General features: G+C 44.5%; 1 protein-coding gene, 2 long non-coding RNA genes and 1 other non-coding gene across 8 annotated transcripts; 1 reads left to right on the top strand and 3 right to left on the bottom strand.

Annotated features, from left to right (window-relative positions):
- Positions 1-12,956: 12,956 nt before the first annotated feature.
- LOC120639412 lies at positions 12,957-13,063 on the bottom strand. Its single transcript, XR_005661415.1, has one exon. It is a non-coding gene; the product is annotated as a small nucleolar RNA R71 (small nucleolar RNA).
- A 7,197-nt stretch (positions 13,064-20,260) lies between these two features.
- Positions 20,261-46,649, bottom strand: LOC120711728. The gene is made up of 3 exons (XR_005690456.1): positions 46,068-46,649; positions 20,644-20,931; positions 20,261-20,531 (listed from the first exon to the last, which is right to left on the bottom strand). It is a non-coding gene; the product is annotated as an uncharacterized LOC120711728 (long non-coding RNA).
- Positions 46,650-48,062: 1,413 nt separating this feature from the next.
- On the bottom strand, positions 48,063-54,571 carry LOC120711729 ((-)-germacrene D synthase-like). Of its 4 annotated transcripts, none has more exons than XM_039997357.1 (8): positions 54,420-54,571; positions 53,434-53,555; positions 53,055-53,322; positions 51,942-52,326; positions 51,452-51,673; positions 50,537-50,669; positions 48,692-48,937; positions 48,063-48,604 (listed from the first exon to the last, which is right to left on the bottom strand). In XM_039997357.1, the coding sequence occupies exons 2-8, from the start codon at positions 53,539-53,541 to the stop codon at positions 48,311-48,313; spliced, it is 1,656 nt and encodes a 551-aa protein (XP_039853291.1). In that variant the 5' UTR covers positions 53,542-53,555; positions 54,420-54,571; the 3' UTR covers positions 48,063-48,310. The 4 variants fall into 4 exon arrangements, with proteins under 4 accessions (XP_039853291.1, XP_039853290.1, XP_039853294.1 ...); XM_039997356.1 differs by having other exon boundaries at positions 53,434-53,560; XM_039997360.1 differs by having other exon boundaries at positions 51,942-52,320; positions 54,420-54,570.
- An 11,749-nt stretch (positions 54,572-66,320) lies between these two features.
- Positions 66,321-68,632, top strand: LOC120711730. 2 transcript variants are annotated; one of them, XR_005690458.1, is made up of 3 exons: positions 66,321-67,131; positions 68,052-68,162; positions 68,271-68,632. It is a non-coding gene; the product is annotated as an uncharacterized LOC120711730 (long non-coding RNA). The 2 variants fall into 2 exon arrangements; XR_005690457.1 differs by having other exon boundaries at positions 66,321-68,162.
- Positions 68,633-72,089: the final 3,457 nt, after the last annotated feature.

Consider the following 72,089-nt stretch of genomic DNA (forward strand, 5'->3'; position numbering starts at 1 on the left):
GTCGTCCGAAGGGATCAACCAGCCGGAAGGAATGCCGCCTCTCCCAACCGGTGAGGCAGGACCCGCCGTCTAACAAGAGCGAAGAAGCCCCCCTCGACGGGGCGAACGGACGCCTTAGAGATATGTAAACCGGGAGTCCCACCTTGAAGTATAAAAGGGGGATTCCCCGCATGTAGGAAAGAGATCGAACCATTCTCACTGCTTGAAGGTTTGTAAGCTCCCCTCTGAAACTTTGAGCACCTAGGCTCGAGCAATAGAGCAAGAGAACCACCCCCCATACTGGATGTAGGGCATTTTCGGCCCGAACCAGTCTAAATCCCTCGAGTCATTGTGTGCTAGACCATTCCGATCCAACACGCGTGACACGAGCAATCGAGTAGTTTGGTAGTCGCCCATTTTCGGTTGCGACAACAGTTTTCCCACGCTGGTGCAGTTGCGACCACTATGCCATCGTGAGACCCTAAGATCAGTTCTTAATGGGAAGTTTTATGGGCATTGAGTTTTATGGGAAGTCTTAAAGGTGGTGAGACTCCAAATTTTATGGGAAAAATTGCTGACTTCACGAGATCATTATGAGGAGAGAGAAGAGAGAAATTTCATCCCATAACACCACCATGCATAGTAAATACCAAGTCTCCAATCTTCATCCCATAACACCACCATGCATAGTAAGTGCAATAAAATTGTGCACTAATACTGGCCTAAACTTAGGCCATACTTCTCTCAGAGGAGCTCCGCACTTATATTTTAAACGATAACTCTACCTAACAGCGAAAAAATTTGAAAATTGGCATCCACCTCTTGAGCCTTTCATGATTTGACACTCTGCCCCACGTGTCAATGACTCATATTGACATAAATAATAAAATCCATAGCAATATGTCTAAATGACATAAGTACAACCCCTAATTAATTATGGTTAATTAGCATGAGAGCGCTAGTAGACTTTTCAGTTCGCGGGACTCCAATTAATATAATAGCACATGCACTTTGTTACGGAAATCAACGCTTAGTGACCAATTAGGTGGAGCAATCATCCGTTGCTTAAATTAGATGGCCCCAATTATAAGCTGGTCTAAAAGCTACAATTTGTGGGACAAATTTCAAATGCTACAATTGCTTTGTGATATGTGGTCTAAAATCAACACCTCGTATTTGTTTGAACATCTTTTTTACCGAGCAGATAGGCTAGCAACAAGTCTCACTTAGCTCAAACAGACACCGAGAGTACTTAGAGGTCCCATATGAATGGGAGGCATCGAGAATTGCGTTGAAGTTGAGAGATAAAAGTCACGGTCTAGCTTGACTTTGACAGCTGCATCAGCGAGCCATTTGACACCGAGAGTAATCAAATTCCCATAGGAATGGGAGGCATGGAGAATTGCGTTGAAAACCTCCACAACATACTATTTAGTGTATGAACTATTTTAGCATTGCGAGTACCAAGTTCTGAAATTTCTGGAGTGTTTGATCTGTGCGTGTTGGTGCTGCTGCAATTTTTCAGGCGATTAGGAACACCAGGATCGGAATGTGGCATGCTTTGAGTAGAAATAATGCAGAACCACTGTAATAAACTAATCTAGTATGATAACGAACGTCCTTGATTCCGGCCTGCTGCATCAAGTTGACAAGCATATATCACAAAATGGTGCAGTCTGTACTCTATCCTCGATCCATGTGTAGGGGTTATGTGTTGTCTATATATGCACTGCACAATGGAGCAGTGGACCATAACTCACTTATGCAAGTACTATGCATTTCTTCACCAACCACCTAAAAGTTTCTGATCTTCACATAATAGTCATTGATATATATCTAGTGCCTTGACATCTGCATGGAAACGTAGATTTGCCACCTATCCCTCGTTCTCCTTCATAAAATGAAAGTTTATTCCTAATTCAAGAAAATCCGATAAATTTGTGTGAGAACCTACTGAAGGCGGCCACTGTTGGAAGCAAGACACACATGAGTGGACTGACAGTGTCACCAGGTCCAAAATATCTTACAAGGAAGCTAGCAATTTCTTTGCTCCTTTTAGCTCAAAATGAAGCCGTGCTAAGCTTGCCGATAAATATTCGAGCAATTGGACACTTAACACTAAGGGATTATGTGTGTTTACCGTGTGCCAAAGGTGTGCTTTTTACTGGCAAATAGAAGTTTGCCGTGTGCTAAGCCTTTACCGAGAAAGAGAAGTTTGTCGTGTGCATAGTGGCATAGTGGCAGAGTGGAAAAACTGTCCTGTCATTTATCATTTTTGAAGATGATGAGCGATACCCAGCAAGTACAAGTTCATAAAATGTGAAGGACCGAAGAGGCAGATTTAGCTAACACAGGTTTTTCAGATTTTAATTAAGCAGGAAATTAATTAAAACTAGAGGAAGAAAATAAATCTAGAGTTAGAACTAAGAGACTAAACCTAGAGGGCAACCCTAGAACATGATTAACTACACATTTAGGACCTAAAACAAATCTAACAAAAACAACAGAAAAAGAAAAGACTGGTGAAGCAATCCATCGAACACCGTGAGCACAGTTTTGTTGTTGAAGAACAAACTCAATCAGAGCCGAGATTTCTCACACACGCACTCGATCCGTCTCCCTACACAAGAAAAGAAAACAAGCACAAGGTTCTGCACGCCGCTGTTTGACCTGTGCCGCGAGGACATTGATAGATAGGACATTGAAGCGAATCGAAAGTTCGGAAGGCACCAGAAGGGAAGGGCCTCCTTTTCCATTCAGTTTGCAGCACAAATTCTCAAGAATCCATCAAAAAATCCCTAACGTGGGAGAGGAAAGAAAGGGAAGGAAAAGAGCACGGGAAGAAGAGAGAACAAGGGGTCGGTCAGCCACCATGGGCAACACCCTTTTTTTTTTAAGGCAATTCCTTACGAGTCATTAAAAAAGTTTCCAATTCTCTCCATATCACTTAAAAAACTTCTAGCTCCCAATCAACCATCGATCCAACTTTCTTTGGACTCCTATGGCACTTTCGTTAGCTTAAAATGTCCATTTTGCCCCCTTACAGGTGGGCCCCGCATGTTAACCGTCTTCTTCCTCGAGCCTCTCCACTCCTCAGTGCTGCTCCTGTTCAGCCTTCACTGCGCTGCTGCGCATCATCTGCCGCTCGCGCCGTCCGCCGATGCTGTAATCCGCCCCCCAAAGCTCTCCCGCTCGCGCCACCCCTCGCTGCCTAGCTGCCTTGCCGTGGCGAGGCCATTGCGCCCCAACTCAATTCCTGGAAGGCGCTGCCCTCCTTGTCTCCTTCCCCCCCCCCCCCCCTCCTGCTGCCGGAGGCTGCCGCGGCCGCCGCACACGCCGCGCTGCTCGCGCTCGCCGCCCTGCTCCTCCTCTTTCGAGCCACGAATCAAGCTCTCCCTGCATCGAACTAGCCTCCTACTGCCTTGAATCAACCTCAACAAACCACGAATTAAGCTTCTCTTCCCTGGAATCGACCTCACCGAGTCATGAATCAAGCTCTCACTCCATCGAACTAGCCTTGCCACCCTGCTCCTCCTCTTCCAAGCCGCATGCGCTCACCTCCTGCTGCGCCTCGTGTCCCTCTACGCCTGCCGGTCCTCGGAAGCGAGCGACGAGGCTCCGCGGATGAGCAGGTGGCCATCGTAGCCTGCAGCCTAGCCCCGTCCTCGAGCCGTGCAATCGCAGCCTGCAGCGCGGCCTCGGCGCGCCCGCGAGGCAAGCAGATGCGCGTGAGGATGGGACTGCCGGCCGCTGCCCCAGGCGGCCTTCTCCTGCCCGTTCGGCGGCACCTGCGGCGGATCCCACCAATGCGCGCGCAGCGGCGGCGGCCAGCAGGGGCTGCCATGTCAAGGTGCCAGGCCAGGGGAACGGGCAGAGGAGCGAGCGAGGGAGAGAGATGGAAGAGGAAGGACGTGCGGGGGTCCACATGTAAGAGGGGCAAAAGTGACATTTTATGCTACCGTTAGTTGCCATTCCACCAAATGTTAACGGCAGTAGCATATGAGTCGAGAGAAAATGGAATCGATGGCTAGTTGGGAGCGAGAAGTTTTCTAGTGGTATAGAGGGAATTGGAAACTTTTTTAATGTGTTGTAGGGAATTGCCTCTTTTTTTTCCTATCCCACCAATTCTCCCTCAAATGACTAAAATACCCCTATAATTATAATTAAGATACACACCCACGCAGGGGTAATTTTGTCCATGTCTTTCTTGGAGCATCAGACGGACCCTGCGACTTCACGACTTTGCTTCGCCTCGACGCAAGCTTCGCGATCCCGCCACCTGTCCTCCGACCTCCTCGAGCACTCCGCCCCGATTCCCGCCGGAATCCTTCCCCAGGTTTTGAGGCCCAAACCCGAAAACCGTCCGTCGATCTTCCGATCCTCGACGCGTGTCACAAACGTCCTCGACCACACCCAGGCGCCAAGCCTTCCCGAGCCTCCGCTCGACTTGCACGACCGTCATCTTGACTTGGTCAACACGGTCACCCCGTGTACACTTGCGCTCGTCGATGTCCCCAGACATCAGTCACCACAGCTAGTTGCTCGGCCTCCTGGTCCCTCGGTCCAAGCCCAGCATCCGTCCTTCACCACTCCTGGTCCATCGGCACGAACCCGCATGACCTTCACCTTCGCCGCTGACCACCGCCTCCAACTTCCATACCTGCGCACCACAAGTCAGGAAACACGTTGCACAACATGACTCACGCCATGGCTAGTCCTCAAACTCAACCCTAAATGCCAGTCCGTTGACAATCGCTCATCATCAGGCTTGAACCACAAGGGCACATATCAACCTTGTGTTCGCAATCTCCCTCTTGATGAGTGCATTGTCAACATCGAGACACAAACTCCAAATCACTAGAAAGGAAGAAGAACAACCTCACCGGCTAGCTCTCAAGAAGAGGCAGAAAACGGGCTCAACACCGCTAGCCAAAAAGTCAAAGCACTTAGAAGTCATTTGCCGCTCCAAAATATCCAAAACAAGTGCAACAAGCGCAAAATGCAGATTTTCACCAAGGAATGCACACTCTCCTTGTGTCACTCTCCCCCTTGTTGGCACATGCACAAATCAAGGTAAAAGCCAAAGAACTGCAACTTCCCCTCAGAAAATGCCACTACTACAAAATTCTTAACCGAGGCGGGCAAAACGGCTTAACCGAGGTGGTTTTTGCAACCGCCTCGGACCCAAGGCCATGGATAATCATGGCCTTTACTGAGGCGGTCAGCCAACTGCCTCGGTTAATTGTTTAACTGAAGCGGGTTTTCTAATGTAACCGACTTGGTTAATAAGTATTAAAGGAGGCAGTTTTTTAACTTAACTACATCGGTTAGTACCTATTAACCGAGGCGGCCAGACACTATATGCCCACCTCGGTTAAGTCTTTCCAACATAAAAAAACATATTTCATTTCAAAATTGAATCTGAAAATGAATTTGAAAGCATATACATATCAGAAAAAATGTGTATAAAGGATAAACACATATATATTACATTACATCCAATGATGTCACACACTTAGTGAATGTATTAATTAATTACATTCATACATGTATCACACATTGAGTTCACAAAATCACATCAAATCATGTTCACTAGCTGATTAAGGGCGTTGTGATGAGCTTGTTGCACCATGTCGTCTAGTACATCGGTGCGTGCTTTTCCTCCCCGTGCACCCTATCCCGGAGGTTCTGCCTTTGTGCGGATGGATGGGCAACCCTATCGCATTTCCATCCTGGATGTATTTGGTGCAGCAATTAATGACCTCCTCGGTTGTCTATGCCTCAATCATAGAGCCCTCTGGGTAAGCACGGTTATGGACGTATGTGTTCAGTGTTGACATGAACCTCTCGTACGTCCACATCTGGTATAGGTATATAGGCCCAAGGTCCTATATCTGATAAACCATGTGCATCATCAGGTGTGGCATAATATCGAAATAAGAGGGAGGGAAGCACATCTCGATCTAGCAAATCATCTCTGCAATGAATTGTTTCATGCCTGGCAGCTCAGTTTCATCAATGACTTTTTGTGGATCCAGTTGAAGAAGTAACCGAGGCGTGTGATGACCATCTTCACGTACTCTGGACCGATTGCCCTGATGATAATTGGGAGGAACACCGTGAGCATGATGTGGCAATCATGTGCGTTGAAGCTGGTTAGTGAGAGGTCCTTCATCGAGACCAGACTCTTGATGTTGGAAGAGAAACCGGTCGGAACCTTCATAGCCCTTAGCCATTGGCACACGACCCTCTTCTCATCTGTCGTGAGGTTGTAGCCCGCGCCCGGAAGGTCCACTTTCCCACTCTGCGTTGTCGGGGTCGGATGAAGTTCGGGCCTAATGTCCAGGTTCACAAGATCCTGACGTGACTTCAGACCATCCTTCATCTTAGTCTTGATGTCTAGCAGGATCCCGGCCGTGCTTTTAAAGACATTCTTCAAAAGGTGCATGTAGTCGACGGCATGGGGCGTATCTAGCTCCTTCCAGTACGATAGGTACTTAAAGAAACATGACTGCTTCTTGAAAGGAACTAGGGTGACAGGTGGTTGTTCCTCCTCCATCTGATCCCGCTTCCTCTTCTTCTTTGTTGTGGTCCCATCTTCCTTAGCTTTTTTCTTCCTCCCGAATTCTACATTTATGCCACTCACCATGTCAAACACCTTCTGCCCGTAACTCGTCTTCACTAGCGCGTCGGTTTGAGGCTTAGGCTCTTTGTCAAAGAATTGATTCATCGAAGGATGCCGGTACCTGTGCTTTTTGTTGAGGAATCGCCTATGCCTCATGTACACCAACTTCGTCGATCCATTAAGATAAGTGTAGCAGGTACCGTCAATGCAAACCATACAACCTGACTTCCCTTTGATCTGCCCCGACAGTGCAAAAAGGCTAGGGTAATCGGTGATGGTGACAAAGATGATGGCTTTTAGAGTGAAGTCCTTCTTTACGGACACATCCATCATTTTTACCCCATCTTCCCATAGCATCTTCATGTCCTCCATGAGTGGCTCTAGGAACACATTTATATCATGGCCTGGCTGCTTCGAGCCAGATATAATCATGGTTAGTAAAAGATACCTACGCTTCTATCATAGATAGAGAGGTAGGTTGTAAATGGTCAGGATGACCGGCCAGGTGCTGTGGGAGCTGCTGAGATCACCGAACAGATTCATCCCATCCGTACTTAGTGCAAACCTGACATTCCTCGCCTTGTCACCGAACTCCTTCGGGAACTTTGCATTGAAACTTTTTCACTGCTTGCCATCGGAGGGGTGTCGTAGCTTGCCATCGCCCTTGATGCGTTCTGCCAATGCATGCCAGAACATCATCTTGGCATCCTCTGGGTTTCCGAACAGCGCACGGGCAGGTACCAGACTACCAGGGTAGGACTTTTTCTCTACATGTAGCCCTCTTCTTCCTCATCCTCAGTAATCGGGATCTAATGCTTGGCCATCTTCTTCTTCTTCCTACTCTTGGGTCCCTCATCATCCACGTAGGCGCGACAACCGACATTCCTCTTGTACCGACTCCTGCTGGAGTGCGGACAGCTCTGCAAGTTCTCATACGTACCCCGATACAGGATACAGTGGTTTGTGCACATGTGGAACTTTTTAAGCTTCATCGACACTGGCCGGATCATCTTTTTCACTCGATAGGTATTGGTGGGCACCTTGTTACCCTCTGGGTATGTGTCAGCAAGCATACGTAGCAGGTCATTGAAGCTAGTGTCGGACCACCCATGGCGAGACTTTAGCTGCAGCAACTGCAGGTTAAAAAGCAAAGTCGTCCAATGCTTCGAACAGTCCTTATACAGCGGATCAATTGCCGCCTACTTCGTCTCCTTGAAATTCTCCAGCCACTTCAGATTCCCAAATAGAATATCGTCTTGGTCCATATGGTTAGCAAGATTCTCGAAAATCTCTGCATCTTGGGCCCCCAAGAAATCACCCTGCTCATCACAATCCCCATCACCATCATTGCATGCCATGTCTTTGAGAAGTTCATCAATGTTGACATAATCGCGATTCACAGTATCGCCGCCCGATGTTGCTGCTGCTGATGATAATGAGGGCTGTTGTCCTCTTTCATTCACTGTCGAGGTCGTCGACGAGTTTTGTTCAGATGCACCTGTGACACTCGGATCTCCTTCGCCGTAAGACTTCCAGACGGTGTAATTCTCAACTATACCATGGCAGATCAAGTGAGATTGCATCACGCTATCTTCATGGAGAAGTTTTTTCTGATAGCTATTGCACGGACAAATTAAATGGTGCGCTCCGGACCGAGACTCACATGATGCTTTATCGCAGTGGCAACAAAGTTTCTCACATGTTGCATGAAAATCAGATCGTTGCCAACCCTCGGTATCTTGTACATCTACTCTGCTCTGTCCATGAACGAGACCTTGCACACATCGAGAAACTAGAGTCAGATTAGCATATCTAGATCTGGATCCAGTTTTCTCTCTCCTCCATTTAGATCTAGATCTAGATCTAGACCAAAAGTACCTAAATCAACCAAAAAGAGAGGAGGGTAAGAAATCAACCTCTTGTGGTGCCCCCTCCACCAAATCCAAGGGCAACCCCCTACACTCTAGAATGGCCAATTTTGGTGTTTTGAGCTCAAAACACACAAAAATAGAGTGGGAGTTGCGGGGAAGAAGAGAGGGGGTTGTGCTGTTATATAGGGAATTTAACCGAGGCGGGCACCTTAACAAAACCGTCTCGGTTAATCGTCCTTTAACTGATGCAGTTTCTTAAAGTTGTACCGCCTCAGTTAATACCTATTAACCAAGGTGATTTTCTTAGCTTGCCCGCCTCAGTTAACGTGTTAACCGAGGCGGATGCTAGGCCGGCAGCCCGGCCACCATTAACCGAGGCGGGCTGCCGGCCTGCCCGCATCCGAGGGCTTTTTAAAGCGCCTCTGTTAATTAGTTTATGTAGTAGTGTGCATGGATGCACAGGATTGCAGTTAGAAGCAGGAGCTTTAGGAGTATATCAATCAAAATGAAAAGATGCTCTAAGTGGTGCGATGCTAAGTGAGCAACAAAGATACAGGTACTAGCACATACTCAAGACAATCATATGCATAAAAATATGAGCAATTAGTAGAAAGATCAGATTTAAGCATTTCTCAATAACAGGAGTTCACCAACAAAATAGCACTTAGCATATGTAGGCAGGAAACAATCCAGTGCTAACAAGAGTGTACAAGGTGAACTACCCCAAACAAAGATCACTCAACATGTCCAAGATGAACTTAAACTTGTGTTTTAGCAAGATTAACCATAAATTCAGTTTTGCACAAGATTTAATCATAGCATTGTTGACGACCAAAATTGGCAGCAACCCGAGTAGACCGGTCTGACCGGTATGCTGAAGCGGTCTGACCGGTCAGGTTCCCTGTAACCAGTCTGGCATGACCAACCGGTCTGACCGGTGGGTCAGACCGGTCTAACAGGCCCATGCAGAGTCTAAGTACAACTGGAGATTTTCTTAGATTTAGATCTAAAAATAGGATTTCTTGCGGGATAAATCCACCCCACCCTATAAATATAAAGGGTCATGGCCGATTGAGGGAATCCAATAGATCAAAACACAAATCAATCTATAACTTTTATTGTCTCTACTTTTTTATCTCCAAACCCTAGCTCTTCCAACCCCATTACCTACTATTCTTCCTTCGTCTCCATGACATCTGAAGGCGTTCTAGGTGGCCTGCCGATCCTAGAACAACCCTACGTGCGCCTGCCCTGACGGGGTCCCTCCCGGGTGAGCATTCGTCGGACTTCGCCGATTCACCCCGGCGATCGGTCTGACCGGTCCCCTTGACCGGTCTGACCACTCTACGCAGGAGGTGCTGCATCGAGCTCCTCCTCGTGCCGCGCGACCGTGCACGTTCGTGTGTTGGCCCAGATCGTGCGCCAATATATTTTGGCGACTCCACTGGGGAAGAAAGATCTTGGTTATAAAAAACCAATCTAATCTACCCCAAGAAGATGGGATCAACTGCTGAACTCGACAAAGACAATATCATCCCAGCAACGGCTGAGCATCTTCCTGATGATATTTGCCAGATCCTAGAGGAGCGCAAGAAGCGCGATGAAGAAGATTTGAAGGTGGCGCTTGCAAGCATCAAGGTTCATCGACATGGCAAGGTCACCAAGATCAAGGAGGTCGACTTCACTTCTACTTCTACGAATGCATCTACTGAGGCAATACCCAATGTAAGTAATGCACCTACGGGTGTTACCATTGAACAAGTTAAAGATTTGTTAGCTGAGCGGGATGTACAATTGGTTAATTTGCTTAGTTCTATGATGCTGATAGCAGCCGGTAAACAACCGGAAGTGACCAATGATCCTCCATCTGTTTCTACCGCCGTTACTACTGAACTTCCTATTTCTCAAACATCGGCAACATTACCTGTGAATCAACCACAGTATGGGATGCTGTTGAATTATTTCGGTAATCAGACAGTAACACCTACTAATGCGATGGTAGCTCAGCAAACATATTCTGATCCTCTCACAAGCATCCCTAATTCGGCTAACTTTCGCCGAACAAATGAGTTGGACAACTTTGTACCTTCATATTCCACTCATGCATATAGCACGCCACCTGTACCCCCTAGAGGAACTATGCCACTTATCGGTCCTATCACAGACGAGATATTTGACCGATATGTGCAATGATGGCAAAACAGGCAAAGACCGGTTAGACCGACTCATCAAACCGGTCTGACCGGACCTCAACCAGTCAGACCGGTCGTATCAACCAGTCCGACCAATTGTTGACGCTCACTAACGACCATTTATAGACGTCAACTTGATCAGAAAATCATGAGAGTTTGCATTTCTTACACACATCTTTATCCAATAAATCCCTAAATCACACTTTAGCTTTTAGAATATGCAAGATGTGTTTTTGAGCTAAAATGCAGGTTGCAAGCACACTTTGGCCCGACACAAAATCACAGAAAATATCAGAGCACCCGGTTAGGCTCGAATGGACCAAGTGTAGCCCAAGAACCAAGTCCAAACCACTCAAGACAGGCCAAGACCAGTGGGGATCAGACAAGGAGGCCCAGGACAGTCTGCTCGACGAAGCTGGGGGCGGTTGGCGCCCCTGGGCCGTCGGCCAACCAGCTCGTGGGCCCCACTGCCTTCAACCAGCTACATGGCGGCGTGTCATTGGCTCCCAACGTCGGTTCACCGAGGAAGAGGCGCTGCTCGGCCGTAGCTCCCTCATATAAATAGAAGGGAGGGGGTAGAGAAGAGAACACACACACACACACACACACACACACCACTTATCTCTCTCACCTTGAAGCCTTCTTGCTTAGTCTATAGGTTTAGTGGAGTTTAGGTGAAGTCTAGGAGTCATTGAGTCCCCAGAGTTGCTCAAGAGTTCTGGTATGGGTTCATCTCTAGTCCTCTCTTGTAATATTCGGTCATTTATACTTGAATTAGATTATGGTTACCGATATCTGATCGAAGTATGTTCTGAGTTATCGGATATATGCTTCTTGATCTGGTTGCGTTATCATTCGATGCTTGCATTGCATGATCGCCCTGTGCTTGCGATGGTTAACATATTGGCCTTAGAACTCTATCAACTGCTCCAGTATTAGTATGTTTGCTCTAGTGTGATGTCTGTCCATCCGAAGGGTGGGGGCTCCGCGCGAGATGCTAGAGTATCGCTTACTAATGTAGATGTGGTGTCTAGATTAGCTAAGAGTTGCTGGATGTCACCCTTTCCCACGGATTGTGAGGTAGTTGGCAGGTGGTGACAGCCCTATCCGAGCCCGAGTAATCCTCCACGTTCGGATTGTGGGGTAGAAGGTACATAAAGCCACCTAGGTGAACGGGCTTCTCCCGTCAGCTAGAGCAGTGGTCTCCCTGTTGTATAGTTTAATCTCTGATAATCTAACCATAAGATGGCATAGATATTGCTAGCCTAGCTCCTTTCACTTGAGCCCTAGCTTCTACCTTTCTCCCGGCCTATAGCATCTTCTTTTTATTTTATCTTTAAGGTAGTTTGTGTGTGTGTGTCACACTACCTCTTACCCATGTTATCAATCTTACCCCTATTTATGCAATTGAATATCCAATCTAGATCAAGTTCATTAACAAGTCTATAAACTTCCATTCACCGCCTTCCCTGCAGAAATATAAATGACACCCCGGTCTATTCCCCGGGTAAAATGCTTTAGCGGTATTCCGTCGCTTGCGGATTTATTCGTGGTTCATGAAATACTTGCCACCCCCATTGGCGTCTGCGGGCGTCATCGCTGTTTCCCAGCAGTGACGTTGGTAGGTGCCAATAAGCATTTTTGGCACTGTTGTCGGGGAAGGCACAGAATGAAGTTACATAGGCAAAGTTATGAACAAAATTGAAATTGGTATTCGCTTGCTAAACTGGCTAACTTGGCTTTGTTTTCTGTTCTTTGTTGAATTGAAAATAGGGTAGTGTATGACCGGTTTTGACTTGCCACAAAATTTCCACTCCGATCTAGAGTCACTTTTGAGGAGAACTCGAGCTCGTCTCGTATCTCCTCGGAAACCACTCTCGGCAGCCGAACCAGTCATTGCATCATCGTCAACCTCTCCAAGCTATGGCCCAGAAGATGCTACGTGAGTACTCCACTCTGGCTGCTAACCAGGTCCCTACGGGGCCCGAGGTTAACACCGGAGGGGAAAACTTTGAGATCAAGACGGGTCTCATTACGATGGTGCAGGACAGCCCATTCTGTGGCAATGCCAATGAGGATGCCAGTGCTCATCTCCAACAGATCTTGGAGCTCTGCAGTACTTTTGTTATCAAAGGAGTATCTCAGGATGCAATCCGGCTCCGTTTGTTTCCGTTCTCTCTTTTAGGGAGAGCAAAACAATGGTTCTATGCTAACAAGACTGTTGTGGACATGTGGGACAAATGTGCCAAGGCGTTCCTCGCGAAGTTCTTCCCGATGGGCAAAACTAATGCTCTTTGTGGACGAATTTCAAGTTTCCAGCAGGCATCAAATGAGTCAATTCCTGAAGCTTGGGAGAGACTTCAGGAGTACATCCTTGTGTGTCCGCACCAAGGGATGGACAATTGGCTCATTCTTCAGAACTTCTACAACAGGCTGACTCAGTCTTCCCGTGATCATGTGGATGCCACTGCGGGTGGAGCTTTCTTCTCGCTGACCATTGATAGAGCTACGACATTAATCAAGAAGATAGTGTCCAACTAAGGTTGGAGCGATGATCATCTCCAATCACGTCAGTGAGGCATGCACTTCGTAAAGGAGACTGACATACTCGCTATGAAAATTGATCTCCTCCTCAAGAAGTTCGAGGATTATTTCCAAGATAAGGCTAAAATGCAAACACTTCAAGCCTTGGAAACTCGCATGACATGCGAGGTCTGCGGGAATGTCGGACATTCAGGCGACAACTGCCTGGAAACCCAAGAAGAAGTTATGTACTTCAATGGCAACAACAATGGGTTTTGTCCACAAGGAGGTTAGGGGTGGAATCAACCATGCCCATACTATCAAGGAGGTAATGGGAGTTCAAATTCTTTCAATCCTAACTAACCTTCCTTAAGGGACTTTGTCTATGGCCAAGCGAAGATCAACGAGTCCCTTCAAAAGAAGTTGGCCGCTAATGACAAGTCCATGGAGACCATCCATGCGAAGATGGACGGATTCTCCACTGCCATCAAGAACCAATTGAGTTTCAACAAGATGCTTGAAGCTCAACTGACTCAACTGGCTGCCGATATGCCCCCTGCTATGGAGAACATTAAGGCAATAACGACGAGAAGAGGTAAAACTACTCAAGATCCGCCTTATCCTATCCATGACAGCAGGAAGAAGGCCAGCCCGTGGCAGAAGAGCCACCTCGAGAGGACAAGCCCGAGGAGATTCACCAAGGGAAAATGGCTCCACACGAATTCTATGATACTCAAGTATTGCCATTCCCAATGAGGGCAAAGAAACCAAATGCAGATGAGTAGTTCGACCGCTTTGTTGAAATGATCCAGCAAGTGAACATCAATGTACCCTTGATGGACGCGATGAAGGTCCCAACCTATGCTCGCTACCTCAAGGATATAATCAACAACAAACGGCCGCTGCCAACTATAGAAGTAATCAAGCTCACTGATGCATGCAGTGCAGCTATACTTCAGCAATTGCCCAAGAAGAAAAAGGATCCTGGGTGCCCCACTATCAGATGCTCGATAGGGGCACTAAACTTCGACAAAGCCCTATGTGATCTAGGTGCCAGTGTCAGTGTGATGCCCAAGGCAGTCTTCGATCAGCTCAATCATTCAGTGTTGACTCCAACACCAATGCAGTTGCAGCTGGCGGATTCCCCGGTACGACATCCAGAGGAAATTGCTGAGGATGTTCCAGTGAGGGTGCGGGACTGTTTTGTCCCGGTTGACTTTGTGGTACTAGATATGGACAGTCAGAAGGAAACCACCGTCATTCTAGGACAGCCCTTCCTCAATACAGCGGATGCACACATCAATGTTGGAGCTGGAGAAATCCGACTTCACATCAATGGTAAACATGAGAAATTTGACTTCCGGCCTAAAAATGAGCAATGCCTAATGATCCGGGTCAAATTTGGACCAAATCCTCAAAAGATCAAAGAAGTCGAAGTTATACCTTCTCAGAAAGACAACCTTATCTCCTTCATGAAGACATTCACAAAGGGTGATCAAACAACAATAAGGAAATCTAAGAAGAAGAGTAGTGCAAAGGTCGCGAAGACCGAGGATCCTACTCCTGCGTCATCTACGCCACCAAAGAAGACCAAAAAGGTATGGCGCAAGAAGAAGATGTCATCGCCCGCTACTACTTCTCCAGGTGCGGACGAAACGACTTCGACCTAAATCAGGCATGGAGAAAGGTCTTGCTTTTTAGACCCTAACTAAAAGATAGCTTGGGGGAGGTTCCCTCCCCTAAGTCAAATGTATCCCTTTTATTTTCTTTGAATAAAATTTGATAAAAACCTCCAAAATAAAATAAAAATTTACTGCTTTATCATGCGCGGTAAGAATGTTTTAACTTCTCCTGAAAGTTGAAAGGATGATTTTTACTTTACTCTGCTTAGCCTGACATGTCTAGATTATGGTTATAAGAGTTCTCTTGAGTTTAAGTCTGTTGGCTAATTAAAGCACCTTGCCATGAATCTAAAAAAATTCGTGGGTTGAATATGCTCGATCCAAATCTAAGTTGTTGTGAGTTCAGATATGGTAAATAAAGACATATGCCCTTGTTCTAAGCAATGCTTGAAATCTGGAGTTCTGTTTTTAAAAAGTTCAAAAAGGCAAGTTCCTCAGTGATAAGCAAAGTCCTACCAGAGCCATATGTCACACACCATGAGAAACCCTAAACATATGCTGCTTGTCATTCCGTTGAGTTTGGTCAAATTTTGTGATCCTAGTAAGAATCTTTTCATGCTTTCTCGATCATAAGCACGTACACGTTTCCATCGATTTGCAACATTCCTACACTAGGAATTAGCATCGCCACCATCATCCACCAATAAATACTCTCTCTTGAATCATCCCTGAATCAAAATATATGGATTATGGTTGCCCCGAAAAAAAAAGAGAAAAGATGGCATGCCAAAGAAGCATGGCCCAAAAAAAAGAGAAAAGAGGGGAACCATATTCTAAAAAAAAGAGAAAAGGGATGAATAAAAGAGAGAGAACCAACACTTTAAGGAGTACCACCATCCATTTATCCATCCACCCACACACTTGCACCTTCTGATCGAAATTGCATGACTTGTATCTTCATGGATCCCTACTTTGGCTTTATAATATATAGAATGCAAGTATGCCGTGTTCTTATCCTACCTTGAGCTCCACATAAGCTTTATCTTTAGTAGGAAAGACCGAAGGCAGTACTACCCTGGTGAGGATAATGAAAGTTGAGTGCTTTGAGAGAATCACTATGGGGAACTTAGCCATGCTTTTGAAAATCTTTTTAAGAAAATATCTCCAGATGGATTGCAAAACTATGAACAAGTGAGTATTGTTTTTCGAACCGTTCTAACTCTCAACAGCTCAAGACAAGGAGACAGCTACTAAGCCCCATGATGGAGTAAGGTACTAGAGCAAAGGTATGAAGGCCAACTCATTTAAGCTTATAGATGAATCTCTTTTACCATGGACTATGACATGACAGGTAAGTGAGAATCAAAGTGATTTTCTGATCAACAACCTGATTTGTCCTACTTTGCTCGGGACGAGCAAAGGACAGCTTGGGGGATCTTGTTGACGCTCACTAACGACCATTTCTACGCGTCAACTTGATCAGAAAATCATGAGAGTTTGCATTTCTTACACGCATCTTTATCCAATAAATCCCTAAATCACACTTTAGCTTTTAGAATATGCAAGATGTATTTTTGAGCTAAAATGCAGGTTGCAAGCACACTTTGGCCCGACACAAAATCACAAAAAATATCAGAGCACCCGTTTAGGCTCGAATGGACCAAGTGTAGCCTAAGAACCAAGTCCTAACCACCCAAAATAGGCCAAGACTAGCGGGGATCAGACAAGGAGGCCCAGGACAGCCTGCTCGATGAAGCTGGGGGTGGTTGGCGCCCCTGGGCCGTCGGCTGACCGGCCTGGTCGGCCGACCGGCCCGTGGGCCCCACCGCTTTCAACCAGCTATGTGGCGGCATGTCATTGGCTCCCAACGTTGGTTCACCGAGGAAGAGGCGCTGCTCGGCCATGGCTGCCTCCTATAAATAGAAGGGAGGGGGTAGAGAAGAGAACACACACACACACACACACCCCACTTACCTCTCTCACCTTGAAGCCTTCTTGCTTAGTCTATAGGATTAGTGGAGTTTAGGTGAAGTCTAGGAGTCATCGAGTCCCCGAAGTTGCTCGAGAGTTCTGGTATGGGTTCATCTCTAGTCCTCTCTTGTAATATTCGGTCATTTATACTTGAATTAGACTATGGTTACCGATATCTGCTCGAAGTATGTTCTGAGTTATCGGATATATGCTTCTTGACCTGGTTGCGTTATCATTCGATTCTTGCATTGCATGATCGCCCTGTTCTTGCGATGGTTAACATATTGGCCTTAGAACTCTATCAACTGTTCTAGTATTCGTATGTTTGCTCTAGTGTGGTGTCTGTCCATCCGAAGGGTGGGGGCTCCGCGCGGGATGCTATAGTATCGCTTACTAATATAGACGTGGTGTCTAGATTAGCTAAGAGTTGCTGGATGTCACCCTTTCCCACGGATTGTGAGGTAGCCGGCAGGTGGTGACAGCCCTGTCCGAGCCCGAGTAATCCTCCACATTCGGATTGGGGGGCCGGAGGTACATAAAGCCACCTAGGTGAACGGGCTTCTCCTGTCAGCTAGAGCAGTGGTCTCCCTGTTGTATAGTTTAATCTCTGACAATCTAACCATAAGATGGCATAGATATAGCTAGCCTAGCACCTTTGACTCGAGCCCTAGCTTCTACCTTTCTCCCGGCCTATAGCGTCTTCTTTTTATTTTATCTTTAAGGTAGTTTGTGTCTGTGTCACACTACCTCTTACCCATGTTATCAATCATACCCCTGTTTATGCTATTGAATATCCAATCTAGATCAAGTTCATTAACAAGTCTATAAACTTTCATTCACTATCTTCCCTGCGGAAATATAAATGACACCATGGTCTACTCCCCAGGTAAAATGCTTCAGCGGTATTCTGTGTGCTTGCGGATTTATTCGTGGTTCATGAAATACTTGCCACCCCAATTGGCGTCTGCGGGCGTCATCGCTGTTTCCCAGCAGTGACGTTGGTAGGCGCCAACACCAATTCCCCCCATAATGCAGTTCCAAACCAGCAGACTGCATCTACATCCACACAGCCGAATTCTTCTAGTGATTTTGATAAAGTAGTTGCTGAGTATAAGAATAATTTGGCTATACTAATTAAAGAAAATCTTGGTGTAGATGTTAGGGGAACAACTCGTACTTACCAAAAGCCGTATTCTAGTTCCATTGATTCGGTTCAATATCCTGCTGGTTTTAGGTTGCCTGAGTTTGTTAAATTCAGTGGGGAAGATAGCAAAAGTACTTTTGAACATATTAGTCAATATCTTGCTCAATTAGGAGAAGCAGGTTCTATAAATGAATTGAAAGTGCGTTTATTTTCTTTATCATTAACTGGAACCCGCTTTCTCATGGTTTAGTTCTTTGGTACCTAATTCTATTAGCTCATGGGAACAACTAGAGCAAATGTTTCATGATCATTTCTTTCGTGGAGTTTATGAGCTCAAGTTGTCTCATTTAACATCAGTTAAGCAAATGTGTGATGAATCTATTAATGATTACATTAGAAGATTCCGCGATACAAAAAACCGATGCTTTAATGTGAACATCGCTGAAAAAGATTTAGCAGATTTAGCCTTTACTGGTTTGCGTTCTCACATTAAAGAAAAATTAGAGGGATATGACTTCTTTACTGTTATTCAAGTGCATCAAAGAGCTTTGGCTATAGAAAGCCGAAGTAAAGAATCTCAAGATAGTCATAGACACCATCGTCCTAATATGCATGCTCTTGAATGCAATTATGATTGTTCGGACGATGAATCTAAAGATGTTTATGCCGCTGAATTTGTATAGTCACATGATGATAAGCCAAGTACTTGTTCTTCTTTAAAGCCAATTTCTAAAAATCGGCATGATGAAGTTAAGTTTACTTTTGATGTGACCAAGTGTGATAGAATTTTTGATGAGTTAGCAAAGCTTGAAAAAATTAAGTTCTCTAACACAATTCCGTCAATAGAAGAGTTGAAGCGGCGTGCCTATTGTAAATTTCATAATATATTTTCTCATGCCACCAATGATTGCAATGTTTTACGTAGACAAATACAATCGGCCATAAACGAAGGACGATTGGTTATTTTTGTGATGCAAGTTGATAAAGGTTCTTTTCCTATGCATACGCATGTGCTTGAATTGAAGAATCCTAAAGTGTTAGTTCGGCCAAGTAAAGCCGAATCGACAAAAGGAAAGAATGTGATCATTGGAGAAGAAAGGCCTGAGAAGAAGATGCTGCAGAGCAAGACTTCCCGAGCTGCAACAAAGACTTCAACACTTGGGGGGCAAGACAAGGGAAGGAAGACCGGCAGCAAGCTGACCGGTCAAACCGGTCCTTAGGGCGGTCTGACCGATGCGCCCAGGAAGTCTGAAAATTCCTCCAAGACCAAAAATAAAACAAGACCAAAAATTCCTCCAAGTATGAGAAAGGGGGAATTGCCCAGAAGCAAAAGGGGCGGCCGAACGGAGTCAAGGATGCAAAATCAAGAACAGAATCAGGTGAGCAATCGGATCATCATCCATGTCAAGGTAATTATGCTGCTATACCATATTCAGAGCTGGTTGCTCCATGGTTTTGGCCATATCCCTATTATTACACACCGTTGGATTACAATATGATGCACATACAGTCATATTACATTCAATATCCTTCTATATATCCAAATTGTACCTCACAAAGACCGATTAGCAATAATCTGGTCAAGAAAGGTCCTAATTGCAACAAGGAGGGTGAGAAGGATGTGAAGAAAGACTCAAAATACTTACAGCCAAGGTGGTGTCCCTCAGGCTTGTCTCACACCCAAAAGAGAAGACTGCAATGTATGCGCAAACAAGAGTTGATGGAGCAACAAGTGAAGGTCAAGCCAACAAAGCCAGCAGCCATGAAGAAAGTTTGGAGGCCGAAGCAAGTTGTTTCATCATCAACTTGAAAGAAGCAAGTTATGGCCGATAATTTTTTTATCGCCCTTAGCACAAAAATGGCCGATGTATCAGTAATCATTGCCCTTAGACAATTTTGGTTCAGAGGAGTGTTCTTTGGCATGCAATCTTTGCCAAAGAACAGGAGGGCACATGTTGACGACCAAAATTGGCAGCAATCCGAGTAGACCGGTCTGACCAGTATGCTGAAGCGGTCTGACCGGTCGGGTTCCCTGTAACCGGTCTGGCATGACCAACCGGTCTGACAGGTGGGTCGGACCGGTCTGACTGGTCCGTGCAGAGTCCGAGTACAATTAGGTATTTTTTTTAGATTTAGATCTGTAAACAGAATTTTCTTGCGGGATAAGTCCACCCCACACTATAAATATAAAGGGTCACGGCCGATTGAGGGAATCCAATCGATCAAAATACAAATCAATCTATTACTTTTATTGTCTCTACTTTTTTATCTCCAAACCCTAGCTCTTCCAACCCCATTAACTACTGTTCTTCCTTCGTCTCCGTGACGTCTTGAGGCTAGCCGATGATGTACTCAAACATAGGGTCCTAGAAATTAATCTTAAAGTGGTTGGCTAGCCGATGATGTGCTCAAACATGCATGTTTCCTATATGGATTAGTGAGCAACTCCTTGGTTATTTTTTTCTTGCAAGGTTCACATCACATGTATATTCATTCCCGAATCCACCGCCTTACCTCCTGCTATGTTGTGTGCTCAGAATGTTCGCAGAATGTTCGGAGCCCTTCTGGTACTCATCCTCCCCACCTTCGTAAAACCTATGAAACCTGAAACCAAAATAGGAATGCATGGATGTAGAATTGTTAAGCTTTCAGTCTTGTAAAACAAACTGAGCGGCAACGCTTAGTAGGTGGTGGTGTACAACAGGATTGTGTTTACTGTGTTAGCGGCTGGACATTTTGCCGAACACTTGGCAGGCAGTGGATGCAACGTCGGATCCTCGGATACAACTCCTGCATTCCTCGAGGGATGGCGCAGACGCAAGAGGTTGTCGCCGGATCGGAGCTGCTTCCCATGGCACCAGCGGGTGACTGGCAGCCGTGCGATGTGCTCCTCGAGCTCACCTCCGTCGCTGCACAGCAGGAGGTACGGCAGTCCAGGGCGGCGCTGACCGTGTTCCGGGTAGTCAGGCGGCGAAAGCAAGAGTCCTGTGGGTGCATGAGAATCCTGAAGGCGTGGAGGTTCCATTATTTGTGCAACCAATCGAAGGTGAGAAGGGCTGGCAGGGGTAACTGAAAGGATCGTTGCCCAAGAAGGGGGGGTTGAATTGGGACTTTTTCAAATTTCTATCTAGTCCTTAACCTAGACTAGTATTGCCCAATCTACAAATTTGAAACCTAGTCACTAGAGCATGCTAGCACAAGGTCCTTAGGTAGGTAAACACACTATCATGAATATTTTGTCTAAAAGGTTTCACACTAGCAAGGTCAAAACCTAAGCAAAAGATCACACTACCATGCAAGTTGTCCTAGTCAAACTACAAGCAATCAAAAGCAAGAATAACAACAAAATGATTTAATTGCTTGAAATAAAAGTAAGGGACATGAGACAACCAGATTTTTTCCCGTGGTATCGAGGAGTTGACGCTCCCCCCTAATCCACGTTGGAGCACCCACGCAAGGGTATAGCTCCCTTGCTTCACCAAGTAGCAAGTGATCACTAAGAATGCTCCTTCTCCATCTCCGGAACGGCGAGCTTCACACCATGTACAATCTTCTTGTCTTGGGGCTCCAACAAACTCCAAGATCTCACCAAGAACCTCCCGATCACCAAGACCGGCTAGGTGCCATCAAACACCAAGAGTAACAAGCTTCTAAGCCTTCACTTGACCTACACTCAGTTGGTCCTAGCTCAAGCACACTTGCTACACTTGCAAAGGATGAATTCTTCAAAGTTGAAGCACAAACAATTCACTAGATCTTCTCTCTTTTGCTCAAATCACTTTCTCTTCTTCTCAAGGGTGGCCTCAAGTATTCAGGGTGTCAAAGGCAACTGAAATGAGCCAGGGGGTGCCCTTATATAGAGTGGAGGAGGTCACAAAGCCGTTGGAAGTTCACTGCAGAAAAACCGTGACCACCGGAAGAACCGACAGGTGATAAAGTTGAGGCGTCGGTTCAACCGGTCTCTCTGTGTCTAAATTGTAGCCGTTGGAGTTCTGACACTGTATCCAGGCTTGCGTCATTGCACCGGTGCATGCTCCATAGGGGCATCGGTTCAACCGGTGCTGAAGAGTTTTACTGATCAACTCAAACAAGCTCTCTGGAACAAAGTATATCCAATGCACCGGTGCTTTGCTTCTGAAGCGTCGGTTCAACCGGTGCTGAAGGCGAGTTGAGGTCCACCAAAACATACTCTCTGGAACATAGTATATCTAATGCACCGGTGCTTTTCTTGGGACCATCGGTTCAACCGGTGCTATAGGGATTTCTGATTTGATATCTACTGGCATCCAGAGAGATAGACCGACAGGGCGTCGGAACTTCCGGCAAGCATCGGATGCTCCGATGCAAGGGGCACCGGTTTAACCGGTGCTGCTGTTTTTCCTTGTTTTCAGCTGAATTGACTTGGATTCGAATGTTACTTCGATTGTTTCTTCTTCCAAGCGTTGCGTTAACTCCAATTGACCAACTTGGGCTTCTTTTGAGCGAGTGTGCAAGATTTCTAAGGCCAACTCAATTTTGGTCAAGCTACTAACTCATGAACCCCTCTTAATAGTATGGTCAAGAACTAAAAACTATAAACCCTAGCTAAATCAAGTGTCCTTCATCTCCTTGTGACACTTGAGACTAGAAAGGTCCTTAATCTTTGAAATTGAGTCATTGGCATGCATGGTTGTTCCGAATTGAGGGGTCTCTTTTCACATTTCATATGAGACTAATTTAATCATTAATTTTTCCTTCAAAACACACGTTAGTCGCATACGGTTGTCATTAATCACCGAAACTTACCATTAGCATCTATCGGTCTAGATGCACTTCAATCTTCCCCTTTTTGGTGATTGATGACAACACAAAGTAGAGATACATACTATATGAAATAGAAAGCGATAAACAAGCATGCATTACTCGAAATAAAGTACATGTAGGGACATGTCAACACAGAGCATACCACAATATCCAAATAACATGTCCATACACAAAATCCAGGAGGATCCAATCACGCCACAAACCACCAAGCTCCCCCTATCTCTACTCCCCCTATCTATCTCCCCCTTTGGCAACAAAGCACCAAAAAGGAAGGCGATCTAGTCCTGAGCTGGAGAAGGCGGGGTCTTCAGGCTGGGTCCGGTGGAAAACTGAGTGGCGGAGTCGTCGGCGTCGTCGTCCGTCCAGTCGTCGTCGAGCGAAGAGGACTTCTGCTCGACTGGAGTCGTCAGAGCAGCAGAAGTAGCTGGAGTAGCAGTAGTAACCGGCTCGGCGACGACCGTGGAGTCCGTCGGAGGAGCAGACGTGACAGGAGTCAGGTCTGGCTGTGTAGGGCGCACGACGGACGGACAGAGCACCTCAGGCTGAGAAGGTGAGTCGAACATGAGTGACTAAGCTGAGGGGTGCTGTAGCTGATGTAGGATCCGCTGCTGCCTAAGGAACTTTGCACGCTGCTCAGCAGTCCAAACACTAGGCTGTGGAGCAGGTGCCGGAGCAGAAGTGGAAGTAGCAGCAGGGCTGGCAAACAAACCAGTCGGAAGAAAAGGTGACATCGGGAAGGATGCCAGGGGTGTCTGCACGAAACCACCAACGGGTGGAGCAGGAGCTGTGGGGTCGAACTGGAGCTGCTAGGGTGTGGGGAGCTGAGGCTCAGGCAGTCCAGTGTGACGGTATAGCTGACCGAAGCATCCCGAGAAGAATGTGAACATCTGTTGCTGAATCTGGGACTGCTGCTGTAGTTGTAGTCTCATGGCCTCCTGCTGCTGCCGGATCCCCTCAAGCACTAGTGTTTGGGCCTCCTACTGGCGAGCCTGCTCGGCTTGCATGCTCGGCTGAGCTGCAGCAAATCTGTCCTGCTGGTCTGATAGCCGAGTAAGTATAGCTGCAAGAGAATCTGGCTGTGTGACCTGAGCAGTGGTAACTGAGGAGCAGGAGCTTGTGCTGCACCGGAGGATCCTGCCTCATCGTCATGAGCACCTCGAGGAACAGTAACAGTGGGAATATACTCCTCGTCATCCTCCGAGTCCTCTGAGTCTGTGACTAGATAGTGTGGGAGCTAGGCCTCTGCTGCTGCTAGTGAGGCATCCTCGGCTACAGTCGGATCATCTGCAACTGTGCCCTCAGCCAAGACATGCTCATCTAGAATCCGCTGTGCTCGACGCTGGCCTCTCAGACCACGGCGACCATCTCGAGGAGCAGAAGGTTAATAGAAGCTGAAGAACGTCCTCGACTATGCTAGCTCATCCATGTGTGCATTCTGACTGAGCTGAGCAAGTATCCCGCACATCCAATGAGCGAAGGGGGTGACGACGGTGAACTGTCATCCCATCCATGATCACATCCTCTAGCTTGCAGATGAAGAAGTCGACAAGGTCAAAGTCACGACCTGTCATGATGTACAGTAAGAGCCACTGCTGCAGAGCTGTAATCCCCTCGTTGTATCCAATCCGGTTGTAGGATCAAGAACACCGACTAGAGGGGGGGTGAATAGGCGGTTTAAAAACTAAACCCAACAACACTAGAGAAATTTAATTAGTAACAAATGAAAGCCCTATGTCAAGCTATAACAATCTCTAGATGGGTTTGCAACCTAGGGTGACAAGACACGAATTAAGCTCTAGTAAAGTAAATTGCTCAAAGTAAAGACAAGAATAAAAGAGAGCAAGAGTAGTAACCGAGCTTGACACAAGAATATATCCCGTGGTGTCGATGACTTGCCGGTCACCCCTAATCCACGTTGAGGTGGATTCCAAGAATCAACCGCTCCTCTATCAAGAACCTCTTGATCTTGAGCCGGCTTGAATCAAGGAACCGCTCCACACCTCGATTCCACTAGAGTTGCTCTTCACCACTCCGGTGAGGTGAGCACAAGACCTCTCACAACCGAAATCGGGGCTCCTCAACAATCTCCTTGGAGGTGCTCCACGAAATCCACTTCTCCAAGCCGTCTAGGGAGCGGCAACTCCCAAGAGTAACAAGTTGATGACGCTTGCTTGAAGTTTCCCTAATGCCACAAAGCTCAAACTCTTGATGCAATGCACTAGGAAGCTCTCACACTCTTAAAAATGCAATCTCTAAGCAAGTGTGTGTGAGAGAGGGATGCCTTAGCTCTAATGTGTCAAGAATGCAATCCAAATGGCCAAGTGAGACACCCAATGGCCGGGCATTGGGTATATATAGACATCCCTCCAAAAACTAGCCGTTACACTCTTTTCTGCGAAGTCGCGGACCGTCCGCGATTCAAAAACCGGACTGTCCGCCGTTATAAACCAGTGAGTCAGAGTGCATTTAATGCATGTCAGAACTAGCCGTTAAGCCCTGGCGGACCGTCCGCGCCCCAGTGGCGGACCGTCCGCAGTTAAGAGTTCCAACCCCACCAGAGACTAACAACGTCTCTGGAACAACTTTGAGATTAGCCTGCGGACCGTCCGCGCCTCAGGAGCGGACCGTCCGCAGTTTAACTTTGAAGCCCACACCAGAGAGACACCCTTTCTGGTAAAAAATGAAATACAGTAGCGGACCGTCCGCCCACCTGGGCCGGACTGTCCGCCAGCCCACCAGAGCCTCTGCAAGCTCTCTGGAACGATCGCGGACTGTCCGCCCCTCTGGGCCGGACAGTCCGCCAGCCCACCAGAGCCTCTGCAAGCTCTCTGGAACGGGCGCGGACTGTCCGCCCCTCAGGTGCGGACTGTCCGCCGTTACTCAGTGATCTCGAACTTAGTCTATTTCAAAACTTTTCAAAACGCCGTTAGCCCTCATGCATGCAACTAGACATTTTGAGCAAAATGGCACTAAAGACCCGTCAAGCATGAGTACACAACCCCTCTTGATAGTACGGCTAACTATCCAACAAATCCGGTCACTTTTCATCCACTAAACGCCTTGTGACCGGTAAAATGTAAAAGCCCTATTTTATACCTTTGCCTTGAGCCCGAGCTTTACTCATTATCTCCAAAACTCCATACGTTCACAACCAAATGTCTTTCATCCGTGAATCAACCTATACTCATCTTCTCAAATGAAATCGTTAATCCACAAACCGTTGTCATTAATTACCAAAACTAGAATTAGGGGCCTAGATGCTTTCAATCTCCCCCTTTTTGGTAATTGATGACAACACTAAATTTTGGAGTGATAAAAGTTTTCAAGTCAACTTTATACACTAGGCATAAGGTGGACTTGGAATTGAACTTTGGAAGAACTTACTCATTTTCTTGAAAGTTTCAGAATATGGTATGAATAAATTCACCAAGTTCGATGAGTAGAGAGAACTCCCCCTTGATATGTGCATATAAATTTTCATGAATACCAAGAGCACATATATATATTTGAGAATTTTGACAGAGTTTTCCCTAGAAGTGGAAATCGAGGCATACAAGATACAATAGATATATGATATGAAAGTTTAGCATGGTTAGCACGACCTCACAACCACAAGATGAACATAAATAGATAAGAGTAGCGCAAACTAACATAGTTCATCACACATTACAAACCAAGGTTCAAATCCAAACACAAGTCTCAAATAGAGTTCATGAAAGACACAAATATATAAAACATGTGAGGCAAGCGGAAGCTGAAAACGAATGATCTCCATAAGAAGTCCATGAGCTCCCCCTAGATCCAGGCACTCCAAAGCTCCTTCTCCCCCTTTGGCATCAATTGCCAAGAAAGTCAAACGGCTGGTGGAGGAGGTGGCGGTGGGTAGAACGGCTGGTGCGGATAGAACTCTGGAGGCGGCACTGGAGCTGGAAACACTGAGTAGAAATGATCAGAAAACCCTGTGAAGGCTGTGCTGAAAGCATCAAAGCGCTGCTCTAGCTGCTCCTGTCTCTGCTCAAGCTGCTCAAACTGCTCAGAGGAGGGCAAATCCTCAAAACGTGAGTCAAGGGCTGCTATATCTGAGTGTAAGCTCTCATGAAACCCCTGCATCTGAGTCATCATGGGCTGGAACATCTGCTGCTGCATGTTCTGAAAGTTGAGGTTCATTTGATTCTGCATCTGACTAGCCAACCCCGCAATCTGAGAGGACATGCTTTCCTGCATGGATGCAAAGTATGGATCAAAGTAGCCAGCTGGAGGAGCCCACTGCTGCTGTGCTGGAGGATGCGGTGGTGGCATGGCATGCTGAGCTGCAGCTGCTCCCATATGAGCATCATCATCACTATCATCTTGCCCCTGTGCTTCGGCATCCATATCATCTCCAGGGAAGGGAGTCAAAGGCCTCAAGAGAAAAGCATTGTCATTCTTGAATGGCCTGAAAGGAGTGTGCTTGCTTTCACATAACCCTCTGAAGCTAGTCTTAACCTTGATGATGGACATAATGTATGGAGCAAAGTACAAGTTCATCTCCATGTTAAGCCTCAAGTCTGCAAGTTGATCCATGATAAGAGCAATGACATTGATTCTATTTCCATTCATGACATGAGATATCACATTCCAATAGTGTCCTCTAATCTTGTCCTTGTTGCCACTCTTAGGCATGAATGTGACTCTAGCAATCTTATTGATCACTGCAGGATGATGCCTCAGACCCTGAGTGCCCCCAAAAGTTCTAGCAATTCCAAGATGTGCAGGCTCATAGAACATGGGATAGTCATTCTCATCTAGAGGGTTTTCTAACACAATATTCATACTTTGCTCACTAGTGATGAGATTATAATCCAATTCATTTGCTTCAGCAAACTGTGCAAATGTAGCACCATAGGTTCTTTTCCCAGTTGTCCACCTAAAAGTTTCCTCAACCATGTTGATCTCTAGGGTGGCATAGAACTGGCGTATCACAGTTTCATTCCAATCACACCTATGCTGCAGAAAATTTGCTAACCCCATTTGCTGAAATCTATCTACTAGATCAGTCATGACTTGTTGTTGTCTCATGTAGCCTATGTCAATGGTCTGATGTTTGAATACATTTTTCTTAACTAGATGACCAAAGTAAACATCTTTTTGTACCTCGGTTTTGAAGAAAAGAATGTTGGTGTCACGAGGTAAGCTGAATTGATCCACTGCTCTTGCATTGGCATAGCTCTCTGCAGTCCACTGACGGCTAGGTAGATCTAGCCCCATTAAATCTGTAATATCATCATCAACCCCTTCAGTCTCTTCCTCTGAAGACTCATCACCTGCATCTCCTACTGAAGAAGCTGCAGCCATCTCACTGACATTTGGAGCATAGTCCACATCATCCGAGTCATCACTGTCTCTTTGTCTTTTGGAAGACATAGCCTTCTTGATTTTAGAAGCTACCTTGATGATCTTCCGGGGTGGCCTGAGATCAAGATTTAACCATAAGAACAATTACTAAAGCAATAGAATGAATCCTTAATGATAACACAATTCAGCACTGATCTGAAAATCTGATACTAGCGGACCGTCCGCCCTTCTTAACGCGGACCGTCCGCGGTTCATGAACTACCACGGCGGACTGTCCGCGTCCAGCAGGCGGACTGTCCGCGACCCATCTGTTCTGCGCAGGAACACAAAATCGCCCTCATCTTTGATTCATCCACATTTTGAGTTTTGATTCAAATCCACCAACCAAAATTAAACTATAGTATCTCCTCATCACTAGGAATAAGATCCCCCAAGTATTTTCAAGAATCCATGGCCAAAAAATAGATCGGAGCATCTAACCCTAACTCTTTCCAATAAAGAAATCCAAGAACAAGAGTTAGGGATTCATTGAAATACCGCGAGGACATGATGCACTATCTTGAGACGAGTCCGGGGATGTGCTCGGACCGTCCGGGAACCACTCCAAAAGGGCTTGACCTTGTCGTCTTCCCCACGTGCTTGAGAGAGAAAGAGAGAGACACTTTTGGAGTATGTGTTCGGTTTGGTGGGGGAGGTGAGGGGGACACCCAATATAAGTCAAGTCTGGCCGACCCCACAATTCTGTCCAGTCGCGGACTGTCCGCTGTCCTTTGGCGGACCGTCCGCCTTTGAAAATTTTTTTTTACTGCAACTGACTGAACTTCCTCTGCCCAACATGCGCGGACCGTCCGCGGTCCTTTTGCGGACTGTCCGCAATGAATTTCTGCGATTGACAACTTCTCTGCAGAGCCTCTGGTGAACAAGTTCAATTAACGGCGGACTGTCCGCCTATTACCCGCGGACCGTCCGCGCTACCAAAAATCTGACAAGTCTGAATTCTGCCAATTTTCTCAATTCCAACTCCAATTTGGGATCATTGCTCATACAAAAATCCAAAAATCTCAAATATTGCATGAAAACCTTCAAACGACTTATATGAGCAAGTTTCAACAAGAATTCAAAAATAAATCGAGTAGAATCATGAAAACTCATAAATGGCTCAAAAATACCTCAAAAATTCAAAAAAATGAAACAAGAAGTGCATGAAAGAACCATATGCCACATGTGCTAGTTTTCAAGCCACATTTGAGAAGTCAATGATATTTAACTCATTTCTCAACTTGCAAAACCGAGATTCATCTAAAGGCTTGGTAAAAATATCGGCTAATTGATCATCCGTGCCAATACCATCAATCTTGATATCACCCTTGTTCACATGATCTCTAAGAAAATGATGGCGGATATCAATATGCTTGGTTCTTGAATGTTGAACTGGATTAGAGGCAATCTTCACGGCACTTTCATTATCACACAACAAGAGAATTTCATCAAATTTCACACCATAATCTAGAAGAGTTTGCTTCATCCATAATAATTGAGCACAACAACTTCCGGCCGAGATATATTCCGCTTCGGCGGTTGAAAGAGCCACGGAATTTTGCTTCTTTGATGACCATGATACAAGAGATCTTCCAAGAAATTGACAACCACCGGAAGTGCTCTTCCTATCAACCTTGCACCCCGCATAATCCGAATCCGAGAATCCAACCAAATCAAAATGAGCACCCTTGGGATACCATAAGCCAATATTAGGAGAATATTTCAAGTATCTCAAGATCCTCTTGACGGCGGTCAAATGACATTCTCTAGGTGCGGCTTGAAATCGTGCACACATGCAAACACTAAACATGATGTCGGGCCTAGATGCGGTCAAATAAAGCAAACTACCAATCATAGAACGGTAAAGCTTTTGGTCAACCGGGTTACCTCCCTCATCTAGGTCGAGATGCCCGTTTGTGGCCATAGGAGTCTTGATTGGTTTTGCATCTTCCATTCCAAATTTCTTCAAGATATCCTTCACATATTTTGATTGACACACAAAGGTGCCTTCCTTGAGTTGCTTGATTTGAAGTCCAAGAAAGAAACTCAATTCACCAATCATGGACATCTCAAATTCCCTAGACATCATTTCACCAAATTCCTCACAAAAACTTGGGTTAGTTGAACCAAAGATAATATCATCGACGTAAATTTGACAAACAAACAAGTCTTTACCAATATCTTTAGTGAACAAGGTAGTATCAACCTTACCAATTTTGAAGCCCTTAGAGATAAGAAAATCCCTCAATCTTTCATACCAAGCTCGTGGAGCTTGCTTAAGACCATAAAGAGCTTTAGAGAGCTTGTATACATGATTTGGCTTCTTGGGATCTTCAAAACCGGGAGGTTGCTCAACAAAAACAAGTTCACTAATTTTGCCATTCAAGAAAGCACTTTTCACATCCATTTGAAAAAGTTTAATGTTGTGAGAGCAAGCATAAGCTAATAAAATTCTAATAGCTTCTAATCTAGCAACGGGAGCAAAAGTTTCACCGAAATCCAAACCTTCGACTTGAGTGAAGCCTTGAGCGACCAATCTTGCCTTGTTCCTCACAACCATTCCATCTTCATTTTGCTTGTTTCTAAAGATCCATTTAGTGCCAATAACATTATAATTCTTGGGCCTCTCAACTAAATCCCAAACTTGATTCCGGGTGAAATTATTTAATTCTTCATGCATAGCATTCACCCAATCCGGATCTCTCAATGCTTCATCTACACGGTTAGGTTCAAGAAAAGATACAAAAGAATAATGTTCACAAAATGAAGCAATGCGAGATCGAGTTTGGACACCCTTACTAATATCACCCATGATTTGATCCACCGGATGATCCTTTGCAAGAACATGAAGAATTCTTTGAGGAATAATGGGTTCTTGAGTTGATGAAGAAGGTGCACTAGATGAACCAACTTGATCTTGTACTTGAGAATCATCATTACTTGAATCTTGTATATTTTGTTGTGCTTGATCATTTGAGATAGAAGTTGAAGGATTAACTCTAATAGAGATAGAAGGACCAACTTCATCTTCATCTTCTTCTCTTGGTCTAACATCACCAATTGACATATTTTTCATTGCATTTCTCAAACCATCACTTCTCACATCATCAAGATTTTCTTGTTCATTGTGAGACCCATTGGTTTCATCAAACTCAACATCATATGCTTCTTCAACAATGCCATGTGTTTTGTTGTAGACCCGATAAGCCTTGCTACTAGATGAATATCCAAGAAGAAAACCCTCATCACATTTGCTTTGAAACTTTGATAACCGAGTTCCCTTCTTGAGAATATAGCATTTGCAACCGAACACTCTAAAATATGATATATTTGGCTTCCTTCCAATGAGCAACTCATATGGGGTCTTGTTATGAAATCTATGGCAATACAATCTATTTGAGGCATGACAAGCCGTGTTGATTGCTTCGGCCCAAAAACTGTCCGAAACATTATACTCGGAGAGCATTGATCTTGCCATATCAATCAAGGTTCTATTTTTCCTCTCAACAAGACCATTTTGTTCCGGAGTGTACTTGGTTGAGAATTCATGCTTGATTCCTTTCTCATCACACCATTCCTCAACTCTTGTGTTTCTAAACTCACTTCCATTGTCACTCCTTACTTTCTTTACCTTAAGCTCAAATTCATTTTCGGCCCTTGTAAAGAATTTCTTGAAAGTGTCATATGTATCGGCCTTGTCATGAAGAAAGAAAACCCATGTATATCTTGAGTAATCATCTACTACCACAAGACAATAGCAATTTCCACCAATACTTCTATAAGTTGTAGGACCAAATAAATCCATGTGCAATAATTCCAAAGGTCTCTCGGTTGACATGACACTCTTAGTGGGATGAGTATTTGCAACTTGCTTTCCGGCTTGACATGCACTACAAAGCTTATCTTTATCAAACTTCACATTCTTCAAGCCAACTACTAAATCATGCTTCAAAAGTCGGTTGAGTTGTTTCATGCCAACATGACCAAGCCTTCTATGCCATAACCAACCCAAAGATGATTGAGTGAATAAGCAAGTGGACAAATTTGCCTCTTTAGTTGCAAAATCCACAAGATATACATCCTCATGTCTAAATCCCGTAAAGATGTGATCTTTTCCATCCAAGCTAGTCACTACAACATCATCTTTAGTGAAACTACACTTATATCCAAAATCACAAAGTTGAGTGACCGCTAAGAGATTAAACTTGAGAGAATCAACTAACAATACATTTGAGAGAGAATGATTGCTTGAGATAGGAATTGTACCAACTCCTTTGACTTTGCCCCGGCTATTATCACCAAAAATGATGTCACTATAGCCACCCACATTCTCATCTAGAGAGGAAAACATCATTTGATCTCCGGTCATATGTTGAGTGCATCCACTATCAAGCACCCAATGTCTTCCTCCGGACTTGTAATTCACCTACAAAGAGGAAGTAACTCTTTTAGGTACCCAAACTTTCTTGGGTCCTTGAGCGTTAGTGACCACATTAGTGACCAAGATTTTGGCACCCAAATGGCATTCTTTTTAGCACCATTTATAGGTATCCCTACAAATTTTGCACTAACATTGCCATTTGAATTTTTCATAAGCACGTAACTTGAATCAAAGGATATGACTTTCTTGTTGGTGCAATTCTTCTCAACATGGCCAACCTTCTTGCATTTTTCACAATATGGCTTGCCACTACTCTTCACAAAGGTAGTTTTGGTTTGCACAAAAGCCTTCTTCCCTTTCTTAGGAATATATCCAAACCCTTGCTTGTTCAAGGTGAACTTTTGGCTTGCCCAACAATGATTAAATTTTGCTCTACTATCATAGCATTTTCTCAAATCATTAGTCAAGCAAGTAACCTCTTTCTTTAACAAATCATTTTCCATAATGAGAGAATTATTGCAATATGAGTTGTCTAGGTTGGTGCACAAAGAACTAGTAGAGCTAGAGCCACAAGATTTATCATCAATTAAATCACAACTAACACCAATGCTCAATGTTGCTTTTCTTTCATGACTAAGCAAGGTATTGTGAGCTTCCTCAAGCTTCTCATGAGTTTCTTTGAGATTCTCATGAGAAGTATTTAGCTCCTCATAGGAATCTTGAAGAGAAGTAAACTTCAACTTAAAGTCCCTCAACTTAGCCTTTTCCTTTATCATGAATTCATCGGCATCATTAAGCATTTCAACAAGATCATCATATGAAAGTTCATCAAGTTCATCATCTTGTTGTACCTTTGCACCACCCTTTGCCATAAGACAATGTGGTGTAGAGAAGAGTGATGGAGCCTCCTTGATGGCGATCCCGGCAACTCCCTTGGATGGCTTGTCATCATCATCATCATCATCGGAGCTTGCATCGGAATCCCATTCAACAAAATAAGCTTGGCCATTCTTTTTCTTCTTGATGAACTTCTTCTTCTTCTTTTCATCATTTTTCTTGTCCTTTTTCTTGTTTGGACAATTGACAATGATATGACCTACTTCACCACAATTAAAGCAAGTCTTGTCCACAAAAGGATTTTTTCTTGATGATTGACCTCTCTTGCCAAAGCTCTTCTTGCTCATCATTCTATTGAATCTCTTGACAAAAAGAGCCATCTCCTCATCCGATTCTTCTTCTTGGCATCCACTTTCTTCTTCATTTTTGCTATCTTGAGCTTTGAATGCCACACTTTTCTTTTTCATATCAATTTCTCCACCATGAGCTTCATCTTGAGATTTCTTGAACATGTCATGGGTGAGAATTTCTCCCAATATTTGTGTGGGAGTTGCGGTCTTCACATTTGACCTTACAAGTAAGGTCACAATTGTGTCATATCTTTCCGGAAGACATCTAAGAAACTTGTGGTTGAAATCCCCATCCGGTACCTCAAATCCAAGTCCCTTGAGATCATTTACAATGTCATTTAGCCGGTTGAACATCTCGGCTATGCTCTCATCCTTCTTCATGGTGAATTCACTAAAATTTCCTTTAAGCAAGTATAGCTTGGCCTCCTTCACCGTTGATGTACCCTCATGAATTTCCATGAGCTTCTTCCATATGTCATTTGCATTGGTGAGGCTCTTGACTCTATTGAATTTATTTACATCAAGAGCACTAAAGAGCACATTAACCCCTTGATCATTTAGTGTCTCATTTTCCTCATCTAGGGGTGTCAAACTCTTTGGGTCCAAAATGACATATCCATCATTTACTACTCTCCATAGCTTTCTACTCATGGCTTTGAGATGAGCCGACATCCTAGTCTTCCAATAATCATAATTGTTCCCATCAAAGAACGGTGGCTTCCCAACATGAATCCCATGATCACTAGTCATTGTTCTACTCCAAGATGGTTAAATCCTTAATTAATGGAGTACTTAGCTCTGGTACCACTTGTAGGATCAAGAACACCGACTAGAGGGGGGGTGAATAGGCGGTTTAAAAACTAAACCCAACAACACTAGAGAAATTTAATTAGTAACAAATGAAAGCCCTATGTCAAGCTATAACAATCTCTAGATGGGTTTGCAACCTAGGGTGACAAGACACGAATTAAGCTCTAGTAAAGTAAATTGCTCAAAGTAAAGACAAGAATAAAAGAGAGCAAGAGTAGTAACCGAGCTTGACACAAGAATATATCCCGTGGTGTCGATGACTTGCCGGTCACCCCTAATCCACGTTGAGGTGGATTCCAAGAATCAACCGCTCCTCTATCAAGAACCTCTTGATCTTGAGCCGGCTTGAATCAAGGAACCGCTCCACACCTCGATTCCACTAGAGTTGCTCTTCACCACTCCGGTGAGGTGAGCACAAGACCTCTCACAACCGAAATCGGGGCTCCTCAACAATCTCCTTGGAGGTGCTCCACGAAATCCACTTCTCCAAGCCGTCTAGGGAGCGGCAACTCCCAAGAGTAACAAGTTGATGACGCTTGCTTGAAGTTTCCCTAATGCCACAAAGCTCAAACTCTTGATGCAATGCACTAGGAAGCTCTCACACTCTTAAAAATGCAATCTCTAAGCAAGTGTGTGTGAGAGAGGGATGCCTTAGCTCTAATGTGTCAAGAATGCAATCCAAATGGCCAAGTGAGACACCCAATGGCCGGGCATTGGGTATATATAGACATCCCTCCAAAAACTAGCCGTTACACTCTTTTCTGCGAAGTCGCGGACCGTCCGCGATTCAAAAACCGGACTGTCCGCCGTTATAAACCAGTGAGTCAGAGTGCATTTAATGCATGTCAGAACTAGCCGTTAAGCCCTGGCGGACCGTCCGCGCCCCAGTGGCGGACCGTCCGCAGTTAAGAGTTCCAACCCCACCAGAGACTAACAACGTCTCTGGAACAACTTTGAGATTAGCCTGCGGACCGTCCGCGCCTCAGGAGCGGACCGTCCGCAGTTTAACTTTGAAGCCCACACCAGAGAGACACCCTTTCTGGTAAAAAATGAAATACAGTAGCGGACCGTCCGCCCACCTGGGCCGGACTGTCCGCCAGCCCACCAGAGCCTCTGCAAGCTCTCTGGAACGATCGCGGACTGTCCGCCCCTCTGGGCCGGACAGTCCGCCAGCCCACCAGAGCCTCTGCAAGCTCTCTGGAACGGGCGCGGACTGTCCGCCCCTCAGGTGCGGACTGTCCGCCGTTACTCAGTGATCTCGAACTTAGTCTATTTCAAAACTTTTCAAAACGCCGTTAGCCCTCATGCATGCAACTAGACATTTTGAGCAAAATGGCACTAAAGACCCGTCAAGCATGAGTACACAACCCCTCTTGATAGTACGGCTAACTATCCAACAAATCCGGTCACTTTTCATCCACTAAACGCCTTGTGACCGGTAAAATGTAAAAGCCCTATTTTATACCTTTGCCTTGAGCCCGAGCTTTACTCATTATCTCCAAAACTCCATACGTTCACAACCAAATGTCTTTCATCCGTGAATCAACCTATACTCATCTTCTCAAATGAAATCGTTAATCCACAAACCGTTGTCATTAATTACCAAAACTAGAATTAGGGGCCTAGATGCTTTCACCGGTACAACAGACTCTTCCTCAAAGCTAGGTGGATAGAGTGTGCCACGGGAGTCAGCCTGTCCGGTGTCCTCGGTGTGCCAGGTAGGAAGGGCTGCTGAAAGAGAGTGCTGACCTTCTCGTCAGAAGGGAAGAGAGTCTCGTGAGGGCGACGAGGGGGCACCGTGTTGCCATAGGCCATGTAGTGCAAGTAGTGTGGCTCCTCGGCAATCTGAACTCCAAGCAGAGTAGCCAAACGTGCTCGAGTCAGACGATAGTGCCTCTCCTGGAACATGAAGTCAATAAACTGCCGGTCCTCCTCAATAAACAGAGTGGCGTAGAAGACTCGAACCCACTCTCGAATGTATCTGGACCTCTCACTGAGTAGAGCAGGCAATCCATCATATCTCTCGAAGAGAGGAAGCACTGGAATCCCTCCTGCTGCCACACCCATAGCCACCCAGTGGAGCATCTTGTGCTCACTGATCTTGATATCCAACTGGCAGTAGGCGTGGTAAAAAGACTCCTGGAGCAGAGTGTGAAAGCGACGATCAATTCCAACGTCTCTCTGCTCGGGAAACCACTGCTCCGGGGTCACATATCTCAATCTCTTGACCCTAGGTCCTGGAATGCCCCTGAGATCCAATAACTCAACCTCGGGCAGCTCCTCACCACTGTCCTGACCTCCTGTCTCAGTGCCACTACCGGTGTGCTGCTGCTGTGCATGACCTGCTCCCCTCTGAGTGCCACCACCTCGAGTCCGTGGACGAGAGCGGGACTCAGGTGTGGTCTGTGCTGTCTCTAGCTGACGAGTACGTCCTGAACGACGTAACTGCTGCTGTGGCTCCCCCTGAGTCTAAGGATCTCTGATCCGAAGTGATCCCTACCTGTCTGCAGCATCTGCAACTGCCTCATCCTGCTCTCGCTCGCGATCCTCATGGGTGCGCTTCTTCTTCTTCTGCACAACCATCTTACCCTTGCCCTTCTTGTCTCATGCCATCTGTCATAGAAGCATAGCATGGAATGAGCCTAAAGCACGAAATCTAGTGGATATCTGTCGAACATCACACTAAAAAGGGGTTTGCAGGATCAAGAAAGGGTGTGTGTGTGTATGTGTATGTGTGCAAAGGATGATGTATCAAAGGAACTTCACATGCCAAAGAGTGTGTAAGCCATACCCTTGCAAATCAGGGAAGAAATCGAAGAAAAAGCCTAAGAGGCAATTCCTCGAACACCTTGTGTGCACTTGAATCAAGGGTGGAGTGAACTTGAAACGGCCTTGAATGCATGCAAGTGGGAGTGTGAGGAAGGTGTGCTGGCGCTGCGGGCGGCGGCGAACGGCGGCGCAGAGGAGCAGCGGCGGCACAGGCGCGGAGCGGGCGGCGCGCGGGTGGCGCAGGCGCGGCGTGGGCGAGACGCGGGCGCAGTGAAGGCTCGGCGCGGGCGCGGAGTGCTGCGGCGGCGGCGCGCGTGCGAGCTGGGGTGGAGCGGCGCGCGAGAGGCGGCGGAGCGGCGTACGGGCTGAGGCGCGGGTGCGAGGGCGGCGGTTTCGCGAGGAGGAAGAAAAGAGCCGCTGAGACTGACGCGCGGGTCCCGTGAAAAGATTAAGTGAAACAGGACGTGTGGGCCCGCCAACCCTAAAGCACCGGAAGGTCCGATGGTTCGGAGAAATAGGCGTCGGTGTATCCACCGGTGTAAGGTTGACCAGATCTAAATGAGTTGAAAAACGTGGTCAACAGGGGCACCGGAAGAACCGCCACTGAGGCATCGGAACATCCGACGGGCGTTGGTGCAATGGCAGGAGTAAGGTCCAGAGACACTGCAAGGGCCAAAACTCCATGCAGTAGCACCGGTTGAACCGATGCTTAGGCGTCGGTTCATCCGCCAACCATCGGATGCACCGGTGGCCGTCGGTGTAACGGTCGGAGGTTGTTCTAGAGACGATGCAGAAACCAAGCCACGAAGACTTTAAGCACTGGTTGAACCGATGCAGTGAAAAACCAGGCGTCGGTTTAACTGGTGGTTAAGTAAATTTTCTGCTGAACTACAAACTCTACTTCTGATCCAAATTTTCAAAAACAAAGCCATAAACACCCAATTTGGACCATTTTCAAGAGACAACCTCACCCCTCAAACACTCATACTTAGTGCTCGCAAGCTTTTACATAAACATAGGCAAATTAAGATCCAAGCGAGGTTTTAAACACAAAAACCAAATGTATGAGCCACTTTGCCTATGAACTTAGAGATTGAAACTTTAAGTTCGATAGGACGTGACTCAATAGGCATGAAAGCGCAACATTGATCTTATCATTCTTGTAGAGATGACATATCATATTTAACATGAATATCTTTCTCGAAGTGTGATTTGCTCCCTTGTGATGCTACTAACGTGATGCAAAGCCAATGCAAAGCTAGAAATTAATCATGGATGCATTCTATATGACAAGCACATGCATTGCACAAATTTAAATCTATCTTGTCAAGTTTGAACCCTTGGCAAGCTTCTTCATGATGAACCATTCTTCATGCCATGAGCGAAACGAAGACCACCGGCTTATGCAAGACCCATGTTCATCACTATCTTGACAAGGTTAGACAAGCCCCTAGCATTTGTACATATGAGATGCATCTATATGACAAGGCAATTATATGACGTTAGAAGCATCTAGAACGTTAAGCTCACTTCGCAACCTACAAAAGGTGCTCTCATCTAGAGGTTTTGTGAAGATATCCGCCAATTGATCTTCGGAACGAACACCACAAAGTAGTATATCATTCCTTGCCACATGATCTCTTAGAAAGTGATGGCGAATATCTATGTGCTTGGTGCGAGAGTGTTGAACCGGGTTATTAGCAATTTTAACGGCACTCTCATTATCACAAAGGAGCGGGATCCTATCTAATACTACACCATAGTCCAAGAGGCTTTGCTTCATGTAGAGGATTTGAGCACAACAAGCCCCGGCGGCAATATATTCCGCCTCCGCGGTTGACAAGGCCACGGAATTTTGTTTCTTTGACGACCAAGAGACTAAGGAATGCCCTAGCAAGTGGCACCCACCTGATGTAATCTTGCGATCCACACGGCATCCGGCAAAGTCTGAATCCGAGTATCCCAAAAGTGTAAAACTAGTGCCTTTGGGGTACCACAAGCCTATGCTAGGTGTATGCTTGAGATATCTAAGGATCCTCTTAACGGCACTAATGTGTGATTCCTTAGGATTAGCTTGAAAGCAGGCACACATGCATACGCTAAACATGATATCGGGCCTAGATGCGGTTAGGTAAAGAAGTGACCCAATCATTGAACGATAGAGAGTTTGGTTAGCCGATTTACCTCCCTCATCCAAGTCAAGATGTCCATTAGTTGGCATTGGAGTCTTGATCGGCTTGCAATCATCCATCTTGAATTTCTTGAGAATATCCTTTGTATACTTTTCTTGATGGATGAAAGTCCCTTCCTTCAATTGCTTGATTTGAAAACCAAGGAAGAAATTGAGCTCACCGATCATGGACATCTCGAATTCCCTAGCCATCATTTCTCCAAATTCTTTGCAAAGAGTGGGGTTAGTTGAACCAAAAATGATATCATCAACATAAATTTGACATACGAATAGCTCTTCATTGATGATTCTTGTGAATACAGTTGTATCCACCCTCCCGATCTTGAAGCCCTTGTTGAGAAGGAAGTCACGAAGGCGTTCATACCAAGCCCTTGGCGCTTGCTTGAGCCCGTAGAGCGCCTTGTGCAACCTATAAACATGGTTAGGATATCTAGGGTCCTCAAACCCAGGAGGTTGTTCAACAAACACCAACTCATTAATAAAGCCATTTAAGAATGCACTCTTCACATCCATTTGAAAGAGTTTCATGTTATGATGTGAAGCGTACGCTAAAAGGATACGGGTGGCTTCAAGTCTTGCAACGGGGGCAAATGTTTCACCAAAATACAACCCTTCAACTTGTGCGAAGCCCTTTGCCACAAGTCTTGCCTTGTTGCGAATCACTACACCATGCTCATCTTGTTTGTTGCGGAAGACCCACTTGGTACCAATGATATTCTTGTCTTGAGGACGTTCATCAAGAGCCCAAACTTCATTGCGGGTGAAGTTGTTGATATCTTCTTGCATGGCTATCACCCAATCCGGGTCCTTAAGAGCTTCATCTATATTTGTGGGTTCCAAGCAAGAAACAAACGAGTAATGTTCACAAAAAGAGGCATATTGACGTCTACGAGTTCTTACTCCACCGGAGGGGTTACCCGTGACCAAGTCAATGGGATGATTTCTTGAAGTTCTTGTAAGCCTCTCTTGTGCTTCAGACGTTGATTCTTCTAGTGATTCGCCATCTTGATCTTGAGCTTGGGCTTGTTCACTTGTGATGTGCGTGTCATCAAATGGAAGTTGTTCTTCAACCACTTATTCATCTTGGGCATCATGAAAAGGAGGTGAGGCATCATCTTCTTCATCAGATGACTCATCATGGTGATGTGATGTGTAGACTTGTCTTCATCCTTTGAGTCATCCTTGGAAGTGCCTTCAACTTGAGTGGATGAGGCTTGTAGCTCTTCTACCTCCTCCTTTGGCTTGACTTGCCCAATGGTGATGTTCTTCATGACTTCTCGAAGTGGTTCATCACCTACATCATCATAAGAGAAAACTTCCCCTTGGGAGCCATTAGTCTCATCAAACTCCACATCACAAGTTTCTTCAATCTTGCTAGTAGCACTATTGAATACTCGATATGCTTTGGAGTTTGATGAATAACCAACAAGAAAACCAACATCACATCTACTTTCAAACTTGCCTATGTGCTTCCTTTTCTTAAATATGTAGCATTTGCAACCAAACACCCGGAAGTAGGAGATGTTGGGCTTCCTCCCAATGAGAAGCTCATAGGGTGTCTTTCCCAAGAAGCGGTGGAGATAAACTCGGTTGGATGCATGGCATGCGGTGTTGATGGCTTCCGCCCAAAATCTATGTGAGATGCCATAGTCATTCAACATTGCTCTTGCAAGAGTGATTAAAGTCTTGTTCTTCCTTTCCACCACTCCATTCTGTTGGGGTGTGTATGTTGATGAAAACTCATGCTTGATCCCCATGTCGTTGCAAAGTTCTTCTACTTGAGTGTTCCTAAACTCCGTGCCATTGTAACTCCGGACCTTCACAACACTTGACTCAAATTCATTTTGAGCTTGCTTGACAAAAATCTTGAAGATTCCCAAAGTCTTGCTCTTGTCTTCTAAAAAGAAAGTCCAAGTATATCTAGAGTAATCATCAACAATTACGAGACAATAGAGATTACCGCCAAGACTTTTGTAGGTGGTTGGCCCAAAGAGATCCATGTGTAGTAGCTCCAAGCTTCTTGATATTGACAAATAAGCCTTCAAGGGATGTGATGATGCAAATTGCTTCCCGGCTTGAAAAGCACTACACAATTTATTTTTGTCAAAAGTAACATCTTTGACACCAACCACCATACCTCGTTTGAAGGCCTTCTTGAGTTGGCTCATGCCAATATGAGCAATGCGGCGATGCCAAAGCCAACCCATGGAGTTCTTGGAGAAGAGACATGTCGCCAAGCTTGCATCATTAGATGAGAAGTCAACAAGGTAAATGTTACCATGTCGAAATCCTTTGAATATTAAGCTCTTGTCCTCCTTGCTTGTCACTACAACCTCACTATCACTAAAGGTGCATATTAGTCCTAAATCACAAAGTTGAGCAATAGATAACAAATTAAAACTAAACGACTCAACAAGCAACACATTAGAGATAAAAAGATCCTTAGTGATGGCTACCTTACCCAAACCTACCACTTTTCCTTTTGAGTTATCACCAAAGATGACATGTTCATAATCGCCCACATCTTCATCTAGTGAGGTGAACATCTTTACATAGCCGGTCATGTGTTGTGTACATCCGCTATCAAGCACCCAATGCTTGCCACCGGCTTTGTAGTTCACCTACACACAAATGAATCACTTTTGAGGTTTGGGAACCCAAGCAAGTTTGGGTCCTTTGACATGAGTTACTAAAGCTTTAGGAACCCATAGTTGGCGTGGTAGCTTTCCCTTCATGTGAGTGCCAATAAACTTTGCCTTAACCTTGCCACTTTTAAGTTTGCTTAACAAGAAATGATGTTCATTGAATTGAGACTTGTAATTAGGAGGCAAGGTAGGAGGTGGACGAGTAGGAATTGGACACTCCCTTGTGTGATGCCCGGTGATTTGACAATGTTGACAATATGAGCCAACTTCCTTCGTGAAGCATGCATTGAGCTCCGGCGACTTTGGACAATTTTCCGGAGGGTTGGGAAATGATCCAAGTCCATTTGTCCCATAGTGCCTTCCATTGTGGAAGAGAATCTGCTTATGCAAGTATTCTCCCCTTGTCACATTGAACATGCATTTGGTCATGCTTTCAAGTTCCTCCTCAAGTTGTTTCTCCCTATCATGGTTAGTCTTTGAACAAGAAGGAGAAGAATGATGACAAGTAGTAGGGTGAGGCAACTCCGCAAGATCATCACAAGAAGTAGCTATATTGACTTTGATGACTTTCTTTTGAGTTTCTTTTAGTTCTTCATCCAAAGCATCAAAGGTAAGGTCAAGTTCTTGATACCTCATATTTAAGTTAGCATAATCAAGCTTGAGCTTCTTGTTACATGAAGTAAGTGACTTGTTAAGCACAACTACTTCCTCATATTTAACATTCAATTCATCATGCTTAACAAGTAGCTTGTCATACTCCTTTTAAGTTGCTTGTTAGGAACAATGCTTGTATCATGAGTTTCTACTACCTCATTATGCCTAACAATCAACTCATTATTTGAGGCCTTAAGCTTGGAATATTCAATTTCAAGAACTTTACATTTTGATTTGTACTTCTTGATCACTTGTTGGTACTCATCTAGGATGTTTTGCACTTCATTAGGAGATAATCAATGTTCACTTTCATCACTAGAGGAGTCTTCATCATCACTCACCTTGGAGTTACCTCTTGCCATGAAGCACATGGGTGGTGGAGGTAGAGGTGCCTCATCACCATCATCTTCATCATCATGCATGGCAATCCCCACAATCTTTTTATTTGATTCTTCATCACTTGAGTCATCATTTGAGGATTCACCATCCGTGATCCATTCTCCAAGGAAAGCCTTGACCTTCTCTTTTCTTGTGAAAGACCCTTTCTTCTTGTGGTCCTTCTTCTCATGACTTTTCTTTGATGACTTGTGTTGATTGTCATTATCTTCTTATTTCTTGTTGAGCTTTGAAGGCTTCGGACAATCATATGAGAGGTGACCATATTTACCACAATTGTAACAAACTTTCTTGACATTGTCCTTGCTCTTCCGGGTACGAAACTTGTTTTTCTTGGGGTCATAGTTGTACCCTCTCTTGTTCAACCTTGACATCATCTTGGAGGTCTTCCTCATGAGAAGTGCTAACTCAACATCACCATCTTCATCACTTAAATCTTTGTTAGCTTCATCTTCGCTTGAGCTTGGCGATGGAGCTTTGCACTTGTTCGTTTTCTTGGACTTATGATCACTCTTAGCTTTGAGTGCAAGATCTCTTTTGTCTTGCGGTGGATCAACTTCTCCCAAGAGGAACATCTCATGAGACCGAATCTTCCCAACAACATCACTCACTTCAAGCGTTTCAAGATCCTTCTCATAGAGCAATGAGGTGACGATGTTGTACTTGAGCTTGTTTAGACAATGTAGGATCTTTCGGATGATGTCACTATTAGACAAAGGAGAAATTTCAAGAGCGTTAATGTCCTCAATAAGCACATTTAATCGAGCATACATTTGTTCAACCAACTCATTTGGAAGCATTTTGAATTCATTAAGTTTTTTCTTAAGCACTTGATATTTTTCTTCACGAAGCTTTTTAGAACCAACATAGATAGCTTCAAGTGCTTCCCAAATTTCATGAGAGGTCTTTTTTCTATGAACACGAGCAAAGATCTCCTCACTAAGAGCATCAAATAAAGCATTCTTTGCTCTAGCACCATATTTGACTTGATCTTCATTCCACGGACCAACAATAGGTTTTTCCGTGACCGCCCAAGCTATGGGATTAATAGCCTCAAGGTAACCCGTCATACGAGCTTTCCAATAAGCATAGTTTCTCCCATCGAGTTTGGGTGGACCACCACTTCCCCCGGCCATACTCTAGGATTTTAAGCCTAAAAAGAGAGCCCTTGCTCTGATACCAATTGAAAGGATCGTGGCCCAAGAAGGGGGGGTTGAATTGGGACTTTTTCAAATTTCTATCTAGTCCTTAACCTAGACTAGTATTGCCCAATCTACAAATTTGAAACCTAGTCACTAGAGCATGCTAGCACAAGGTCCTTAGGTAGGTAAACACACTATCATGATCATTTTGTCTAAAAGGTTTCACACTAGTAAGGTCAAAACCTAAGCAAAAGATCACACTACCATACAAATTGTCCTAGTCAAACTACAAGCAATCAAAAGCAAGAATAACAACAAAAGGATTTAATTGCTTGAAATAAAAGTAAGGGACACGAGACAACCGGATTTTTCCCCGTGGTATCGAGGAGTTGACTCTCCCCCCTAATCCACGTTGGAGCACCCACACAAGGGTATAGCTCCCTTGCTTCACCAAGTAGCAAGTGATCACTAAGAATGCTCCTTCTCCATCTCCGGAACGGCGAGCTTCACATCGTGTATTGTCTTGGGGCTCCCACAAACTCCAAGAGCTCACCATGAACCTCCCGATCACTAAGACCGGCTAGGTGCCGTCAAACACCAAGAGTAACAAGCTTCTAAGCCTTCACTTGACCTACACTCAGTTGGCCCTAGTTCAAGCACACTTGCTACACTTGCAAAGGATGAATTCTTCAAAGTTGAAGCACAAACAATTCACTAGATCTTCTCTCTTTTGCTCAAATCACTTTCTCTTCTTCTCAAGGGTGGCCTCCAGTATTCAGGGTGTCAAAGGCAACTGAAATGAGCCAGGGGGTGCCCTTATATAGAGTGGAGGAGGTCACAAAGCCGTTGGAAGTTCACTGCAGAAAAACCGTGACCACCGGAAGAACCGACGGGTGATAAAGTTGAGGCGTCGGTTCAACCGGTCTCTTTGTGTCTAAATTGTAGCCATTGGAGTTCTGACAAAGTATCCAGGCTTGTGTCATTGCACCGGTGCATGCTCCGTAGGGGCATCGGTTCAACCAGTGCTGAAGAGTTTCACTGATCAACTCAAACAAGCTCTCTGGAACAAAGTATATCCAATGCACCGGTGCTTTGCTTCTGAAGCGTCGGTTCAACCGGTGCTGAAGGCGAGTTGAGGTCCACCAAAACATACTCTCTGGAACATAGTATATCTAATGCACCGGTGCTTTTCTTGGGACCATCGGTTCAACCGGTGCTATAGGGATTTCTGATTTGATATCTGCTGGCATCCAGAGAGATAGACCGACAGGGCGTCGGAACTTCCGGCAAGCATCGGATGCTCCGATGCAAGGGGCACCGGTTTAACCGGTGTTGCTGTTTTTCCTTGTTTTCAGCTGAATTGACTTGGATTCGAATGTGGCTTCGATTGTTTCTTCTTCCAAGCGTTGCGTTAACTCCAATTGACCATCTTGGGCTTCTTTTGAGCGAGTGTGCAAGATTTCTAAGGCCAACTCAATTTTGGTCAAGCTACTAAATCATGAACCCCTCTTAATAGTACGGTCAAGAACTAAAAACTATAAACCCTAGCTAAATCAAGTGTCCTTCATCTCCTTATGACACTTGAGACTAGAAAGGTCCTTAATCTTTGAAATTGAGTCCTTGGCACGCATGGTTGTTCCGAATTGAGGGGTCTCTTTTCACATTTCATATGAGACTAATTTAATCATTAATTTTTCCTTCAAAACACATGTTAGTCGCATACGGTTGTCATTAATCACCAAAACTTACCATTAGCATCTATCGGCCTAGATGCACTTCAGTAACTCACCGTGAGAGTGGACCAAGGAGGCGACGGCGGCTTTTGTGTGTGTCGATGGGGAGCAGGTGCTGTCAATGAAGGCTCTGCCTAGAGGCTAGTGGAGGTTCGTGGTAGACGGTGGTGGATGCTCAAGGAATCAGGCGATGGATAGCTGGTGGCGGGGGATTCACTGGGCGGCGCCGTTGTCTTCCTTCTGTTGGGACCGCCGCTTCTGCCGCATGCACTACCTTCTTCGCACGTACGCTGTATGTGGGAGAAGAGGGTATATCACCGTAAAAGTCGACCATGGTGGCAACGGCGGCTTGCATGCGTCGACATGGAGCCAGTGCTGTCAACGAAGGCTCTGCCTGGAGGCTACTGAAGGTTCGTGGTGCAGAGGCAGTGGTGGATGACTGGATGCTCAAGAAATCGGGCGATGGATGGCCGGTGGTGGGGGATTCAAACGGCGGCGCCATTGTCTTCCCTATATTGGGACCGCCACTTCCACCATGCGCGCACTACCATTTTCCCCACGCTGTCTGTGGAGAAGAGGGTAGATCACCTCACCATGAGAGTCGACCATGGCAGCGACGGCGGCTTGTGTGCGTCGACGGGGAGCCGATGTTGTCAACGAAGGCTCTACTTGTAGGCTAGTGGAGGTTTGTGGTGCGGAGGCAGTGGTGGTCGCTGAAGGAATCGGGCGATGGATGGCTGGCGGCAGCTGATTCGCTCGGCGGTGCAGTTGTAATCCCTCTATTGGGACCGCCGCTTCCGCCGCATGCACTGCCTTTTTCTCCACGCTGTCTGTGGAGAAGAGGGTAGATCGCGCTCACCGTGAGAGTCGACCATGGCGGTGACGGCGGTTGTGTGCATCGACGGGAAGCCGATGCTTTCAATGAAGGCTCTTCCTAGAGGCTAGTGGAGGTTCGCGGTGCGGACTGCGGAGGCGGTGGTGGACGCTGAAGGAATCGGGCAATGGATGGCCGGTGTCGGCGGATGCACCCAGCGGCGCCATTGTATTCCCTCTATTGGGACCGCCGCTTCCACTGCATGCACTGCCGTTTTCCTCACGCTGTCTGTGGAGAAGAGGGTAGATCGTGTGTGGCCGTGTGGGCGCATTAGGACCTCATGCTAGCGTCGATGGTGATCCGCGCTCAACATCTTTGCCTCTGTTTCGCCAGATGTCGGAGAGCGGCGCTTAAAAGTATGGTCCCGTTCAGTTAGCCTGTTCTGGTGACCGGAACGGCCCCAGAACTATTCCGGCCTTGTGTTAATTACACTAGCATTCGTGGTAGGAACAATTAATTCCAAGACCTGGATCTCTAGGAACCGAACAGGGCCTAAAGGGGCCAGGCAGGCAAAGCATCACTAGGGGGATGTGCTCCTGTGCCGCTGTCCGTTGGATTCCGATTGGATGATCCTATTTTTTGGTGACGTGGCCCAACCAGGGAGGGAAAATCGCTCACTTTTAGGTCTTGTAAAGATTCCCATTAGTAACACAAAATATGGAGACCAAAAGTACCATAAAAACATTCAAAAACACGAATACACATGTTATTCGCATCTTAACTATCCAAGCTAGAATTTGCAAATACGAATTTGCAACTTCTAGTAATGTGGGTGGGAGTCTCCTAGTGTTGCTTTGGTGCCATCACAAGGATGGTGTGCAATTGCAAATGATCAATTGTTTTCTATTACTAGTAGCCGGTGTTACTATGTTCTAACCTGGCTTAGCAAATAATGACTTGATTATGGAGCCGTTGTTTAGCAGTCGCTTTTGGATGCCTTGCTCTGCGGGGTTGTCTTGCTCTGCTTGCTGCTGTTCTCTTGGGAAAAAGAGCAAATTACATATCGCATGCAAATTTGATTTTCATTTACCTTGTTACCTTTTTATAAACCACAAAGTATTTTTACCAGGGTCCCCCTGCTACATGGTGACATTGAGTTCACCACCTCCATGAGGACAGTGATTTCAAGGATCCAGAATAAAAAATCACTGTCATCACATGACAACTCGCTCTTTGAGAAGAGTGAGAAACTCAGACAATTTTAATTCCTTTACATCACACATGCCACATTATTATTATTATTACAACCATTACATGTCTTCTGTATAACAATACACATTGGTGCACCACATGCAGTTCAACGCCATAATATATTACTAAAAAGATGACACTTATTCATTATGGGTATGCGTAGGGTATACTCCGTATATATGGGAAGCAGGCTAGTGCAGGCATTCCTATTACCAGCTGAAACGGGCCCGCTTCTTAATGGTGGACGCACTCGTTCAGCAATTTATGTATTGGGTCTGCCAGTTTTGAGCACTTTGAGTACGCATCCACATCGATGTACATGCTGTCCATAATGCGCACAATATCTATCAAGACTGTCAGCAGTGGAACAGGTACTGTAACGTTGCTGAGAAACTCTTGATTGATTCTCCTCCAGTGCTCCTCGAGAAGTCCGCGCAACGCTTTTTTTGCTTGCTGAACCGTTGCGCCATGCTCATTAACATAGCAATCGACTGCAGTAAAACACCTGCTTCTGTCTTCTTTCTCGTTCTATGAAATAATTAAAGACCATACATAAATTGATAGTTTATTAGGTCATTACGTGGCAGGGGAGCTAGTATGATGTGTAGTTGTTACCTCGTGTCCAGCAACGTCATCCATCAATCGGCACATGGTTGCTGCAATCTCTATGATTTTAGGGTATGAACCAGCCCAGCTCAAAACTTCATCCTTCGCGTTCATTCCAACAAGTGCCGTGACAGCCGCTGGCACATACTGTACGGATATTACAGCAGCCTGCGTGAGGTATGCATGCACGGTTGGCACTTGTCGCTCTTCTCGCCATACCAGCTCTTTTAGCATGCAACTGCTTATCTCTTTCATCTACATTTGGTAAAATTAGCAATTTATACGTAACCTCACGAACTGGGAAACAATATGATTCAATATTTCTATCACACTTGAGCAGAACCATTGACTTATGGATAACATGGGGCATTGATTATATTGCAGCAGTGCTGATAGGCAACAAACACAGCTTGATATCTGCACGTGGTCAGCTTTGCGAAGAACAGCTCACGGGACGATCGACTTTACCCTAAGATGGATAGCATGGACTAGGCTTCTCCAACTCTTCGATGGCATTAAAAGATTTGCATTAACAATATATGACTGTGATATGATCCCCTGCTCTCATAGTTCTACAGTTGAACTTGAATGCCATTAAGAATGCATTATTTTTCATTATAGGAACACACCCACACCACCCATTCTGCAATACTGGAAGCAAAGCTTACAATAGGCTATTAATACTTTCACAAAAAAAACCAATAGCCTATTAATAATTAAGTAACTCTAAATAAATTGTGGATATACCTCTGTCATTAACGTACTAAAAAGATTGACATTACTCATATCAAACAAATAGTGATTCATAAAATTTGGTCAAAACATTAGCAATTCATAAAAGCTAAATCTTCTAATCAATGTTTTGCCAATAATGATTTTTTTTTGGATATGTTGAGACACCTTGTCTGATTTTGGAATTGTCGAGAGTTTCTTATGTTGTTTTCGTTACAAAATGATGCATCACCTTCTGTAACTTTCCTATTACAAGCATGTCATATGGATCAGTGTCACACCCTAAAATTTCAATTTTGGGATGTGAATAAAATTTTGAATATAATTATCAATCTTCTAAATATTTCCAAAATTTTCCGGCATTTATTCTCACTTTTTCCTAGAGCTGAATCCATTTAATGGAAAGTTCTATAATCTTTTTCATGAGATTCATGTATTTTACTTGGACTCGTGGTGTCCAAATTTTCCAAGCCTTTGGGGTTAAATTTCTTTTCTTTACCTTTCTTTTGTTTTCTCCTTTTCTTTCTTTTCCCTAAATCTTCTTCTTTTTCCTCGCTGGGCCCAAATCCTCTCGACGAGCCCACTGGCCCTTGACCTTGCGCTCATGAAGAAACAAAAAACTTCCCATGAGGCCTAGCACCTCTGGAACCAGTGCCGCCCCTTCCAGTTTCGCTGCCCCTGATGCGATTTCCCCTACGCCGAGACCTAGCCGCATCTTCTACCGTCCGCCACCTCCTTCCCTGGTCAGCATGAGATCTAGGCCTCAAGTCTTCTGCCGTCAGCCATGCGCAGCCCTGCACCTGCCCTACGAGCGCACCCGCTTTTTCCTCCAAATATGTATAAATGTTCTGATGTTAAGCCATGGTAGATTCTACTCCCATATGTAAAAGAATAGATGGGCTAGAAAGAAACCTAATTAATGTACACCAGTGGACAAAAGAACCCGTGATCGTTCATGGTACCCTAAAAGGGCTTAAGAAATCTGAAGTTTGCTACAATTAAACACAAAATGCAGTACCCAACTAGTCCACTGGATGAGAAGTTGGTCATCAACAATAATTTGAGTGAATAACTATTTGATTGTTATTAATTAGTTCATTTTAGTTTAAGCTATGTACTTACTGCTTCCTTCACATAATCAATACCCATCAGTGAAGCACCATTATCAGCCACAAAAGCTTCATATGTGTCTGAAAAATAGGACAAGACATATGCATAACAGTTCCCAATCTTCCGTGCTGCTTCTTCGTCCCAACTATATTGAAAAATATAACTTGTAAGGATACATGAATTTGAAGTGCATGACATATTTTGAAAACAATATATAAACCAATTGATTGAAAAAAAAAGTGTAGAATATACAGATTGATAGCTTAAAAGTTCGTTGGTCCTGTTATTTACATCGCTACTTTGAATACCTTTTGTTTCAAGTATATTTTCTTGGAATATCTTTGTTCTTGCGAGTATTTGTATTGTTTACTTAAGAATTGAAATTATAAATTTATTTAAGGATCAATTTAAATTACTATGAGTACTTTTGTTGATTCAAGAATTATATTTTCCTCATAAGCATGCATACAATGGCATTGCGCTGCTATACCCTAGATCTTATAAGTTGAAGGTGCACACAGAAGAGATGTCTCTTCAGATCCAGGACTTCAATCACAGTGTTCGGCTGGTGGGGATTGTGCTGCTCAGCAGCAGCAGCCCGGAATCAACCAGCCGAACACAATGAATGTATAAGAGCTCTACAGCTAGGGCCTAGTACTGTGATGCACAGAACATCCGAGGGCAGTCCCCACAAATGGTATTGCATTTTGTAATCATCAAAGAAATTTTATAACTGTTTAATCGATTAATTAATGACCAATGATATTGCATTTTATTGTGTGTGCTGTGCGTTCCTTCATTCAAATGGTATCACGAAATGATCAACATCATCCTAATTGAAGAAGTGCAAATAAAATATATTTGATGCTTTGTTAATCATTGAGTATTGAAATACAACTTAGAGAGAGGAAACTGCTAACATACTACCTTTGAACTGCTTGGTTAAATTGGCGAACCTCGTCCAGTGTGCCGTATGAATCAAATATATCATCAAAGAATGTTGATAGTATCAGAAACTTTGCAAACATCATCCGTGCGTTGGCATAATGTGGCTCGTAGAAAGCACCAAGGGCCCAATAATAACACTCGACTGGCCGTTCTCGTATGTATTGACCAATAGTGCTCTTAGGATTAAGGTCCTTGTACCACCTATAAGTAGTCAGTTAGACGTTATTCATCTCATGAGATGCAACTAGGTTATGTAACTTTTTCTCGACAACAAATAAAGGCCATTCTTCAGATTCTAGAGCGTTTTGTCGTGGTTTAGATGTCAGGATTATTCTTACTTAATTCAACTAGCTTACTATTGCCATGGTGTTAATGCACATATGATGCATGATCATTCTCGCTTATCGCTTGCAGCAGAGTATAAACATTTTTCTACTAATTACGTACTGAGCAAAAGATGTAATCTTACATACAGATACTCCTAACTTCGTCGCGGTGCATCTGCTGCAAGATGTGAAAGTCTAGCTTAGCAAGCTCAAGTATGTCATGGTCCTTCTCATTATCATCATCGTAGATGGAAATGTAGAGCTTGGCCTGGAGCCTTTTTATCCTCCGATAGGTCGGCGCCGCTAGAGCATGCAGCACTTTATTTTGGATGGGCTTAGGCAGACTGCCACCATTTGCTAGGTACGATAGCCGGTCCACGGTGAAGACGACGGCCCTGTTCAGCACGTCCTCATTGCACTTACTTACGTGAGCTGCCTCGTACAGGCTGAGCAAAGCATCAACATCTGATCGCAGAGCGTCTTTGAAATCCCCGTTGTCATCCAAGAAAGTCTTGAAAACATCTGCATCTGGTACTTAGTAAAATGTGATTCTATTGGAAGTACATTTAATTTAGAAAAAAATGCTTTTACATATGTACTTACACTCAGTGACAAGTGCCATTCACAGAGTATACATACTACTGACACGTGATCGATATAGCTAGCTTCACTTACCACAATGCAAGATTGTGCACTATCAAACACTTAGCCTTGTATATGGCTCAACCGAATAAAAGTTTTTATATTAGCATCTACCAAGCATGAGAATGTTTAATCTATCAGTTTTATGTATATATAGGTGACAAGCTAGCTAGTAAGTTGGGTTAAATTTGCGACACAATGTGTAATACTACCTCCGGTTCATCCTAAAACCTAAATTATACTCCATCCGTTCCAAAATGCAGGTCGTTTTGACTTTTCTAGATTCATATATTTTACTATGTACCTAGACATATGTTATATTTAGGTGTATGAGAAACACTATGAATCAAGTCAAAACGACCTACATTTTGGAACGGAGGGAGTATGTCGTTTTAGGTTTATGATATATGTAAGTAGACAAGTTTATATCTAGTGCGTAACAAAAGGTACGCACGCACCTAGGAAAACCAAAATAATTTATATATATTTGGAGTCTGAAAGAGTATTTGCGGCTAAAATTCTCTGTAAAAATTATACTACTTGAACGCTAGCTGCAACATTATTATGACCAGACAAAGATAGGAATATAATGCAGATGAAATAATTATATATACCACAGGTTGCGTCGTAGTGATGCTGCCTCAGCAACCGGAACTGGAGTGCGACTGCACATAAGTCATCACCCACTGCTGGTTTCCTGCTGCTGAGAACGTCCATAAATGTAGCAATCTCCTGCTCAAAATGGTACCCGACACCGAGGCGTTCCAGGGCATCCACAGTCTTCATCCCCTGGAGCAAATTTTCCTTTTCTCCAAAATCTTGTATAATGCAGCGAACCTTCTGCACGAGCTCATCCCGCCTATCCGTGATCCTGACCTGGGACTTTTGATTTGTACGTATTTATTAGGAAGAAGAGAAATAGAGAACTGTGTCACTTACAAAAATGCCGGCCGGTCTGTATAATGCCATAGTACGAGTTTTTCGTTGTTATACCTGCAGCAGGTGAGAGCATGGCAAAGGCTGGAGTTCAATGAAGTATCCCGTCCACTTACTGTCCTCGACCATTACTGTGGGCCGCTTAGCAGGATTCACGTGCTCCATGATACCGGCCTCTTCTACTCTATCGGTACACATCCACAAATTGATAAAAGATTACTTATAATTAGTAAGTAATGAATTCCATGCATGTTTCGGAAAGACTAGAAATAAGACTTGCAGCCATACTGATTGAATTTTGCATCTTAAAATAAATGTCACTAAAGAAAAAAAAAAGATTCTCTCTGGATCATAGGTGTGGGTGTAGGGGAGAGAGAAAAATAGCTCCTGTGAATAATGTCGCTACAATAGTTAGTTTGAGGGAGCTGGAGCTAGTATAATCTCTACTCCCTCCGTCCACAAATATAAAGGATTTTAAGTTTTTAGGATAGATTATAGATGGGTACAAAAGATTCTTCTACCCCTAAGGCTAGTCTCAATGAGAGTGTTATGAACATTAAATTTGTTGACATGACAGCCTCACCATGAAGAGAGGGGAGGTAGAGTCATAGGATGTGATAGGAGTGTCATCATCATGATACCTCCTCCGGCTCAGTTATCTAGTTCACAGTCTTGGTAACCGTGCAATGACACTCTCCACTAAGACTGGCATAATTATTAGTTATTGGAACTCTATTTGGGTGCTAAATAGACCTTAATCAAAGTAGGGAGCACCTCTTTCTTCACATGCCCCTTCTCTTTATACTCCTTCCCCACATGCACTACATGCACACCTTTTTGTTGGAAAATGATGCATAGTTATGATGATGGGACCTACTCTTAATCTAGAATTTTTTATATTTGTGAACAAATTTTGAATCCCAAAATTTTTTGTACAAAATAGGGTCTAACAGCCTCTGCAAGAAGGTGACTTGGACTGACGATTTGGTGAGTAGGCTGGAAATCAGACATGGAGAGGGAATTGGAAAAAGGAGTTTCCTTACCAACGCCGCCTGTTTGTTCTCGAGGCCTTCCTTCTGACACGCGCCGTCCCCGAGCACTTGTTGGGCTTGGCCGAGCTCCTCCCTCCTCCACGTTATATAGCTGGCCAAGCCGCCAGCATCACTAGAGACGCCCTAAGTGCGGCCGCGGCCGCATGGAATCGAGCTGTGGGGGTGTTTGGTTTTTTAGCACAGATAACTGTTTATAATTTTGACCGCTAATTAAAGATATTAAATAAAGTCAGTTTATAAAATTAACTCCACAACCTCTGCGCTAATTCGCGAGACGAATCTAATAAGACTTTTGACTGCATAATTAAAAGATAATTATTGTAGTATCGCTGTAGCTAATTATGATGGAATTTAGCTCATTAGATTTTGAAAAGTTACACCTATCTATAAAAGAAATTTATAAAAAAAATTATCTAATACTTTTATGTATGGAAGATTGCTCCAGGAAGGAACCAAACGCACCCTCACTTCAGCTGAAGTGCAGCTAGCTCGCGCGATGTGCTGTCGCTGTGGCTTGGGCCGGCTCGGTGTGCCCACTGGAACATGAGGACAGCAGCAGGCGGCCATGTGACTCCGCGTGAGGCATGCGTTGCCGTTTGACAGGAGCTCGGCTAGTTCCCGATGCTGCGAGGTGAAAGATTCCTCCGCGCTAAAATTTAGCGCCGAGGAACAAGCCTCCGTTTGGTTTGAACTAGACTAGTTTAATCTAGAGATTTTATAACTTTGACAGTTAATTACAATATCAAATAAAATCAGTTCACAAAATCAACTTCAGAACTTCTATGCTAGGAATCCTGAAGAATCTAACGAGATTTTTGACGGCGTGATTAAAGAATGGTTATTGTACCATCACTGTAGCCAATCATCGATTAATTACCGTCATCAGATTTGTCACGAAAAATTACACCCATTTCTAAAGAGGTTTGTAGATAAACTTTATTTAATAGTTCATGCATGCGAGATTCTCCTCTCAAAAAACGTGCAAGCACTATTTGTATCTGTTTCTAGACCGTTTCAAACACGGCCCAAACAAGCCCAAAATTATCCTGCAGTCACATTAAATATTTAGATGCTAATTAATAATATTAAATATAAATTAATGACAAAATTTATTCCACAACTCATGAGTTATTTCCGGAGACGAGATTTGTCTCGCGAAATAGCTCATAGATTCTGAAATTTATTTTATAATTAATTTATATTTAGGTGCTGTTTGATTGCTGGGATTTTTTAAGTCCCTATCACATCAAAAGCAATCTTATTATTTTGGAGTATTAAATAAAATCTGTTTATAAATTTTTTTGACAGCTGAGTGCTAATTCGCGAGACGAATCTAATGAGCATAATTAATCCATAATTTGCTATAGTGATACTACAGTAACCATTCCCTAATTATAAATTAATATATCTCATTAGATTCGTCTCACAGTTTAGCTCTAAGATTCTGCAATTAGTTTTATAATTAACTTTTATTTAATATTTCTAAATACTAATTTTTTTAATATGATATAGACTAAAATTTAGCTCCCAAACCAAACAATCCCTTAGACTTCATACAATACTCCTACATGTACTATCGTCGACAGCTTTTGGACGCACTGCCCGCTCCTTTCGCAACGTTGTCTGTTTGGTTGTCTCCGTAGCAAACGTACCATAAATTTTGACTAATTATACTAAATAAAGGTAATTTACAAAATTAACTGTACAACCCTACGCTATTTCGCGAGACGAATCTAATGAGACATTTGACCGCATAATTAGAAGTTAGTTACTGTAACATTACTGTAACCAATCATCAATTAATTACTGTCATTAAATTCGTCGCGAAAAATTACATCCATATATAAAAATATTTTACAAATAAACTTCATTTACTACCTACTTTATGCATACAAAATTCTCTTGTTGCCGTACAAGAAACCAAACAGTACCGAGCAGAAGCAAGCCTGAGCACCTGTCACCTCGCAGCATCGGAACCAGCCGATGCTGTCAAACGGCAACGCGTGCCTCACGCGGAGTCACATCGCCGCCCGCTGCTGTCCTCGTGTTCCAGCGGGCACACCGAGCCGGCGCAAGCCACAGCGACAGCGCATCGCGCGAGCTGGCTGCACAGAAGAGAAGAGTCCAAAAGAAATTAGCTGGCACCATTAACGTTGAGTGGCTTGCAGCATGCTGAAGGCTTGAGCTCGACCTGGTGCTTGGAGGGGAAGCCACGGAGATGGGAATGCCAGTTAGTGGCCGACAGCCACCTGACGCTCCAACCGTCAAATAAAAAATAACACAATCAGAAATTAAGGGTGTGTTTAGATTTTTATCCGTAAAAATTTTAAAAAAATTCTTATTATTTAGAGTACTAAATGAAGTCTATTTATAAAATTTTTTGTACAGATGGATTGTAAATCGCGAGATTAATCTAACGAGTCTAATTAATCAGTGATTAATTTATAATTAGTGGATGGTTATTTTAGCATCACTATTGCAAATTATAAATTAAGTAGACTCGTTAGATTCGTCTCACGATTTACAACCCATCCATATAAAAAATTTTATAAATAGAATTCATTTAGTACTATATTCGATGTGATGTTTTTGGAGATAAAATTTTTAAAACTAAATAGCGCCTAAGCTCTTTTTCCAACGGGTAGAAGCGCGCGCCCCATGCTGCCTGCCGGTTCTGCTCCGGAAACGGGCTCAGGTACTTCATGTTTGGTTTTTAGCATGGATTATTGTTCCCAACTTTGACTACTAATTCAAGATATTAAATAAAGATAATTTATAAAACTAATTTCACAATTTTTGTGCTAATTCGACAGTCGAATCTAATAAAGACTTTGACTGCATAATTAAATGATAGTTACTGTAATGTTACTGTGGCCAATCATAATGAAATTTGACTTGTGAGATACGTCCCGAATTAAATGCTCACAACAGACATGAAAGACTGCACTTGCTGGGCCCGGACGCGTGCAGCAAAGCAGGAACCAGAGCAGTGTGCAGCGTTGGTAATATTTTATTAGGATGGTTGGCTCGCTAAAGCCGCGCCTGTAGAAAGACGTGTGTATGGACTATGTTATCATTTATCAGCATTAGTGTAGTATAATTAATTAATGATGCCTTTACAGCTGCAGTGCAACAGTTGAAACAATAAAAATACTAACCCCGTATAAGACATGCAGAGTTGCGGACTTAGGGTCTATTTGAATTAGCTAAAGTTAAGTGCTAAATTTTAGTATCTACTTCCTCCATTCTGAAATTTAAGATATTAAAAAGTTTAAAATTTGTAACCAAATGTAAAACATTCTAAGTTTTTTTTATCTCTCCCCCATTAATTCAAGTGGGCTAGGAAATAATAAAAGAAATGGAGAGATCTCCTAGATTTTTAGTGCGACAATCAATAGCTAGCTGATCCATCTAAAAAACTAATACCTGGCTGATAATTTTGTAATTAATTAATCAAATATAGAAATAATGAGGGGTATATGCGTTTTTTTTCCATTTCTTTATTTTGTTGGCAAAAACTACACTACCCTACATTTCAGGACGGAGGAGTACTCCGTATTAACAATCATGGCCCATACTAAAGTTTTTGAATTTTGGCAAAAGGTTAGCCCTGTAGTTTGAAGAAGTTAGTGCTAAAGTTTAGCACATTTAGATATTAGCACATGGATCCAAACAACCACTTATAAATAGGATGTAGGTCAGACTAATAAAGAAAAAAGCGTGGACCAATGATTTATTTGGCGGAGCTAAAGTTGAGTGGTAACTTTAGCACATATTAACACTCATGCACACGCTAAAGTTGAGTGTTAGCTAAAGATTAGTCCACCCAATTAGCACTTTCATTTGGAGTGCTAAAATTTAGCACTTTCATCTATTAACACTTGGATTCAAACAGAGCTAACTTGGGAGTTATACGATTTGCGAAGCACGTGCATAGAAAAAGATGTTCCGAAATTGAAAAAAAAATGTAGTTCCGAAATTGAAACAAACAATAGCAGCATCTCTTGTAGGCGGCAAGAGGTTGAACATGGTGGAGGCAGATATGTGCTCTGAGCGCCTGTATCACCTTCATATTGGTCAGCGCCCGTTCACTCCAGGTCTGCAAAGAGAGCAGGGAATGGCAAAGTATCCATGTTGTGCAAGGCGAGACGGAAATTTTAGCAAGGCAAGGAGTATAGATGGCCATTCGGGCCGCCCGGCCCGGTCCGGGCACGAATGGATTGGGCTCGGCCTGAGCTCACGGGCCGTGCTGTGCCGTCCGTCGTGCCACGTCCTCGGCCCAAATACGAGCCCACGGACCCATCGTTTCCTGTCGTGCTGGCACGAGGATTTCGTTGTGCCAGAGGCCGTCGCGCCTGCCGGCGCCCAGCGATGTCTGCTTGCACCGAGGACGCGCCGGCCGCCGAGCTTGCGAGCACCGGCCGCCTCGTCTGCCGCAGGGTTTTTAATCCCAACCGGAAACCGGTTACCGCCGCCCTCCGGTACCGGTTTACCGGACCGGTTAGGCCGGAACCGGTGGAAACCGGTTGAATTCAAATCTAAATTCAAATAAATTCAAATTTTCCTGTGCAACCGGTTCCGACCGGTTTACCGGCCGGTTTGACCGGTTTACCGGCCGGTTTTACCGGTTTACCGGTCGGTTTACCGGCCGGTTTTACCGGTTTACCGGTCGGTTTGACCGGTTTGAAATTCAAAAGCTCCCGTGCAACCGGTTTACCGGCCGGTTTTACCGGTTTACCGGCCGGTTTGACCGGTTTGATCGGTGGGCCTTCATGGGCCGGCCTATTTTTTTCTTTTTCTTTTTTAATTTAACTTTAAATTCCCACAAACTATACTAAATGAATGAATTTTTGAGAAAATTTGACACCATTAGATTCATCACACCTTAAAGTATTTTTAGGAATTTTTTGGAAATTTTTCATTTTTTAAATTCAAATTTAAAATTTGAATTTTGGCCGGTTGGGTACCGGCCGGAACCGGAACCGGACCGGACCGGTTTGACCGGTAACCGGTCAAACCGGACCGGTTCCCACCGGTTAGATTAACCTTGCTCTGCCGTCGCCGCCCTCGCGCGCACCGCCGCAGCCTCCTGCGTGGTACCGCGGTCCTCGCGTGCATCGGCCACCGCGCTGCTGATGCTGCCCGCCAGCCACTGCGCCTGCCGTCGCCGCGGCCTCCGACGCGTTGCCGCGGCCCTCGCGCGCATCGGCCACCACGCTGGTGACGCTGCCAGCCGCCCCCCGCGCCGTTGCAGCCTCCTGCGTCGTCGGTGCAGCCAGCGCGCCGTCTCCACCTCCTGCGAGCTGGCGGGAGGGATGAGGTTGGCGGAGGATGCACTGCGTCCGTGCGCCTCACAGCAACAGATAAGGTTTGGGGATATGGGAGGTGTGGTCGTAGGAAGAAGGAGCCAAGCAGGCCAGGTTATTCATGTATGGGCCAACTATCCAAGTGGTGGAGCTGGAGGTAACAGGCCTTCTCAGGCCGGCGTCTAGAATTCGTGCCGGGCCGTGCTGCTCGCCGGGCCAATGTAACGGCCCAAGCACGGCCCGAAGTATCGGGCCGTGCCGGTTCGGGCACGATGAAGATCGGGCCGTGCCGTGTTTGGGCTGGGCCAAAAAATCGTGCCTCGTGCCGGGCTGTCGGGTCGAGCTTTCTTTACATCTATAGCAAGGAGGGTGCTCGAAGCCTCGGCATGTGATGCGCACATGACCGGGCAGGTTGGGCCCACATATCATCAAGTGCGTGCGCGAGCCATGTAAAAAAAAAGGCAGGCGTGTACCCATCTACCGCAGCACAGAAGGCTGCCACCCCAGTGGACACGTGCCATGATAGCACAGACGAAATAGCTGAGGCTCTCGTTGGCATCCGTTTGGTTCAACGATATAAGTTTACATATTTGCTCTTTCCATGGACAAGTGCAAGGATGGTACGTCAAGCCCTATGTGAACCATCCGGACTCTGCAGACTTCTAGCCGGCAGAAACGCGACCAGCTCACATCAATAGGGGGTATTTTGGTAATTTCCAGCTCTGTCTTAGTTTTTTTTAAAAAAAAACTATGGGGAAGTTCCCCACAGCGCTTCATTTTAAGATTATAAGAAAGTAAACTGTACAAGCGGGTTACTTACAGGGCGCCATTAAGGCGGAAAGTACGACAGAAAGAAGAGAAGATCTAAACAATTGTATCGAGCCATGTTACAATGGGGGGATGATATTCTTCTTTTACTCGCAGGAGCTGGAGGAGAATCTGCCTCTTGAATTTCACAATCCAAGAGCGACGACATGCTTGCACGCCGTTGAAAACCATTTCATTCCTCATGTTCCAAATCTCCCACGACGCCACAATGAAAAGCTCCATGAAGAATTGACGGCCAAACGGAGATCTTCCTCCAGCAAGCAGCTCATGTATATCCTGTGTGTCCGGCCAAATGACGTTCAGGGTCGCCCAGCATTCTCGTGCGAACTGGCAGTCAAAGAAAAGATGCCACACATCCTCCTCAGGGCTTGCACTACACAAGACACAGTTAAAGCCTGCGTCAAGGTGAAAATACCTTCGTCTGAGCATGTTTCTTGTGTTCAATCTGTCCGCAATCATGAGCCAGGCAAAGAACTTTAGTCTAGGTGTGCATTTGGACTTCCAGATCATTGCAAAAGTTGGAGGGATAGTCACATTGTTGAACACCATGGCATAGAATTTGCGAGAGGAGTACCGATCATTTCCCCATAAGAATGTCCAACTATCTATTTCTGTCGGCTGATATTCCAGAGTTGCTAAGGTTTGCTGCAGGTCACCTAGCTCTTGAAATGCTTGCTCCGAGACAGGAAGGTGGAACAAGGAAGCAAGATCCTCAGCTGCAAGTACTTCCTTGACAGAGGCTCTTTTATTCCATGCTGCGGCATAGAGATTTGGAAATTCATTCGAGAGAACAATTGGTGTCCATAAATCCTCCCAGAACAAAACTGACCGACCATCCCCAATTGTGCACTTTGCTATTCCCCTATAGGACATTTAACCGGAGCAAATCCTTCCACCAAAAGGATCCTACCTCACATGAACTTGGATGAATAATACCTAAACCAGACAAGTTGTACCCAAGGTATATCTTTCCTGTTATAGAATTTATGCAGTTGTTTGAGGAGGAGCGCATCATTTTGCAGCTGAAGATTAAGTACTCCCACACCCCCTTTTGACTTGGGCCGAGCCATCATTGACCAGGCAGCGAGGTTGCCACCTTTCTTTGTGAGATCATTACCCCTCCAGAGACATTGCTTTTGAATTCACTCTATATTGTCAATAACTCCAGCCGGCAAATTTAGAGTGCTCATCGCATAGGTAGTAATTGGCGTGATGGCAGTGTTGACCATTTCCAAACGGCTAGAATAGGAAAGCAGAGAGGAGCAAGCAGTAAGCTTACGTTCAACTCTATCCATGATGGGTGTGAGATCCTCCATTCAAGGCTTGGTTGTTCCCATTGGGAGACCTCTAGGTAGGTGAAGGGCATGGACCCAACTGCACATCCAAAAACAAAAGTAAGTACCAACATTCACTCCGGGTGTACATTGATGGGGATCATCTGGGACTTTGCATAGTTGATTTTCAGCCCTGTGGACAGAGTGAATTTTCGCAGTAGGCCCTTGAGGGGAGAGAGCTGATTAGGGTCAGCTTCCATGATTATGACCGTATCATCAACATATTGAATTACGGTGAAGTCCTCCGTTGGCTGGGGTATAGGAAGGATGAGACTACCTTGGTGCTTGGCATCGTTGATGATATATTGCAGGAGCTCAGCAGCTAGAACAAACAACAAAGGGGAGAGCGGGTCTCCCTGTCAGTTCTTTTGCAATGGAACTGCATGCCAGACAGACCATTGAGAAGAATAGAGGAGGTACCCGTAGAGAGTATCATTTGGATCCATTGCCGCCACAAAGCTGGGAAACCCAAGTGTTGTAGCTCTGTCTTGGTTGATGTGCCCATTCCTAAAAATGCAAATATTGTGGGATGGAGGGAGTATGCCCGTTGGGGGAGGTTCTGGCTCCTCTATGCACCACGAACTACGCCATCTCTTTCTCTCTTGCTTCTATAGAACACCAAGAATACAGAAAGCCTTTTGCTCCCCCCCCCCTCTCCATGCGTTGAAGTTCAGATCTGTGAGATGATTTTCTACACGCTAATCAAGAGATTCATTTCGTGAGAGTGTGTGGTGCTCGCCATCCTCTAGTTTTATGAGCTCGGGGCTTATTTCATGAGAGAATTTTTGGGAAAATCCTAGTGCATCTAGTTCTTGCATGAGTGTTGCACTTTGGTGGCACTAGGAGATCGTTGTGATTGCGGATTTCTTGATACTCTTGGTGATTGCTGTCACCTAGACGGTTTGGAGTTGGATTGACTATTGATCGGATTTGGTGATTGTATCCGCCTCCAATCAAGAAGGTATTTGTGAGGCGTTCTTGTGCCTTCCTTGCGGGAGATTCACAGAATGCAACTCTAATGGATTGCTCGTAGCTTGTGAATCCCCAGCTTGTGATTGGTTGTGCAGCACCTCAAGTGGTGGTTAGGCAAGTGATGCCTATTAGCTCGTGAACCATCAAGTGGATGTACGGTTACAACGAGGAGTAGTGTGCCGGCAAGCACGTGAACCTCGGGATAAATAATTGTGTCATCTTGTTCATTCCCGAGGACTTCATTGGAATTCTTGATATTCATATCATCGTACTCTTGCCGGTTGGCCGGTTGTTGTAAAAATCTCTATCCCTTGCATTAACATTTATTTGATGTTGTGTGATTTAGTTTTTATAGTTCTATTGGAACTGTGGATAGGTGGCTTGCATCTTTTTAGTAGTGTTAGTGTAAAATTAGCTTCACTATCTATTTATGTGACCTTTTGTATAAGTGTTGGTGTAGATTTTTTAACTGGCTATTCACCTCTCCTCTAGCCATTTCAGACCTTTCATTGGTTTAACATTACAGCATTTGGTAAGGCCTCAGTGTTAGAAGTTCTAGGATCTCTAGCTCAAATGGAACCACAAACAGGGAGCTCAATTAGGTTTAGTACCTTTGCTCTCGAGCTCCCATCCTTCCTCTTCTTGCTCTGTTCTTCTTCTTGTTCTAGCTGGCTAGGGCCTTGGGAAGCCCCTGTGTATATGTCTGTGTGCATGTCGGTGGTGCTTCCCCGGTGATGGCAACGTAAGCATGATCGGTTGCTTGAACTGGGTACTATCCCTTCTCTTATGTCGTTGCTCACCGGGGGGAATTGACATCCCTATGTCGGTTCCCATCCCCGATCTGGACGGGTATGGGATGGAAACATCCCGTTCTCTTATCTTCATTTATTTCTTCGTTAGCTGCTTTACTGAACATTCACGGTTAAGCTTACTGTTTAAGCTTTACAGATCATCATCTAACATCCCCCCTTGATCGTAAGACTTAAACTTATAAGTCTATTTTTCAACAAAATGACATACCAAGATAAAAGGATTACAACGTTCAATTACACGTACCATTGAATCCAGTTACTATAGCATGCCACCTCATATCAAATAAACTTCTTTAACTTAGGAGCTCCAAAAAACTTATTTCTTATGCTTATTCAAAACTTATGGACTCACTTCTCAAAAGACAGTACACCAGACCAATCAATCACTGTAGTCAATTAAGTACCACAAGTCTAAGTGACCATGGTTCTCATTCAAAATCAAAGTGATTCCTCTTCGGCTTATGGGGAGATGAGGTTATAATAGTCCGAGAGTGCAGTTGGTTTTCCTTTATATGTATTAAACACACACATATATATATATACACTTATATATTTATTCTCATGTATATGCACTTTTAAAAGAAGAAAGAAAACCAACATAGTTCCTGAATCATAACTTGTCCCTTAGTTAATAGGCTGCCTTTTATTTCCTATGCCGGCAATCACTATAAGAAATGTGGTGATCTATGACGAAAATTTTATGATATTTTAATGAAGCGTCACAATTGCACACAATCTATGACGAATTTGAAGGTATGGATCCTAGGCCCAAAACTTTATGACGTTTTATTGAATTCATCATAATTGAGCCCATAAAATATGATGTTTTATTAAATTCGTCATAACTGAGCCCACAAAACATGACGTTTTAATATTAATGTCATAAAAATCGTCATAGCTATTTTAACTATATGTTTTGACTTTTTCATTTTCAATTCAAGTTTTTGCTTCTCTTATTTGATGCTTATGTGGCAGACTAGTCAGCGCACATGAAAAGGAATCTAAAAGCCTTAAACCAAATTTTAACATTCTACTAAGTCCTATTCTGCTCCCTATCGTCCTGTGGTACATGCATATGTGATTGAATAAAAAAAGTGATTGGAAAAAATTTGAATTTGGCGTTAAACCTATCCTCCCGCAGTATGCATGTGATTGGGAAAAAAATTGTCATGTTAGCAGTATGCATATGTGATTGGGAAAAAAATTGTCGTGTTAATAAAAAGTGGAAACAGGGAATCGAACCTTGCATCTCTGGGTTTGGAGAAGAGAGCAAATACCACTACACTACTTCTACATTTGTACTATAGAGTAGTGTTGTAATTATACATATGCTTGAGGTTCCAAAACGAAAGTGTTACCAGTACGCCAGGATTCGGACCAGGGTCTTGAGGTTCCAAAACGAAAGTGTTACCAGTATGCTGCGACTCTGTTTGTGACTAAGTGAGGTATTATTCTGTTTTATCTGATCACTGAGAAAATAGATCTGCTAAGAAAAAAAGTGTGGTGTGTGCAGTTGGGGTTCGAACCTGGCTGGCTGCGTTCTCCAAGCTCGGTCCTTTCCACTACACCATGCGTCTGTACGTTTTGTTTAGTAAAGGGTATTTTTTATACTTTCTCTAATGCTTGCTGGATTGAGATGAAGAACACATGAATAGTTCATCTTTCTCTTTTTAATTTGGATTTCAAAGTTACAGATGGTTTTTCTCCCTCATCATAACTCCAAATTTGATAGGATTTTTTTCAATTTTTTTCTAAAATTGTTATATTTGATTTAGTGGCATTTTTTAGTTATTTACTATATTCTATCGGATCTTTTTCCTAAGGCTTGTTTTCTCCACAAAATAGAAAATAGAGTAAATAATTTTTTTGCACAACAAGTGCTAATGTAAATCGACAAATGCTAATAGGAGAGTGAAGGTAAGATTGTGTCCAAAATTGATGTGTATGTGAGCAAGAAAATACTTTAGGATGTATAAATCTCAAAGTTTGAGTTGAGTTGTATGAAACAATGTGAGGAGTCTATCCATTCTATGAACAATATATACTTCAATCTTCATGAAATGTTTTGAAATTTTAATGTTAAGCTTATAAACTCATAAACTAATTCTATGCCAATTTATATAATTTTCAAAAAGGTTTTAAATATTATTATCATTATTTTATAATAAGGTTTTGAATAGAAATTTGAACTATCCCTAACAAACATTTCAAATTTTCATCTATTTTTATGATATGAGCTAAATTGAACAACCATACTTAAAATTTATTTTTAGGAATTTTCTAAATGGTATTTGAAATAGAAGTAGTTCAAATTGTAATTATTTTCTATAAACATGTAGAAAATCATTTAAATTATTAAAAATAGTAAAGGAGCTCAAATTTTTTTGAAACTTCTACAAAACAGCTTATATGTAGTCTATTATATATAAAAAATATATTGGTACATACAAGATAAATATTCTTACTTGTTACTTCACAATGGTGCAATAAAATGATAAAAGAAAAAGAAAAATATTAATTAAACCAGGCCCAGTTCAGCCCAAATGGCCCAATTGATTTTGATCGTCCATTCCCGATCCAACGGCTGGGATCGCTCCTCCATGGTATAAATTAAGAAGAAACCCTAGCTCTACAGGCCACACTCCACACTCGCATCCCCTCCTGCCTCTCTCGCACCGTCCTCCCTCCTGCCCTCTATGCATGGCGGCGGTGCAAGGCCCGGCCACATCGCCACCCTTCCTACCCGCTGGAAATCGTCGCGCCCGCGCCTCCCGCTGGAGCCGAGGCCTCAACAAGCGCCAGCTGCTCAAGCTGGCCGGACCTGTGGCTGGCCAGACATGTGGCTAGCCGGACCTGTGCTCGCCTGCCTCCCGTAGTCCCACCTCACAGGCTGGTCTGCGATGGCGGCGGATCTCCTCCCTTCAAACCTGCTTTCGGACGCGGTGCCGGAGTAGGCTCTCTCCCCGGTGCATCCGACCCATCGGCGAGATCTGCCGCCGTCGTCCACCCCGGCCTCGGCAGCCAACAGATCCACACACCACCTCGGTCCCCTTGTCAATCCTCATCGTCTTCCTCACGATTCAATCCCTAACTTAATATCTCTGCTGCTTTTGTTTCACAGCTTGGGCGCCCAAACTCGGCACAGATTTGCAAGCGAGAGGGGCGGAGCTACCAGCCGAGCGCACCGAAGCCGGCGAGGGATGGCAGTGGCCCGTGCGCCCAGCGCGTGCGTTTGGGCATGAGGCGGAGAGGAGCAGCGGTTCCATAATATTTTTTTTATTGTGCCCGACCATGGTCAGCTGGCTGGCACCAAAGGTGGGGAGGGCTGGCGCATATTTGTGGGACGCGGTGAGCAGCTTGCGAATGGGCGATGAGCAGGCATACGGGAGGGCGAGGTTGGTGGGCTGCGAGGCCTCCCTTGCCAACGGAGGCATGCAGGTCCTCTCTCTAGGTGATGAGTCGTTGGATCCATCTATCCTCCTCCTCCCTTATTGTTATTGTTCAATCCGTTGCTTATATGCTGGCGAACATAATCATGGCATGATTTAATCTGTGGCTTCTAAGCACCTGGGTGGACCAAGAAAGTGCATGATTTAATTGGATTCATGGTCCAGGTGCTCTGTTTTCCATAGCACATCTATGCATCAACTGTTCGTTGAAATGCGTACCTAGGATATAAATGATATTACCAATAGTTTGCACATTATTCCATTAGTAAAAAATAGCAGTAATTAGTCGCGCACACTACCTAGACTCATTTGTGCTGGTAGCTTGTTGCAATTTAACAGTATATTTAGCTTTTGCACTGCTCTCTGTTCCCTAGAAGCTGACTCTTTGTATTCTTTTATCTGACTTGCAGAGCATCACATTTCAGTGTGAATAAGGAGAAGAGTAACAATAATGGTTTTTACCATTTAATCTAACCCATGATTTTCCTATTTACACAATAAGTGCACATTGGTAAAAGAATAAATCTTGCTATCTAATTTAAGGATGCATGCTCCTTGGAAATTTAATAACTCGGCTCATAAATAAATGTGGGATCTGTTTGCTTCATGCATATGTTCAGCTCTGAATGTCTATTGCATGATATTATGGTTCTAAAAGAAACACGGTGGTGCATTGATCTATTGCATTCTCACTTGATGATTGAAACCAAAGGGCTGGTTAGGCTTCAAGCCATTTTAAAAGGGCTGGTTAGGCTGGCATATGATTTGATTACAGATTACCATATTTTCCTATAGAAACATATCGTGCTCTTGTTAGAAAATAACTGACATGGTCGTGCAACAATTTAGTTTGTGAGCTTTTAGTTTTTTCGTGCAACAATTTAGTTTGTTTGTGAACTTTTAGCGTTGTATTAAATTACAGAATGGCTGGTATATTATTGGTTCTGTGGAAGATATCCAAACAAAACTTTTAAAGTGGCAGGAAGCTGCAGCTAAACGCGAGCGAGCCATGGCCTAGGCTCTTACTCATTAGGTAGTTTATCCAACTTTTATACCATATGCTGTAGCTACTTTCTCTGAAACTGAGCCAACCTCTTAAGAGCAAACCAATAGTATTGATATGCATATGTCTGTTTTGTAGGTATTTTGTGACAAGCTTGAAATAGAAACACCTGCAGAAATAACTGTGATTGAAGTAAGCAAGCTAAGTTGGAAACAAAACACATGCTTTTGCTAAGTCAAAGCTAAGCAACAAGGTGGCATGTTAGCTTCTGGTGGAACTTCAACCTTTTGCAGGAACAAAACTTTGCTGTTGTAGCTTCATGTACCTTTGGTTGTTTCCGCTCCTTTTTGTTGTGTTTTGTCCTAAGCCTTTTTATTGTTTCTGATCCTTGAATGTTGGGCTGCTAGTGCTACTAGTTGGAAAGACTGTATGTGATCCCTTATTTTGATGTTATTCTGGATGGAATATGGAATATTATGGTCCTATATTTTGGTCTGGTATTTTTTGTTGTGGTTTATGGGCTAGAACTATTAATTTCATTTATGGGCTATATGAAAATTGGTGGGCTGAATTTTTATATGGGCCCATCCACGAATGGGCTGTGCTGCTGATATCACCATCCATGTCACCTATCATTGCCATTTCAGCAACCATGACATCATCATTGCCATCCACATCATTGCCATGTCATCAGCCACGTTATTCTCATTAATTTATGACATGGCAATTGAATCTGTGACGTTAATTTTCGTCATAAAAAATGGGTTTGGGTTGGGCATGGGTTGGGCTTCGGGGGCCCGGGGCTATTTTACGACGGATTCCAAACGTCATGGATCAAGCAATCCGTGATGAATTTTTAAGGAATGTCATGAGGTATGATTTGTGACGCTCAATACATGATGCAATTTGAGATCGTCATAGATACTGATTTATGATGGTTTTTTAGTGATCTGTGATGAAATTTTATCGTCATGTATCAACAGATTTTTTGTAGTGAATATATTAGGCAAGCCTCTAAACATGATGCCCAATACTTAGAACTTATGTTACATTACTTAATGCTTATATAACGAGCATCATAATCTTAGAACTTATTTGATGCTTAATACTTATATCATTCTTAATTTGTCAAGCATCACTTAGTCTTAAACTTAGTTTATTTAGGCCTTGAACTTATATTTGATTCTGAATTCAGTCTTTCACAATGTCTTAGGTCTGGGATACCTATGGACATGTTATTCGATCTAAAATTGCACTCTTTCATTTAATAATTTCCGGGATAAATTGCTTAAAAATAATTTTTTATTTTTAAAAAATGATATGGATCAGGGACACAAATCCATATTTGACGGTGTATAATTCAGGACATGTCACAACTTATCTTGCATCTTTAATGATGCCTTTTAAGAAAGAATTGGCTAAAGCCTTCCACATATAGCTTTTGCCACAAGAGTGTTGACAATACTTTATGTGGAATTTCTTAGTATCAACACTTCTTGTAACATAATTGTTCAAAATATTGGACTTCCTATTTGTGGGCATGTACAACATCTTTCGCATTTATGCTAATAAGATGAAGTATTCTTAGTGATTTTCCAGGGGTTCAGTCCTAGACTTAATTTCCCAGATATCCCGATCCTTTAAGGATATTTAGGGCAACTTATAAGTTAATTAAACTTGTAATGCTTATGTCTACCACAATGTAAGCAAACTTATTGCCCTTAATGGGAATTAGCCCGTTTTCTAGACCTTTATCTTAGTGATCATTATAGTTCAAAACTTAAGAGATATCACCAAGACAATCTTAGTATCCAGATAAAAGAAAAATCTGGATCTTATGTACACAATATCCCTATTGTTTAAAACTTAATTAAATAACCTATTTCGCATTGTACTTATGTATCACTTATGGACTCAATAGTTTTTCAAATGATGAGCAACAAGTGCCATCCTTTCTTTATATCTTATATAATCAACCCCTTTCACTTAAGTGGGATTGATCAAAAAATCTTCATGTGGGTATAAAAGCACCTCAAGGAGCTAAAGCAAGTATTCATAAGTGAGCTTAGCTAATTTTCTTTTAATATTATCCTTCCTTGCTTTATCTCTCCCTCCAATTCTCAACATAGCGACTGTCGGGTACCATGATTAGGGACACCCTAATCGGGGTACTAAGATCACCCTGAAAAACGCAAACACATGTTAAGGCAACTGGGCCTGCGAAGGCCCACGGCCTCCTGCCAACCCGGAAGAAAGTAAAGGACTCAAAGGAGCCCAGCATGCGGCCCATTCGCATCCCCCTCGGGACCGTGGGACGATCTCCGCCTCGCTCGAGGGCTCCCGTCGAGACCCCTCGACCTCACCCCGCATCTCCGCCTCGCTCGAGGCCACCCCTCGGCATAAGGGACGAACGGCCATGCTGCTCACCCGCCCGTCGTACGGAAGCATTAAAAGCCAACTACTCCTCCACAACGCTCAGGATAGACGGCATCAGGCCGACATTCCTCACAGTGGCTGTGACCGGGGTCCCATCCGCCAACTCCGGTCACTGCTCCGCCATCCCGGGTGCTGTGGCAACACTATGAGACCTGCGACGTGGGACGAGACGCGCTCGGCACTGCTCCCGTACTATTCTGCCAACTCCGGCCGTCCGTACTCCACCTCATCACACGTATGGCCCCGGACCCGCCTCCTGCTTGGGAAGGGGGTCCGACGACGCCACGTGCCCCTCCAGGAGGGGTGCTCAGCACACGCAACCGGAGTCCCAGACCTCCCCCCTCGGGGGATCTGGGACCCCCACGCAACCCTCGAACCTCCTTAGTGCGCATACCGGCACTTTATCCAGGGGGGTCCGGGACCGCCGCGTGCCCCACCACCACTGGGGTACGCAGGATCCTGACCCGCAGGGCCCACGGAACGCCACATCTGGAGGACCGAACATCCTACAACGACGACCACGCCACCTGCTGGGGTTGACAGGACGCCGGCGCGATCTCCGCGAGGTCAAGGACAACGCCCAGGACGACCACCATGCCCGACGCCATACCCCACAGTGTACTTCCCACAATACTCGACTATTATATCCCCACGACTCGGGGAGAAACGACGACTTCCGCGACCCCCTGTACGTGTACCCGTCCCTCCTTGTGTCTATAAAAGGAGGAGGCGGGCTTCCCTAAAGGGGTCGGTGGGCTATTTAGGCTTTACACTGCTCAGAGCACACGCACTCGCTTCTAGCCCCAACATCGCAACTCACTACACATAAACCCCCTTTCTAGCAGAGACTTGGGAGCCTCCCTCCCTCTCTCGCCTCGCTTGTACCCCCTACTACAAGCACTCTGGGTGTAAGATAATACAGTGCCCTCGCACACCCCTTTGCTGGACGTACGGCCCCATGGCCGGAATCAGGATAAACCCGTGCGTTACTGTGTTGCCTCTTGCATCAACATCTGGGACGAGGAAACACACATCATTTACTAGTAGGGATCCGGACCCCCGGGTCAGGGCACCGACAGTTGGTGCGCCAGGTAGGGGAGCGCTGCGTGACATTTTCTCTCTTGTTCCCATTTGATCTCCAGGGATGGCGGGCAGATCCAACCCATACCCCATGGGCATTTCGGAACCGCTCCCAGCGGGGTACGTGATCTGGTTCGGGAGTCTCTAGTTCAGAGCAACCAGCAACGATTACCTCATGGAGCTCCTCTCGCCCAGACGCAACCCCGTCACTCCGACTTCACCAGCCCAGTGCAACAGGCGCTCGGGCCACCGTTCGCGACAAGTACGCGCGGAGTGGCGCCGTGCGGCACGCCACAGCTCCCCCATGTGGGTTGAGGCTGGCATGTCGCAACTCAGCATCGCGGCCAATGGGGCCATCGCTTCGTCATCACGTGCGTCGGCACCGTCTGCGCCGGCACCACCATCTACTGCAGCACCAGTGCCTCCTAGGGGGGCTCGACC

This window comes from Panicum virgatum, chromosome 6K (genome assembly GCF_016808335.1).
Source record: "Panicum virgatum strain AP13 chromosome 6K, P.virgatum_v5, whole genome shotgun sequence".
NCBI classification, from domain to species: Eukaryota; Viridiplantae; Streptophyta; class Magnoliopsida; order Poales; family Poaceae; genus Panicum; species Panicum virgatum.

Excerpts from the sequence above, each read along its gene's own strand:
- LOC120711729 (XM_039997357.1), bottom strand. The coding sequence starts at position 53,541 with ATGGAGCACGTGAATCCTGCTAAGCGGCCCACAGTAATGGTCGAGGAC. Across the intron at positions 51,674-51,941 it reads GAAGTTAGGAGTATCTGTAT|GTGGTACAAGGACCTTAATC; the intron begins GTAAGATTACAT and ends GACTACTTATAG. Across the intron at positions 50,670-51,451 it reads TTTAACCAAGCAGTTCAAAG|TTGGGACGAAGAAGCAGCAC; the intron begins GTAGTATGTTAG and ends TTTTCAATATAG.